General features: G+C 34.7%; 5 protein-coding genes and 1 long non-coding RNA gene across 26 annotated transcripts; 2 read left to right on the forward strand and 4 right to left on the reverse strand.

Moving 5' to 3' along the window:
- Positions 1–12,815: 12,815 nt before the first annotated feature.
- Positions 12,816–21,791, reverse strand: LOC145042421 (anamorsin homolog). Of its 18 annotated transcripts, none has more exons than XM_078990900.1 (15): positions 21,235–21,769; positions 20,949–21,127; positions 20,419–20,516; positions 20,226–20,331; positions 19,984–20,110; positions 19,866–19,909; positions 16,151–16,228; positions 15,059–15,253; positions 14,894–14,965; positions 14,746–14,797; positions 14,425–14,511; positions 14,136–14,295; positions 13,883–14,028; positions 13,327–13,464; positions 12,816–13,080 (listed from the first exon to the last, which is right to left on the reverse strand). In XM_078990900.1, the coding sequence occupies exons 11-15, from the start codon at positions 14,509–14,511 to the stop codon at positions 13,048–13,050; spliced, it is 564 nt and encodes a 187-aa protein (XP_078847026.1). In that variant the 5' UTR covers positions 14,746–14,797; positions 14,894–14,965; positions 15,059–15,253; positions 16,151–16,228; positions 19,866–19,909; positions 19,984–20,110; positions 20,226–20,331; positions 20,419–20,516; positions 20,949–21,127; positions 21,235–21,769; the 3' UTR covers positions 12,816–13,047. The 18 variants fall into 18 exon arrangements, 13 of the variants coding, with proteins under 13 accessions (XP_078847026.1, XP_078847012.1, XP_078847051.1 ...); XM_078990886.1 differs by having other exon boundaries at positions 19,790–19,909; XM_078990925.1 differs by having other exon boundaries at positions 13,883–14,019; positions 15,059–16,228; positions 19,790–19,909; positions 21,235–21,773.
- Positions 16,852–19,619, forward strand: LOC145042408 (uncharacterized). Of its 2 annotated transcripts, XR_013680652.1 has the most exons (3): positions 16,852–16,961; positions 17,117–18,840; positions 18,931–19,619. XR_013680652.1 is itself a non-coding variant. In XM_078990829.1 (2 exons), exons 1-2 carry the CDS (start codon positions 18,387–18,389, stop codon positions 19,482–19,484), a joined length of 1,008 nt encoding a protein of 335 aa, XP_078846955.1. In that variant the 3' UTR covers positions 19,485–19,619. The 2 variants fall into 2 exon arrangements, 1 of the variants encoding a protein (XP_078846955.1); XM_078990829.1 differs by lacking the exon at positions 16,852–16,961 and having other exon boundaries at positions 18,387–18,840.
- Positions 21,792–29,628: 7,837 nt separating the features above from the next.
- Positions 29,629–35,075, forward strand: LOC145042510 (putative disease resistance RPP13-like protein 1). Its single transcript, XM_078990955.1, has 2 exons — positions 29,629–33,469; positions 34,787–35,075. Exon 1 carries the CDS (start codon positions 29,733–29,735, stop codon positions 33,426–33,428), a length of 3,696 nt encoding a protein of 1,231 aa, XP_078847081.1. The 5' UTR covers positions 29,629–29,732; the 3' UTR covers positions 33,429–33,469; positions 34,787–35,075.
- Positions 35,076–35,989: 914 nt separating this feature from the next.
- LOC145042521 (uncharacterized) lies at positions 35,990–37,748 on the reverse strand. Of its 3 annotated transcripts, XR_013680683.1 has the most exons (6): positions 37,148–37,748; positions 36,753–36,919; positions 36,619–36,660; positions 36,525–36,550; positions 36,365–36,443; positions 35,990–36,218 (listed from the first exon to the last, which is right to left on the reverse strand). It is a non-coding gene; the product is annotated as an uncharacterized LOC145042521 (long non-coding RNA). The 3 variants fall into 3 exon arrangements; XR_013680681.1 differs by having other exon boundaries at positions 36,619–36,919; XR_013680682.1 differs by having other exon boundaries at positions 36,619–36,933.
- A 1,112-nt stretch (positions 37,749–38,860) lies between these two features.
- LOC145010129 (uncharacterized) lies at positions 38,861–40,427 on the reverse strand. The gene is made up of 2 exons (XM_078968713.1): positions 39,830–40,427; positions 38,861–39,669 (listed from the first exon to the last, which is right to left on the reverse strand). The coding sequence occupies exons 1-2, from the start codon at positions 40,425–40,427 to the stop codon at positions 38,861–38,863; spliced, it is 1,407 nt and encodes a 468-aa protein (XP_078824839.1).
- Positions 40,428–40,455: 28 nt separating this feature from the next.
- Positions 40,456–42,381, reverse strand: LOC145010133 (uncharacterized). The gene is made up of 3 exons (XM_078968717.1): positions 41,985–42,381; positions 40,641–41,855; positions 40,456–40,511 (listed from the first exon to the last, which is right to left on the reverse strand). The coding sequence occupies exons 1-3, from the start codon at positions 42,379–42,381 to the stop codon at positions 40,456–40,458; spliced, it is 1,668 nt and encodes a 555-aa protein (XP_078824843.1).
- Positions 42,382–72,089: the final 29,708 nt, after the last annotated feature.

Genomic DNA, 72,089 nt, shown 5'->3' on the forward strand with positions numbered 1-72,089 from the left:
ATGACTATTGCCAATGATATTACAAAGACCTCTATTGGGGATTGTTACAATACAATTCCTTAGATGTGATGTCTCTCACTCCAAGTACATTCCTTTGAACATCCTTTTGCATAAAAGTTTCTAATCTAGACATAGATTCTCAATATCTAACTCCCAATATGGAAACGTTTCCATATGACAACACATTCTTAATAGAATCTCTTCTATTCATAATAATGTCGATAATGTCCATCCAATACTTCCAATTACTCACAAGCGACCAATCCTTGGCGAATTCTGGATTGTCCTTTGATGGTTGGTTAATTATCTTAGTCAAAACCGATTCTTGTCATTTTTCCCTTTAAATGCGCTAGACATTTGGAAAAATTTTAGAATGTTCAAATATTATATCATTTGCAATCGATCCTATACCCGAAGCGTATGGGACACGATGCATAATGTCTTACATGAAGATTTAATACTTTATAAATCTTCTACCATAATATTTTATGTGCTACGTTCTTATAATTCGAATTATGAAGAGGGATGTTGTAATCATAATCAAAATTTAAGAACACACTATGTATCCTTGACTAAATTTATTAACATTCCACAACCTAAGCCTTTAGATTTGAAATGAAGCATAATATTCTCTCCCTTAATTATAGCAAAATAACTATTCAACCATTACAACTTTGCAAAGTATGACTCTTGTTTTCTATAATTAATATTTCTAACTTGCAATACTTGCCTTAATAATCATACAATCATAACATTTATGCTCCCACTATCATGATGATTATTATAAACATAACACTTATGCTCCCATGCCACTAGCTTTGACATGTATTTAGAAACCGCTTAACTTTTAGAAAAACAATACCTATTGTTTCTAATACCTAATGCTTTGATAATCCTTTATCTAAGCTCATACACCTTTCCTTTAGATAGCTCATATGTGTATCTTAAACAATTCATACATATGGGCAAATCTCACAATTCGAATCATGGAAAGGGATACCGTAACCATAATCTAATTCGAGAATCCAATTTTACAATAACTGTCTTCTTAAAATATCTATTAGTGAAAGCATTTCCTCACAGTCATTTTCATGAAAGAGGGAATCTTATGACACTTAGATTTTAATGGTGTATGTGTTCCTATCCATATAAATTTGTCAAAAACAAAGTTTACGACAAATTTAAACTCATATGCACCGAACTTTCTTAATCTTGATTTCTTGCCTCATGGTAACACGGTTGCGCACCATGTCTTCCAAGTAGTTAAGCAGCTCACCCTTTCCCATCAATGTACTTTTCATTGATTAAGGTCCTTGCCTTTTATGCATTCAAATGAGAACTCATAGAATTCATATGCATAATTAACTTGATTGGAACGACATAGAAACAAGATAATGTCAACACGATAGGTTGTAAACCTCTACTCGTGTGCTAGTGATGATCGACAAGGTTTATTCTTGATTAGTTCTTGAATCTTTTCAAGACCATTAAGACTCCCACTGACTCCTTGACATATAAGATTCTCTTGTCAATAAACATTTCTTGACAAACAAATATTGAAGAGTTAGTGTACCTTTTATCAAGACAAAACACAAAATAAAATTGGTCCTAGTTGGTCTTAGTCTTATCCAATACATCACAACTTTCCAATTTCAAATGTAAGAAAATAAGAAAATCCTTTTCCAAATTCTACACTTGATGAATGTTATAAACCTTCTTAAGACTTGTCACTCAATATTACAATCTTAACTTTAAGACTTGTATTGGAACAACGTATGATTGACTTCTTGATTTAACCATATCTTCAATTTTTTTTGATTCCTCTTCTTAGACATACAATTGTACTAAGACTTACTTAGAGGATCAATTGAGATATGGTTCCTAATTATTAAGACCTATCATAAAACATAAAAGGTACTCTCCCTTCTTGTTAGAATAGAGAAACATTTATCTTTCTGCCTACTTGATTCTTCTTATTCGTTATGCTATTGATTTAAACCTTTTCCAATCAATTCAGAATTACACTTAATCTTATAAGTATAATCATATTTATTATACCATTAGTAAATCACGACGAATATCTTTGTTACACTTGTGGTGGATTTGATCAACACACAACTTTGTGTATTCGATCTCCTAGTCCTTCACTTGACACTTTGTCAACGAATTTGTCTAATTTCCAAATATGAAATTTCTCATTCATTGTGCAAACAAGTTGCATGATTCCCAGTTTCTGTCCAATTGAAACTTGGGCGATGAGAAACTTTCCCTATTTGGTAAATTCTTGACATTTCCATAAATAAGATAATTAAGAATCACATCCATTTGTTGTAGAAATATGCAAACATCAATTTTTCATAAAGATTTCATTGCAAGTGTAACAACCCCAAATTCGAATCACTGCTTATACCCCTTTTCGCGACTCATTTCGATCATCCAATCGTCGTTTCCAATTTCGTTTCCAATTCCGACATTTAATTAAGTCATTAAAGTGTATTTTATTTTATGACTTAATGAGCGTCCTAATACCTTTAGAACTCATTCTAACTCCCACTTTTAGCGATCGGAACATTTCTAGAATCAGCCATATCGGGTTACGGCAATTTGGCCAGGTGCGACCAAAAGCCCCGTCTAACGCCGGTATCGGGTAGAATTTCACCGTGTCTCGAACTTGGACACTATTTAAAGTGAACCAAGATTTCATTTGAAGCTTTTTATTCATTTGACAGCCATCTCTCCAACCTCTCTCCTCAAACTAGATTCAAGGTCAAAAATCATCAAAATTAGGCTTCAAATCACCAAGGTACCTTCCTTAACTCATTGTGTATCATATTTGACCTTCAAATTCGAGATTAAAGCATGAATTAGGACCTTGTATATGAGTTTACGACCCTGGAAGGTGCTTAGGCCGTAAACACATATTTAGAGGGTTTTTAAGCCCTTAAACCCTTCCAAACCACAACTAGACCTTAGATATGGCTATATGACTTCATGAAATGAACTTAGAAAACTTTAGACATGGATTTTGAGGGATTTGCATGAGTTTACGGCCAAGGCATGTGCTTGGGCCATAAACCCCTCAAACATGAGAGTAAACTCATTTCCAACATGTTAGAAAGCCATATAACTTCACCAAAAGCCTTAGAATAAATCATAGAACCAACCAAAAATAGTTTGGGGACCTTAAACATAACCAAACTTTTCATTTGATATTTTACGACCATAGCATGTTTTTCATGGCCGTAAAGTCCTAATTGTGTGTCTTTTGGTGCCCCAAATTCATTTCAAGGCTTGTAAAAATTATTAGAATCACATGTGATTAATTTTGGGACATTAAATCACTCATTCAAGGGGGGTATAGGAGTTTACGGCCGTAAGCTCCATGCTAGGGCCGTAAACTCCCTTAAGTGGTATTATTTGATTCATTAAATCAATCCCAAGCCTTAGGAAAAATTGTTCCAACTCTTCCCAAGTGATATTGGCCATTTAAACTCCATAACCCTTGCCAACATGATTTCACGGTCGTGAACTCATGTGTGAGTATTGTATAAGGCCGTAAAATCATTAGGGAGTTTACTCTTGAAGAGTAAACTCAAATCCCAAGTCCACCGCATCAATACCCGTCCGTAGATGTCACCTGGGTCACTCCAAACACTCGTGTTGAGGTGTTTTCGTTCATTGGAGTGTAAATTCATATCTAATTAGAGTTCATGAATCTAATTAGGTATATTTGTATACCATTTCATATTACATAGGAACCTCGCGTGTTATCAAGCCTCGATTCGACGTTTAGCATCCGAAATCGTCATATTTCTCGTCCGGTGAGTTCATACCCCTACCCTTTTTCAATGGTTTTTCAATGTTTTCAAGGGGGGGATACAAGCAAGAGTACAAGAATATCTTGTACTTAAACTCATGATTTCAATTAAATGGTTTCATAATTGTACACTTTTAAGAATTTTAAACCTTTTAACAAACTGTTTTAACTTGCAAAATTGTTTGTTTAAAACCGATTTTTGATTCTTATTATATACTGATATGTTGTATACTTTACAATTGATTGTTCACACTTATATTGATAGAGATTGTAAAACATTAGTAAAGTCTGTAATAAATTACCCTAGGCACGAGTATAAAATTCAGACACCATTAGAACACATAAAACATCGGTATGTCCTTAATAATACACCTTGGCTCGAGTGTAAAGGTCAGTCGTCATTAGAAAACATAGAACATTTGTAATGTCCTTAATAATACACCTAGGCTCGAGTGTAAAGGACAGTCGTCATTAGTAAACATAGAAAATTTGTAATGTCATTAATAATACACCTAGGCTCGAGTGTAAAGGACAATCGTCATTAGAAAACATAGAACATTTGTAATGTCCTTAATAAAACACCTAGGCTCGAGTGTAAAGGACAGGCACATTAGAACTTAGTTAGTCATAGATACTACTTCCTTAGGCACGAGAAGTAAAGAGTAATCTTAAAGATTGGAGACACGTCCTATGTAACACTTCCTTGGCACGAAAGAGTGGAGGACTAACCCTATAACCAGAATCTCGATGAGGGAGAACGTGACTTGAGTGTATAGATCTATACGGGACTGATAATCCCGCACCTGGCTGCTAGCTACAGCCGAACCGAAAAGTTCAAGGGTGATGAAAGTCATAAAAAGGATACTGGCCCTGGCCCGAGTCATATGTAGTCTGAGTATGGTTAAGGACTCGCAATCAAGATTATTAACATTTTACACGTATTTGTTAGTTTTATGTACGTAATAAAACTAATGTACATTTAAGGATAACCGGACTTACAGTACTCACACACACACACATTCAGGAGAACATGGGGTTTTCCTGGGGACAACATTGAACATAATCGGAATCGATAGCAGTACACACACACATTCAGGAAAACATGGGGTTTTCCTGGGGACAACATTGAACATAATCAGAGTCGGTAACAGTACACACACACACATTCAGGAAAACATGGGGTTTTCCTGGGGACAACATTGAAGAAAATCGGAATCGGTAACAGTACACACACAAACACACATTCAGGAAAACATGGGGTTTTCCTGGGGACAACATTGAACATAATCGGAATCGGTAACAGTACACACACACATTCAGGAGAACATGGGGTTTTCCTGGGGACAACATTGAACATAATTGGAACCGGTAACAATTCGCACATACAGAATCAGTAACAGTTCACACACACACATGTAGGAATATATAGGACTTTCCTGAGTAACCGTAGTATGTAACCAGAAAAGTGTAACAAGTTAGATAACTAAACTTACAATTTTACAAGAACAATCATGTTTTCATCGTACATCGTTTACATTACTTTTGGATTTGGTAACCAACTTTTAACAAAATATGGGATTTTCTTGGATAACCACTTTTTCAGGAAACTAAAGGAACTCGTTCATTTTCAGAAAAAACTAACCGCTTATGAACTCACCAGCTTTATGCTGATTCTAAAACCGCTTGTATTCTCAGGTCCGCGTTAGACAGGTACTTGAAGATCCTTTCGTACGAAGATGGAGTTCTCAGAGACTCGTTTCGTGTTGTTCATATATATTATTATGTAGCACTTGTATAACTGGTTCTTTTGAAACAAATGTAAAACTTTCATATATATAATGTAATGGTTGTTCTACTTTACTTACTATGTACATTGGATTTGATACTCAACGTGAAGTCAACCCCGGAAATGTTTCCACCTTCGGTTTTCGGGGTGTGACAGATTGGTATCAGAGCCCTTGTTTATAGTGAATGAAGTATACCAAACCTTACATGGTATAAAACTATAAACATTAAGGGGCCTAAGTGCTCTGAACTAAAAGTATCCTTCAAAATATAAGTATTTTCGAAAGTATATAAGTATACCGAACCGTCGAAATCCGTAACAACAAGTAGAACAGAACATAAGTAAATGGGTGTCGTATGCTGCGATTAAACGTGGGCAGTTATGTAGTCGTGTCTAGGATCAATATAGCCTGGCCAACTATATTCATTCGAGACACGGCCAACATGTGCTTGGTAGTGATTGTGGTATGTGGCATGCCTAAAACTTACCCTGATACCACAAACATCGAGCCAGTGTCGTAACGACTCATGAAATACTATATGAGTATTACTCGAGCTAATCCTTGGTAGAAATCCTCGTTCATGCATTGTTCTTTGATCATTCCCTTAGCAATAATTTTCTTGCTTTGATAACTCTTTCCTGCTTTATCGCTTATTCAGCATATATCTGTCACATCTCTTGATCCAATTCAGAGGACTTATCATCCTCTCTTGCTTGATCTTATTAGATCAAGATGCCTCCAAGAAAGAGACCCAGCTCCCAGACCAACAACCCTCCGCCACCACCTCCTCCTCAAATTGATCCAGTAGTATTCCAGGCAGCTGTTACATCCGCGGTAGCAACTGCCATGTCTCAACGGAACTCTGACGGTTCCGGTGGTTCGGGAGGTGGTACCCAAACCCAAAACCAAGAAAGCAGTCAGGGACACTGGAAAGAGGGTTCCTATAAGGATTTCATGAACGTTAAACCCACGTCCTTTGATGGCACTGGAGGTGTCATTTCCCTCACCCGATGGTTCGAGAAGATCGAATCCATCTTTGAAATTTGTGCCTGTTCAGATTCAGACAAGGTGAAGTTTGTCGCCTGCACCTTTAACAACAAAGCCCTGACTTGGTGGAACGGCCGAGTCAAATCCATAACTTTACCTGTAGCCAACGCCATGGGTTGGGAAGCCATGAAGGAACTTCTATTGGCTTAGTACTGCCCTCGGGGCGAAATGCAAAAGTTAGAACACGAACTTTCGAACCTGAAGATGAAAGGTTCTGATATCACCGCTTACACTTCCAGGTTCGACGACTTGGCACTACTGTACCCGAGAATGGTTACCCCGGAGAGTAATAAGATAGAGAGATTCATCTGGGGGATGACCCAGCCAACAAAAGGAAACGTCATAGCTGCAAGGCCGGATACATACGACAGCGCCAAACGCTTAGCACAAATCCTAATCGATCATAGTGAAGACCTTGTGGAGGCAGCTACCACTCCTGAGCCGATAGCGAGGAGTGGTGAGAAGAGAAAAATTGGGAAGAAAGAGAAAATTCAGACATCACACGAGTCTTCGAAGAGACAGCAAACGGTGGCAGTTCACGCTGCCACTTCCCCTGCAACTGTTTCTGTTGTTGAATCCTCAATTCGAAAACCTGCCAGTAGGTATGCTGGAACCCTTCCTAGTTATGACAAGTGAAACTATCATCATCTTCCTTCTGGTCCATGTATAGAGGTATTTTGCAACAAATGTGGCATAAAGGGTCACATGGCGAAAAACTGTAAGACACCAACTCAATCAACGAGTCAAACTTCCGGAGTGGGCATTGGTCGTGCCTGCTATGGTTGTGGAGAAGTTGGACATCTCAAGCGAAACTGCCCCAAGGCTGTAACACCTGGCAACACTGGAAGAGTTCTAGCGATAATACAAGAGGAGATAGCCACCGATCCCACCGTTGCCACAGGTATATTTCCCCTCGTTAAATTTTTATGCCTGTGATTCTTTTCGATTCTAGCACCAAAAGAAATTCGCTAACCATCCATTTGAACATCTTTTAAACCCTGTCGCTCGTGAGTAATCGAAAATGTATACCGTCGAGATGGTTATCATGTGAGAACGAGAATGCTTATGTCGTATCCATAGATTGTATCCTCAATCCGAACAATTATTCTTTTCCGTTCGACCTATTGGAAAACTTTTTATGAAATGCTTTGATGTCACCTTTAGCATGTAATGACCGAGCCTCATTCATGTTGTCATTCCTGGTTTCGAGAAAGCCATTCGTTCTAACTTTCCTCCGACCTGACTCTCATGATCTTCGTGCATCAAAGCTTAAAAAGTTTTCCCATGTATTCCTCGACCGAATGATCATCGAGAAACGAGAAGTCTACAATTCTTTCCCCGATACTGTTTCCAAAGAATTCTTGAGAATTCTTTCCGAACACGTAGTCAAGTCTCGCATCGACCTAATCCCTGGAATTACCCAATAGCCCAAAAGCCTCAGTGAGCACGATGTGTCCAAGACAGCAATCAGGGCTTGATACGATCACTACGAGGTAGTAGTGGTGCCCTTCGGTCAAACCATTTTCTTGGTCATGTAGATAAGCAAAGAAATCATACTCGTTAACCTTTCCAAAAGCTAAGGAAATAAAGAATTAGTCGGCACCAGGAATACCCATGGAAACCTATCAATTCTTGGGTCCCGCCGACTATGATCGTAGATTCACGTAGAAGTTTCCTTAGAACCATCGGACCCTTAGTTACTCTGCCACATAAAGATGTACCCACTTGTTGGAGGTCTTACTCTGGAAAGACATAGTATGCCTTGAGAAGTGCGGAAAACTTAACTTGTGGAACCTTAGACCCTTCGAGATCCTCATTAGGAATCGATTCCATAGCCCTCTCCGAGCTATCTTCAGAACTCAGCAGCGAGCAATCGGTATTCCACATCATTGTTTGTAAGAAGTGCCGACCTGACGAAAACCTTAGTCACCCCTTTGATGAGATCAAAACCAACAAGGTCCGAACCTTCATGGATGAATCAATTGAGATCATGGATTGAGAGGTTACCCGTGTGTAACAAAGCCACATCCTGACAGTGAGGGTTCGATGGAATGTCAAGCGGAGACCCGATTCCACTTAGGAGCATGAAGACCCGAAGCAGTAGATTCATCCTCATATCTCTTTTCACTTCGTGATCTGCGTTCGAATGTTTGAATTTTGGGACAAAATTCCCTCTAACGGGGAGATAATGTAACAACCCGAAATTTGTATCACTGCTTATACCCATTTTCGCGACTCATTTCGATCATCCAATCGTCGTTTCCAATTTCGTTTCCAATTCAGACATTTAATTAAGTCATTAAAGTGTATTTTATTTTATGACTTAATGAGCGTCCTAATACCTTTAGAACTCATTCTAACTCCCACTTTTAGCGATTGGAACATTTCTAGAATCAGCCATATCGGGTTACGGCAATTTGGCCAGGTGCGACCAAAAGCCCCGTCTAACGCCGGTATCGGGTAGAATTTCACCATGTCTCGAACTTGGACACTATTTAAAGTGAACCAAGCTTTCATTTGAAGCTTTTTATTCATTTGACAGCCATCTCTCCAACCTCTCTCCTCAAACTAGATTCAAGGTCAAAAATCATCAAAATTAGGCATCAAATCACCAAGGTACCTTCCTTAACTCATTGTGTATCATATTTGACCTTCAAATTCGAGATTAAAGCATGAATTAGGACCTTGTATATGAGTTTACAGCCCTGGAAGGTGCTTAGGCCGTAAACACATATTTAGAAGGTTTTTAAGCCCTTAAACCCTTCCAAACCACAACTAGACCTTATTTATGGCTATATGACTTCATGAAATGGACTTAGAACACTTTAGACATGGATTTTGAGGGATTTGCATGAGTTTACGGCCAAGGCATGTGCTTGGGCGGTAAACCCCTCAAAAATGAGAGTAAAATCATTTCCAAAATGTTAGAAAGCCATATAACTTCACCAAAAGCCTTAGAATAAATCATAGAACCAACCAAAAATAGTTTGGGGACCTTAAACATAACCAAACTCTTCATTTGAGATTTTACGTCCATAGCATGTGTTTCATGTCCGTAAACTCCTAATTGTGTGTCTTTTGGTGCCCCAAATTCATTTCAAGGCTTGTAAAAATTATTGGAATCAAATGTGATTAATTTTGGGACATTAAATCACTCATTCAAGGGGGGTATAGGAGTTTACGGCCGTATGCTCCATGCTAGGGCCATAAACTCCCTTAAGTGGTGTTCTTTGATGAATTAAATCAATCCCAAGCCTTAGGAAAAATTGTTCCAACTCTTCCCAAGTGATATTGGCCATTTAAGCTCCATAACCCTTGCCAACATGAGTTCACGACTGCGAACTCATGTGTGAGTATTGTATAAGGTCATAAACTCATTAGGGAGTTTACTATTGAAGAGTAAACTCAAATCCCAAGTCCCCCGCATCAATCCCGTCCGTAGATGTCACCCGGGTCACTCCAAACACTCGTTTTGAGGTGTTTTCGTTCATTGGAGTGTAACTTCATATCTAATTAGAGTTCGTGAATCTAATTAGGTATATTTGTATACCATTTCATATTACATAGGAACCTCGCATGTTATCAAGCGTCGATTCAATGTTTAGCATCCGAAATCGTCACATTTCTCGTCCGGTGAGTTCATACCCCTACCCTTTTTCAATGGTTTTTCAATGTTTTCAAGGGGGGAATACAAGCAAGAGTACAAGAATATTTTGTACTTAAACTCATGATTTTAATTAAATGGTTTCATAATTGTACACTTTTAAGAATTCAAAACCTTTTAAGAAACTGTTTTAACTTGCAGAATTGTTTGTTTAAAACCGATTTTTGATTCTTATTATATACTGATATGTTGTATACTTTACAATTGATTGTTCACACTTATATTGATAGAGATTGTAAAACATTAGTAAAGTCTGTAATAAATTACCCTAGGCACGAGTATAAAATTCAGACACCATTAGAACACATAAAACATCGGTATGTCCTTAATAATACACCTAGGCTCGAGTGTAAAGGTCAGTCGTCATTAGAAAACATAGAACATTTGTAATGTCCTTAATAATACACCTAGGCTCGAGTGAAAAGGACAGTCGTCATTAGTAAACATAGAAAATTTGTAATGTCATTAATAATACACCTAGGCTCGAGTGTAAAGGACAATCGTCATTAGAAAACATAGAACATTTGTAATGTCCTTAATAAAACACCTAGGCTCGAGTGTAAAGGACAGGCACATTAGAACTTAGTTAGTCATAGATACTACTTCCTTAGGCACGAGAAGTAAAGAGTAATCTTAAAGATTGGAGACACGTCCTCTGTAACACTTCCTTGGCACGAAAGAGTGGAGGACTAACCCTATAACCAGAATCTCGAGGAGGGAGAACGTGACTTGAGTGTATAGATCTATACGGGACTGACAATCCCGCACCTGGCTGCTAGCTACAGCCGAACCGAAAAGTTCAAGGGTGATGAAAGTCATAAAAAGGATACTGGCCCTGGCCCGAGTCATATGTAGTCTGAGTATGGTTAAGGACTCGCAATCAAGATTATTAACATTTTACACGTATTTGTTAGTTTTATGTACGTAATAAAACTAATGTACATTTAAGGATAACCGGACTTACAATACTCACACACACACATTCAGGAGAACATGGGGTTTTCCTGGGGACAACATTGAACATAATCGGAATCGGTAGCAGTACACACACACATTCAGGAAAACATGGGGTTTTCCTGGGGACAACATTGAACATAATCGGAATCGGTAACAGTACACACACGCACACATTCAGGAAAACATGGGGTTTTCCTAGGGACAACATTGAACAAAATCAGAATTGGTAACAGTACACACACACACATTCAGGAAAACATGGGGTTTTCCTGGGGACAACATTGAACATAATCGGAATCGATAACAGTACACACATACACATTCAGGAGAACATGGGGTTTTTCTGGGGACAACATTGAACATAATCGGAACCGGTAACAATTCGCACATACAGAATCAGTAACTGTTCACACACATACATGTAGGAAAATATAGGATTTTCCTGAGTAACTGTAGTACGTAACCAGAAAAGTGTAACAAGTTAGATAACTGAACTTACAATTTTATAAGAATAATGATGTTTTCATCGTACATCATTTACATTACTTTTGGATTTGGTAACCAACTTTAACAAAATATGGGATTTTCTTGGATAACCACTTTTTCAGGAAACTAAAGGAACTCGTTCATTTTCAGAAAAACTAACCGCTTATGAACTCACCAGCGTTATGCTGATTTTCAAACCACTTGTATTCTCAGGTCCGCGTTAGACAGGTACTTGAAGATCCTTTCGTACGAAGATGGAGTTCTCAGAGACTCGTTTTGTGTTGTTCATATATATTGTTATGTAGCACTTGTATAAGTACTGATGCTTTTGAAACAAATGTAAAACTTTCATATATATATAATGTAATGGTTGTTCTACTTTACTTACTATGTACATTGGATTTGATAGTCAACGTGGAGTCAACCAAGGAAATGTTTCCGCCTTCGGTTTTCGAGGTGTGATAGCAAGGAAATAAATAAATGAGTCAAATCAAATTTTATTTTATTCATAAAGCATGGGAAAACATTTGTCCTTACAATGAAAAATCAACTGAATATTTCTAACAACTCTATCATAACTTTCTAAGCTCAAAATCCAATATTCAAGTCCATACGATCGAGATCCACTACTAGAAAATTAGCCTTTTACGACGCGCAATGCATGTCGTAAAGCGCTCAGACGGCGCGCAAATGCGTGTCAAGGAAGGCCCTGTCATAACGAGAGACGACACGCTTTTGCGCGTCGTCCATTTACGATGCGCATTTACGACGCACATTTATGACACACATTTACGACGCGCAGTTATGACACACAATGCGTATCAAGGAAGGCCCTGTCATAAAGGATGACGACACACATTTGCGTGTCGTAACCGATGCGCGTGTTTATGACACGCAATGCGTATCAAGGAAGCCCCTGTCATAAATGAAGATGACACACATTTGCGTGTCATAAACTTCAATAACCATTTATGAGATGCATTTACGACGCATCTTTTCGATACTTATTTACGCATAATACAAAAATATGAAAACAAACACATACCAAAACAATCAATTTCATCCAATAACATCATATCAAAAAATTGTAATACATTGATATTAAGGGGATCTAATTGTACATTGTTATTAAGAGGTTTTCCCTAACTATATAACCTAATACTACATTGCTATTAAGGGATACCTTCTGCAATGTAATGCTATACAAACTAAAAAGATATACACAAAGATGATAAAGATCAAATTCGAACTAAGTAGAGTTGCATCTTGCCTTTCATAATTCTTTACGACTAATGAACCCCTTCTCTGATCATTCTTGTGACCTGATCAAATAAAAGTCAAAAAATTAATATGCTAATATAATTATTAGAAGAATCAAACGTGGAATGTTCGTTGGCAGGAGATGGGTACTTTATCAGATCTTGTGTCTGCATTTGAAGCTAAGGTTTGTATATTGGCCGGATAACAGAAGATAACAAAAGATAAAGATAATGAGCAGATCTCTGGATTACCACCGGAACTACTCGAAAAAACCAAATCATATGGGTGGAAGAAGAGGCTATTTTTACCTGCTCAAGATGTTCCATTTCCTTTTTCCCCAAGTGTGTTGTCGTTTTCTCAAAGTTTTTCAAACATTTAATATTGTTGAAATTGTTGAATATTGTGAACCTTGTATTTCTGCCAATCCAAGAATCAAAATAGTTTGTCTGCATGTTTTCAACCAAATATAGGAAATTTGAGGAGTGTGTATACATGTCATTATATATATATATATATATATATATATATATATATATATATATATATATATATATATATATATACCTGGAGACGACTCTTTAAGTGGAGTGGCCTCTAACAAAATAATTTATATAACAAAATATAGAAAATAAATGTTTTACATAAGCTTCAAAATATAGAAAAAAAAGATGACTCTTTAAGTGGAGTGGTCATCTTTGCTATTGCTCCTTATGGGGACTATTACTATTAAATATTCTGAATTGAATAACAAAATATAAGCACCAGCTTCAGCTTCAGCTTCTATAAGTATAAGCATAAAAAAATATAATACATTTAAATAAGTGGTAATGCAAATATTCAATAAACAAGAGGCAGTTGACTTACACTGCCACAGAATGACTTGGGGTTCTCCAACTGGTCCATAGTCACTCCCAGCTTTTGCACTTTCTCCTCTTCTTCAGCACATCCACATGAGCAATTTTTGCATGCTTTCCTTGTGCTTCCAACTTCACAATCACCAACTGGAAAACCTAATCACAATATGCAATCAGAAACAACAAAATCTCACCTCCTCCAATTTAACATCTACACACTTATCCAAAGAACAAAAATGAAAACCCTAACTCATAACATTTACCAGGTGGGAGCTGAGGTCTCTTCAAGTCCTCTTCAGATAACAGGCTGTCCTTATCAATATGATCCATGTCATCAACAATCTGGACTTTAGGTAAGCTTTTCAATAGCTTCTTAAGAGAAAACCAAGAACCAATCTTCCAGGTAGGTTTCTTAGCCTTAATCTGTGGATAACAAGAATATTAATCAAATTTATAATTCTCACAATATTATCTGTATCCAGACGCAGATAACGGGCTTAAAACAGAACACTATGACATGGACATGATGGATACAGATTCGAATGAACTTACCCCAAAAGATTGTGCTTTTGTAATCTCAACCACCTCTATATCTGAAAACCCTACAACTAACAGTTTACGCTTAAGAGAAGATTTCATCTACAAAATCGTGAAACAAGATTATTAGTATACTCTATAATCATATAACCTAAAATACCCTTTGCATAATTTCTAATATTGTTATTTATTTTATTTTCAAGGTGCGATTTACAGGGGAGCAATCTCAGCAAACCCAATTTACTTTAAGGACTCGATAATCAAAATAGTATAACCAACAAAGTTACAACTTCAAACAGACATTTGATCAAATGGGTTGCGTGCATATGTTCTTACATGGCCCTAAGAACAACACAAAAGCCAAGCTACCTCCAGATATTAATCCAATCTAATCAAAAACCAAAAATTTGGATTATTTTATTAGCAATATAATTTTTGTAAGTTAAATTAAAAAGCAAAAAAGAATACTATATATATACTTAACCTTAAGAACTCTGTCTATTACTCTGCATGCTTCACCATAGTTCTTTTGTGAATAACTACTTGCAAGAATTGCCTAAAAAACAACATAATCAGACAACTACAGTAAGCAAAGAAAGAGCCAACCAAACTTCTAAACAAATCTGATATGCAGCCATGGGAATAAAACCTTCTCTTGCAGCTATTGATGTAGATAAAGTCAGAGTTACAAGAACAACAAAACTCCTCCACATTAAAAGCAACCTTGGTTGAAAATTGAGGTTGATGTCACTTGTACAACATCAGATTCCACCCATGTTCACATTATTAGTGAATCCAAAGTCCAAAGTCCAAATATCTCCCCTCACAGTGTTGAGAGAAAAGTCTTGAAGTGATTATGTAAATGAAAATGAAATCAACTTCAAATAGGACCCGATATACATAAGAGTAGGGTTATATATGTTGTATTCCAACACACTTTTATGCCATGTCTCACCTATTTTATTTTTATTATCATGATTTAACTATATCATGAGTTTTCAAATAAATTTGTCAAAGTCAAATATTTAATGTTGAAGTTAGGTTACATGTTTGACTCTTATACGCCCAGCCCACAATATCAATATTGTCTCCATGCAAAATGCAATGGTAGCATGATCGGGAAGTTGACTTTGTCTTCAGAAAGCCAAATGAGGCAAAAATGACGAATATTACACTCCATATATCATATGATTTAACAATACACATTCTTATAAAGAATATGTTTTGGGGACAATCCAAGTGACTGATATAGAAAAACTAAAAACCTCCTTGTGTAGAGGTAAATCATGGACATGGTCATAAGATTCACATAACTTATGTTGAAATCTCTCTATTTTGTCTGTTAATAATAAAACTCAATTTACTTTTATTCGCGTATTGAAATCTTTTAAGTGTGTGTTGATTGTTCAAAAAAAAACCTAAGAAACGACAGGTAAGCATTTTATATGGTTTATGATCAGGAATGGGATTTGAATGCAGAAGTAAGAGTGTGAATGTTTATATATTTACATAGAATTAGAGTTGAGTTGAGAAATAAAAATCAAGAAGAAAGGGATGCCAACAACCAAAGGACAGTGTGAGAAGTAATAGCAAGAAGAAACCAAGCAAGAAACGCAAAAGCAATGATTTAAAGGACTAACAGCCATTATCCATCTTAAAGAAAGCCTTAAGCTTCAACACCCTTCTCTAGTACATCATCCATCTAGCTGAACTGGTGGATAAAGGAAAAGGTAGTGTTTACCAGGTGTGCCTATCAGATCCCACCACAACAGCTCCACCGAGTTAATAGTCCACCCCGACTACCACCTCTTGGATAAAACTGAAATAACACAACAAAAGCTCCATAACACAAAAGCCAAAAGGAAGCTCCACATTTAAGTGGTACAGACACCAACATCTAAATCCATAAGAACCAACACCTTTGAAATAAATTTAAAAAAAAAAAAAAAAAGGCGACACAACGTTTAATAAAAAAAGAAAAGAAAAACTTGCGAACACGCAAGCAAAAACCGAATAAGCATGACTATGTTAAATCATTAATGAACAAGAAAAAAGACACGAGGTTACAAGTTGAGTGTAAATTTACGAATTTACCCCTATTGTGATAACAAAACTTCAAAATAAAAAGTTCATTGATAATGCCCCATAGATATGACATAATTCAGTGTATTCATCGTTTAAAAAAACGTGAGAAACGCACGCTCTGAGGCGCGCCTTGAGGCGAATCGCAGGTTGATCGATCTAGAGGCGCCGCCTCAGTGGTAAGATTTGGTACGCACGCCTCATACCAGTGAAGCGCATACGATTCGATTGAGGCGGAACGCTTTCCAGATGCGTACGCCTTCAATTTTTGTTTGACTATTTTGACTTTTTTACGTCGACTTTGTTTATACCTTTGTTTTATTGACCGGTTTTTTAATAAAACTGAAAACCCGTTTCATATATTGACCTAATCACCTCATTCGCTCAATATAAATCGCCGCTCATCTCTTCATCTCAAAATCGCATCTCACCTGCACTTCTTCTGATCGAAGGTCTGCTAATATTCAAAGGTTAATTTTCTTAATCTTCTATCAAAAGCACTTTGTAATTATTATTATTATTATTATTATTATTTTGTTCAGCAAATGATTTCTTTGGGACTATCAATTGTGTAACTTAGGTTCTGCACTTCTTCTGATCTGATTTTGCTGCATTCTATTTACAGTGAGGATGTCCAGTAAAGGTGGAAGGTCGGACCCTGCTTGGGGTCACAGTGAGGAAGTAATGGTAGAGGCAGAGGGTCAAAAAAAGGCATACAAATATCTAAAATGTAAGTATTGTAGCAAAATCATTAAGGGAGGGGTTCAGAGAGTGAAACAGCATCTTGCTTGTACACACCAAGATGTAGAGCCTTGTCCTAATGTTCCAGAAATAGTGAAAGAGGAAATGCTTCAGTTTTTGAAAGCATTTCAGGCTACTAAATTAGCTTCTCGAACAGCCTTCGAAGAAAACGTAGCAAGTGGGGCATACTACAACAGAGGTGGAAGTGTTGATCCATCATTTACAACTGGTAGCTCTAAGGGTGTTAGAGGACCAATAGATAGATGGATGGTGGGTGGACAGGAGGATGAAATAGATGGTCCAGGACCTATAAAAATTACCCCATCCAATACTAAAGAGCATCGAAACCAAGTTTGTTTGGATATTGGGAGGTTCTTTTATGAGAATGGAATCCCGTTCAATGTATCCAATAGTCCATCATTTACTAATATGGTACATTCTATTGGAAACTATGGACGCGGATTGAAACCCCCTTCAATGCATGAATTAAGAACTTGGACCCTTCAAGAAGAAGTTAAAACAACAACAACAATGGTAGATGACATTAAAGCAACTTGGAAGACAACCGGGGTGTCATTGTTATCAGATGGTTGGTCCGACATGAGAAACCGAAGTTTGATCAACTTTTTGGTCAACAATCAATATGGAACTGTATTTTTGAGGACTATTGATGCATCAGATTGCATAAAAAATGCTCAAAAAATATTTGAGTTGCTTGATGAAGTTGTTGAAGAGATCGGGGAAGATATTGTTGTTCAAGTGGTGACCGACAATGCTAGTGCATACAAAGCTGTTGGAGCATTGTTAATGGAGAAGAGAAAAAACTTGTATTGGACCCCGTGTGCAGCTCACTGCATTGATTTGATGCTTGAAAAAATCGGTGATTTGACTCAACATAAAAATGCTTTGCTTAAAGCAAGAAAGATTAGCAATTTCATCTACAACCATCAGTGAGTGTTAAGTTTATCCCGGAAGATTCTAAAGAAAGATCTACTTCGACCGGCCGCCACGAGATTCGCCACGGCTTTTCTGACTATACAAAGCATTTATGAATCGAAACAAAACTTACAACAAATGTTTGTTTCAAACGAATGGGGGGCATCTTCTTGGGCTAAGAAACCCGATGGTAGAGAGATAAAAAAAAAAAAAAAATTATGGATGAAAGAAATTTTTGGCCTAGTGTGGTTTATTCCATGAAAACCACAATGCCACTTGTTCAAGTTTTAAGGCTCGTTGATGGGGAGCAAACACCAGCAATGGGATTTATTTACGGGGCGATGGACGAATGCAAAGAAAAAATAGCAAAGAACTTGGATAACAACCTCGCTTCTTATAAAGAAATTTGGGACATTATCGATAAGAAATGGGAGTTGCAAATGCATCGTGATTTGCACGCTGATGCCTGCTACTTAAATCCACAATATCGTTGGAGTCCCAATGTTTCCGAGCATCCGGAGATTAAGCGAGGATTGTATGATGTCATGGAAAGGCTCGTGAAGGATACGGCAGTTTATATGAAGATTGAAGATCAACTCGTTGCTTACAAAGAAAAAAGAGGATTATTTGGATATAGAGGTTCTTTATCGACATATCTGACACGTCCACCGGGTATATTATTAAGTAGTTTTGTTATTATAGTTATAGTTTTTATTTTATATAAATTACATTACTTATTAAGTTATTTATAAACATATATAGTTACATGGTGGGGTGAATATGGAGACGATGCTCCAGAGCTCAAGTCCTTTGCAATAAAGGTTTTGGGTCTTACATGTTCCGCTTCGGCTTGTGAACGTAATTGGAGTACGTTCAATCAAGTCCATACCAAGAGACGCAACCGGTTAAACACCGAAAGAATGAACAACTTGGTTTACATCATGTACAATAAAAAGTTGAAGCAAAAGTTCATTAAGAGGACTAAATTAAAAGAAGATGACCCCTTAGTTGTTGATCATGTATTGTCGGATGATGAGTGGATAGCCGCCCCAAGTGATGGTGAGGAAGATGACATTGGAGGTGGCGGGATATTAGGGGAGGAAGATGGTGGGGTAATTGGAAGTGCTAGAGCTGGCAGGGCTATTGGAAGACCTAGAGGTGGCGGGACAATTGGGGAAGGGAGTGGAACTAGGAAAAGGAAAAATGTTCAAGTGAATTTGATTGACGAGGATGACGGGGATGAAGTGAATTTGATTGACGATGACGAGGGTGACCGGTTTGAAAATGATGCGAATGATGCTGATTATTTTATTTGAACTTTTCACTAACTTGTGCTTTTTTGTGTGTGTTTCTTAAGTGGCTGTTGTTTTGGAGTTTTAGACTTTGATGTTCTAGACTTATTTTATGTTTTTGAATGTGTTTTTTTATAACTAATGGATTTGATGGTGAAATTAGCTTAAAAGGACATGTTTAGTATATATATATATATATATATATATATATATATATATATATATATATATTGTATTCCGCCTCGGGGTTACGCCTCACTCCGCCTCGAGGCTTACGCCTCATGAGGCGGAGGGAAAACGCCTCAAGGCGCGATTCCGTACTTTTAAACCTTGAGTGTATTCATAGAAAGTTTGTCTGTTTGGCCTTAAAGGGAGCTTGTAATTCACAAGAATGAAGAAGGATACCCATCCATGAAATTGAAAGTAGAAAGTGCCACATACATAGGTTCCTGAAATCAAGATTCAAGAATCAAGAATGAATAATTATCAAAGAGTTAACGTAAAGTAGAAGAATTTGAGGCACCTCATTCCTAAAGGAACATCTGAGTGGCCATTTTCCATGATATTTGAAAGTTCTATTGCCAGTTATCTCTCTTTCTTTCACGATTAACTTAATCAAAGGTAAGGTATGAGCATAGTTCCACCACCATCTATAAATTAAGAAAATAAATATGTATAAATCTTTCTAACCTTCAGTTAAGCTGTTCACCCATAAAAAAGTTTTTATAGTATTTTGCAACCAAACCTTAGTTGAATTGTACTTACATGGTACTGGTTAAGAAGATGGATCGGCTTTTTGACCACAAAAATGCATGGGATGTAGCTGAGAAGGTAAGCCTGAGTAGCAGTTCAAATACCACAAGCAAGACTGCTACAAAAACTAACATAGATATGTAACAATTGAACATCTGAAACGTTTTATCCTGCAAAGTCTAACATAGATAGGTCAAAATCTTACCTACATCAACTTTAAGGTTGCCTTGTTAGAGAGAACGACTAGAATAGATTTCCTTTTTTGACCATAAAACGTTTTATCCGCGTTGTCAATGATCACATCTGAACAAGTGATTCTTCAGAGGTTAATTCATGTCTCACAATAACACATAAAAGAACAATACATGAAATTGACCTCAATGATATCGCTATTGTACATTACACTTCAGATTTACTAAAAACATGTGTAGTTCATTGCTCAAAATATATAATATAGCATTAAAACACAAGAGTCACTAATTGGGGCATTTTATCAAACAGTTGGTGTTCACCACAAAGTATCCCTAAATAGGAGGTGATTCTTCAAAGATTACCAGGTTGTTGTCTTATATAGTAACAAAGCAATCAAAAATAACAATCAGTAGCCCGAGTTATAGGAGCGTAGAGAAATAAAACACCAATTGTGTTTAGAAGACTCAAAAGATTTACAAATAGCGTAATTTAGAAAAAATAAAAAGTATTTACTGATGACTATACTAAGATTTGATTACTCACCTGTATATATAAATGTCTGATGGTTCCATCATTAGCAGTGGGTAACAAGTTCACGACATCAACCACTCTGTAGTCATGAAACCTTGTGGTGAGATTCTTGAGGGTTTCAACGACCCTTGTAGGCTCGAGAGTAACCAAGTCGCAGGGTTGTGTTGCCATACCAGGAATCAATAGCCAAGCTGGGTGAAGGAGTAAGACGATTTAATAAGATAACTCTAAAATATAAGATAGAAACCTAAATTGCCTTTTAGGTTTTGAAAACGTGAATTCAAGGAGAGGAGGAAACCTTGTTGGGCTTAGAATCCCTAGTTCTTCGTCATAGAGCCCTCAATCGTAATGATTTTGTAAGGTCTATTTTTGGGAGCAAAAAACCCTCAATCTCAACAGTCTTGTTCCACCTTAAGATTTGACGACGGTGAAAGCTAAACTCCATCATCTCCATTCCATACGATTTCAACCCTTTGTAATAGCCTCTTCAGTTGTTCTATTATGTCTCGTACCCATCGATCACCACTAAAAACCCTAACATGTACTAAGTCGATAGAAAAATGAGAGAATCAGAATTTTAAAAGAAAATAAAAGACCTCCCGCTACCTACTAAGAAGGAAGATGCACGTTAGGGTTCTTCGTTGTGTGTTGTTTTGATTTATCTATGGGAAATCAGAAACAAACGAGAATCAAGCTTTGCATTCCACACTTCATAGCAATAACTCATGGAATTCACAGAGCTTCGTTAAGCCAAACCATGGAAAAGAGAAAAGTAGAAATGAAGGAAGATGAGAACAAAGCGGGGTTTTCTAATTTTTGTGGACTTCGTTCCCGCTTAACTATTAAAGGTCGGAAAACGCTCGTTCCATTAAAATTTATAAAGCCACATCCTTAGACATCTTATTACAGGTGCACTCCGTGTTTTTTTCTTTTTTTTATTTAGACACTAATTTAAGGCCACGCAATAATGGGTGATACAAATCCTTAAATTTTTTGAATAGATGACACTTTTTTAATGTCACACGCTTTTACGTAACATAAATCAAGGAGTGTCGAGTTTTGCGTGTTGTAAAAGGATCTTTTTCTTGTAGTGATCCATTTCTCTATGATTAGACTCATATTGCTTTTCCATCAAGCTTCATTTCTTTTCACTGATCCTGCAAAAACATTCAAATGCAATCTTATCACATCATGTATTAAGAACCAACGAATAGGAACATAATGGAGTTAGATAGTGGATTTTACTTGAAGCATAGCCATTCTCTTTGACTATCCCATCTGCTGGACTCTTTAGACTCTTAGGGCAGACTTGTATCCAACGCCCTTTTCTTGGTAGCAAACGCAGGTCGGTTCTCCTAGAACATCCTCGGAAGCATGGTTGGTTGACTTTCCCAACAAATATGCTCCATTGCTTTGCCAAATTATTTCTGATTCAGCAACAATGAGCATGTAAGTTAGGTCAATGAAGTTTTCGTCATGATCCATCATATAATACTTTCTTTTGAACTCATTATATGATTCAGGAGGTGACTGCAGAACCTAGTTCACAGCCAACTTATCCGGGAATGACGCACCCAACATTATCAACCTATCGATGTGTGATTTCATTCCCAAAACGTGGGCACACACGGGTTTACCATCTTCATGTTTCATTTCCAATAGGGCTTTAGTGACATTGAACATTTCAATTCTTCGATCTTCTGGGTTAGGGAGAACAACGGGAGGAGGAGGAGGAAGTGAAGCATGATTTCTTGTTCCTTGATCGAATCGTGGAATATCATCTTCATGTGGAATGCTTGTTCCACGGGATTTGGGAAGACCATAGTTGTCAAACTTTGACATCTACAAAACGGGAGAAAACAAATTCAAGTTAGTTAATCGATTGAGTCCTTAGTAAATCACCCAAATGAGATACTAAGGCTAGAACCCAACACAATACGCTACAACCTAGAAAAGGGATGCCGTAATCTAGTTGCAGAATATTTGAAGGTAAGTGAATGACGATTCACTAATTTCCACCATGAAAAACGAAAAATAAATTTAAGTTTTAAATCTATGAAAACTCCTAGATCCTTTGAGATTCATTGAACTTTCAATGGCATGTTTAAATCTCGATATGCCCCTCTTGTTTGTGACTGGGATGCCGAGGATCACAAAGCGGGTGTGAATAACCATGCAAACTTACATGGTGCCCTCACATGTTACAATCACCCATTCGATGTGCCGGTAAACCACACACGCTCCACCGAACTATGACAAACATTGAGTCACCCTTTGCAACCTTTGCTTAGAACCATTTAGTGTGCCGGTAAACCACACACGCTCCACTAACGTTTTCGCAAGGGCACAAAGTGTAATTTCATGGAATTGCATCAATTCACTTTTGCCTAAGTAACTAAGATTGGGAATTAGAAAAACATTTAGTTACTTTGTATTTCATTATACTTATAATGGAAGGTTTCGTCCTATCCTACCCGTTCAGCTAACGACCCTCCACTAGTCAAGAGTGCGGTGGGTAAGAGTGGATACCCATTCAATCGCCATTTTATAGGCAATTTCCTTAAACACCCCTTATAGATCAGCTTCGTGAATGAGGCCTACTAACGGTAAGACGGACTTTTAGTCATACATATATATAATGTTAGACTTTTAATGTTATATATATAGTATAGGGTGCATTTCATACTTTTAAAATACTATGTGGTTAACTTTAACAATTACACTTTTAATTCAATTAAATGGTTAACCTAAACTTTTATGGATTTATTAAATCTCTTTTAATTATACTCCTTAATTAATTAATAAAACCATAAGGGTGTATTTGAATATTTCAAAACTAGGGTTTTAGAATTTAACATTCCTAATCAACTTTTAAATTCCAAAACTTGAGGGCAAGTTTTGAAACATTTCAAAACAATTTAGTTTTAATCTATCTTAAAATTTCGAATTTATGACATTTAAATTTAAAATTTTAAATATTAAAACTTTTGATTTAATAATTATCTAGAATTAGACTATTAATTTAATTATTAAATCATAAGGGATTATCTAAATAATGAGGATAATTACCATTTATACATTTAAGTTATCCTAATCCCTTAAATATCTATATAGATTTTGAAAATATGGATGGATAATGCAAGATCTTGAATTACCATATGTAACAATTAGAGGATAATTACAAGATATGGGATAATCCAAATCCCTAAAAATTAGGATTTTATCTTGGGGAGGAGGCAACTTTCGAAAAACAAGGGATTATAACAAACCCTAGATTTCGAAATCTAAGTGTTTAAGGAAAGGATTTGAAGATCTTATTCAAACTCTTGCAAATTAGGGTTTGCAAACCCTAATCTCAAAAAAACTAGCCTCCTAGGGTTTATTGGCAATAAACCCTAATATATCAAGTTCATACAATTGAAACCAAACCAATGGCTCTGATACCACTGATGGGTTTTGGTCATAAGACATCCTATGTGCTTATACAAACCCTAATGCTTGGATCTAGGTTTCTCTATTGTACATGCTTTGAATCCAAGACTATAAACCCTAATTCTAGCATGAAAGTAATCATATTAACATAAGAATGAGTTTATAATGTTACCTTGATTGTTATGTAGCAATAACAATCCCAAATCTCCTTGATTTGACTTTGGAATGCTTAGAGTCACAAGTGTCACTCCTCTAATGGCTTACAAACACCAAGAGCAAATGGAGAAGGTATAAAAAGAGAGGAGAGAGGTTAGAATTCGTCCTTATGACTTCTTGGGAAGGGATACACGAATTCATGAGCCTTAGGGTCTTTATATATGTGTAGAGATAGGGTTTCAGTCATTATCCTTATCTAGTTGCTTATCCACAAAGCAACCCATAAGATAATCCTTGAATCCTTATCATAGTCGAATTCTAAGGCCTTATCACCTCAAATTCGTTCACCCTATATTTAAGATAATCCTTACCTTATTTTGTAACTATCACATAATTATAAATCAGCCCCTCTAGTTTAATTAATTACACTTGATCACAAAATTAATTCCTAATTAATTATTGACCAATATTAATTAAACAAATATGATTTCTCCTTTAATATATTATTCTTATAACATATTAATAAATCATATTATCCTCTCTCTCTATATATTTCTCCAATCAAGTTGCTTTGGTGAAGGCAACCCAAAAGGACCATGCACCATCGGGTCAAGTATATACCAAAATAGTTATGGACTTAGACACTAATCCAACAGTTAGCTCCCTATGTGAGTCGCTATAACCATATTATGACTAGAGGTAACCTACACAACGTCTTTTAGACGACCTGATCCTATGACTCTTGTCACCCGCAGACCTGCCGGTCCAGCTGTAGCTAGTAGCGAGGTGTGGGATGTCAACCCCAATATAGATCTATACACAATTATCACGCTCTCCCTACAAGAGAGTTTGGTTATAACTTACAGGAATTGGGATCCCGTACTCGGATGTACGAGGAGAGATAGTCTCACATTATGAGTTAACGAGTTTACGTGTAGTGTGCGTGAGTGTAGAACCTTTTTGTATGAATGTACCCTTTTTGTACGAGTGTGTTATGTGATGAATCATAAACTATACCTATTATAGTTTATCCAAAACGTTTGTAGTGTATAAGAACTCATTTATGAAACTGCAATCGTGTTATGAATCCATAAACTATGCTTATTATAGCTTAATATACGTGATCTAAATGAATGAATAATCTTATAATGAGTGACTAAGTTCAGTTTATGATGATAAACTAACAAGGAAACACATTCAATATTTAGAACTTATTGTTATACACTTTGCTCAACATAATACAAAGTGTTATGAAATTTATATGTTGTTAACTAACTTTAACCCTTCTGCGCTGTTTTAGAAAAGTCATAGAAAAATCATACGAAGTCAAAAACTAGATCCGTAAATTCAGAGAGTTCCCAAAATGTGTCTAGTTTAATCATAATTTTTATCATAATTTCTAATGACCTCCAACTTGGGTGAAAAAGTCCATAATCACAGGCTGGTCCGGTTTGGTGTTTGAAATGATAGGCAGTTTTGTAAAAATCACCATAAATTGTAGAAAAAATCGTATGGAGATGTGCAAGTGGTCATTTTAAATCTAAGAACTTGAACTACTTGCACCTTGTACAGTTTTGAAAACAAAAATGTTTAAGTTTCCCAAAACAGTTCGTGAACGGAGTTGAACTTTTCTGATGAAGGCTGTTAGAAAAGTTAAGTTATGTTCTTGGTGTTTTAACTTGTACTCCCCCCTGAAAACTTGAGAAAACATGAAAATGTAGGGGTATGAACTCACCTTGAGTGATTTTAGTGGATGAATGTTGGATTAGGGAAGTGTTCAACTCAAGAACACTTGAAGATGCCTTGAAGATTTTCGAGAATCTAGCACCAAAATGATGTAATTTGTGTAAGCAATCTATGATTGGAGTATAAGGAGGTGAAATAATCATAGAGAGGATGAATTATACTTACCAAGAGTGTGAGAAAGCTTGATAATCAGCCTTGAATCTCAAATTTGATAGAGAAAGTTTGAGAGAAAAGTGGAGTTGGATACTTGGTGAAATGAGAGCAAATGAGAGAAGTGAGGAGAGAGGATGGATATTCCATCTCTTAGAACGTGGGAAATGGCTGGAAATAATGAGAAATGACTTATGAAGTGACTAGGGATGGGATGATGGTGAATAGTGACATGGAGTGGGTATGGGAGTGGTTGCTTGTGTCATAAGGTAAAACAAAGTCAACACTCCACCTCAATTATTCACCCACTAGATTTTATTATTTAAATAAGGATTTCCATGAAAATATGTTTAAATTATGAATATTTAGTGTCTTTTATATAAAAATATAATTTCTGGAGAAAATCTTGCGTTAAAATCACGAAAAACGGGCTCAAAATGCTAAAAATATAAAAATTTGGTGAAAAGTGTTGCATTTTCGAAGTCTGGCCGAGGTTCGGTCCTCTGGTGCAAAGAACCGAGAGGGGAGAAAGAAGGACCGAGAGAGGGAAGGGAAGGACCGAGAGGCGAGAGGAGAGACCGAGAGTGCGAAGAAGAGGGAACCGAGAGGAGAGACTCGGTCTTCGCGAGTTTCGGCCCGAGAGGCTTCTCTTCTCAGTTTCGGGCCGAGAGGCTTCTCTTCTCAGATTCGGCTGCTGAGTGCTTCGGTTCCTTGAGAGGGGTTTCGGCTCCTTAAGTCCATTTTTCTCGTTTTTACCCCGTTTCAAGCCGTTTTTGACCCGGTTAAGGGTCAGGATGGCCCGAAAGACTATAAAAAGTTTAAGGAACTTTTGAGAGAGATTTGGGAGAGATTTCACATTCTTGGAGAGATTTCTCATACAAAGAGAGATTTGGGAGAGATTTCACATTCTTGGAGAGATTTCTCATACAAAGAGAGATTTGGGAGAGATTTCACATTCTTGGAGAGATTTCTCATACAAAGAGAGGTTTGGGAGAGATTTCACATTCTTGGAGAGATTTCTCATACAAAGAGAGTTTTGGGAGAGATTTCACATACTTAGAGAGATTTGGGAGAGATTTCACATTATTAAAGAGATTTATCATATAAAGAGAGATTTGGGAGAGATTTCACATTCTTGGAGAGATTTCTCATACAAAGAGAGTTTTGGGAGAGATTTCACATACTTAGAGATATTTGGGAGGGATTCTAAATAGAGAGAGATAGAGTGAAAACGATTGAGAGAGGTTTCGTGTGTGGCATTTGTGAGTGTCCGGCTTCGCCACGCAAGGTCCGTAACCCTGTTAAGCCTTGTTTAAGGATCTTACACACTCCCGATGAGTATGCAACATTGTTTTATCGGTTTGGCTTACCACGTACCACAGCTTTAGGTTAAGGAGATCTAGATGTTCGCACTTTTTGATTTATGATCTCTCATTAGAATAGCGAGTTGTTTAGTATTTACCTAACATAAACTCTAGTACCCACGTGCAAAATGAGTCGAAAGGTTTGACTTGTTGACTTCGGTTGACTTCGACTTGACCGAAACTTGACGGTTGTCACACAACAAATAAATCAAGATGGATCATCATGTACAAAGAGGGTCGATGATGACGCAACATCTCCTCCGTGGCATAACTTCCCTTCATGATGGAGCAAGATCATCTTCATAGCTCAACATCTCCTTGGCTCAACTTCACATTGGTACAACTTCAAGCATGATGGCGCAACATCCCTAAGGATGGCACAACTTCCTTCTACATGGTACAACATGATGCTCCATGTTGCTCCAAGTGCTCCATGTTGCTCTAAGTGCTCCAAGTGCTCCATGTTGATCCAAGTGCTCCAAGTTGCTCCAAGCCACTCCAAGTTGCTCCAAACCTCGTTTTGGAAGATCCATTCCTTCGTTACTTGATCCGTTTCTTTGTCAGATGATCCAAAGCAATCTTAGATGATCTCGTTCCTTTGTTACATGCTCTATAAACATCAAGTACTCCAGTAAGTTCTAAGTGCTCCAAATGAACTCAAAATGCTTCATCCAAGTGCTCCACTTGATTCTAAGTGCTCCATGTTTGACAAGACTTTATACCTCAACATTACATTTACCTAGGATTAAACATTTGTGGCAAGAAAAACCCTTTAAACATTAATTGAAATATTTTCATTATTTGGGTGATGGGTGATATTTACAGGGTCCAAGTTGAGTCAATCTGGTTAAGCTTGGTCGTGTGTGAAAACAATACAATAACTAAATCCATAGACATCATTTCTTATAAATGGACCAACATTTGGGGCTTAGATAGGAGCTTTTTTTTTGGATTCAATATTGCTAATGCATATCATCAACCTTATTAGCAAACTACCCAACTATATATCGTCGTCTTACATAATTCATAATGACATTAGATAGCACGACTATATGATTTGCCTAGTAGTCTATAGTTTAAAGATTTATAAATAAGCCTCTTATAATTATAGAATTGTTTAAAGATATAAGTTCGTATCAAATTATAATATAAAAATAAATATTTTTTTATTTTTTATATGTTTCGACACTATGTATTCAATGTTTTTTTATAATATTAAAAATGATATTTTTCCAAATATATTGAACATTGGTCTATATTTACTGTATGAAGCGGCTCTTTCTAGTAGTATAATTTATTAAAAATATTCAACTTTTATTATGTACTTATAACAAATTACAAAAAAATGTATAAAGTGTTAGTTTTATATAATCAAAAGGACTAATATGAATATATATATATATATATATATATATATATATATATATATATATATATATATATATATATATATATATATATAATTGGTGCATTTGTTTGCAATGATTTTTTGGTTTATGATTTTTTCAAAAACTAAAAAAATTCAAAAAAAATGTTTGGCAAGTAGAAAAGTTCGTTTTAAAAATAATTTTTGTCAAAAAAAAAATTATGTTATTTTTTAAAAATCAAGAAATTTTATGTTTTTGTAACTTTTATCCATTTAAAAGATAAATTACATTAAAAAAGTAAAAAAAAAAAAAAAACAATTTTAAAAACAACTTTTATTTTTTCTCTTTGAAAAACTAAAGTTAAAAGGAACTTTTACAAAATAATAATTATAAAAAAAAAACGAGGATTAAAAATAATCTCCCATGGTCTATATCCATGGACCTACTGTAGTGGATGCTTAAGTGAGTTCCAGCACTAACACAATTCTCAGTCTACGTACCTTTTTCTTCTTATCTGCAAATTCTCATCTCTTCAAACCAAAGCCCTCAATCAAACGAATCTTTCGTTCCTCCAAATTCCAATGGCTGAAATAGTTGTTAGCGCTGTCATCACCGTGCTGTGTGAGAAGCTGATCTCTGGTGACTTGATGAAGCTCGCTCGTTCAGAAGGGATAGATTCTCAGCTGAACAAATGGAAGAAAAACTTGCCCATGATCCAAGCCGTGCTTGCTGATGCAACCCAGAAGCAGATTAAAGAGAGAGCTGTTCAACTGTGGGTGAACGATCTCCAGCATTTGGCTTACGACATTGACGATGTACTCGACGATTTGGCCACCGAAGCTCTGCGACGCAAGTTGAATCAAGAAGCTCAAGCCAGCTCCAGTAGTAGTAAGGTATTGAAGCTCGTCGCAAATTGTTGTACAAATTTCAATCCTCGCAACTTCATGTATGGTCGGAAGATGAGTTCTAAGCTAGATGAGATCACTGCCAAATTGCGTGATCTTGTTGACCAGAAAAATGATTTGGGTTTGAATGTGAATGTTGAATGGTCAAATATAAGAGAGAGGCAGTTGGAGCAAACTTCACTGGTTGATGAGTCCAAAATCATGGGTCGGGAAGGGGATAAAGAGGCCTTGATGGGGAAATTGTTGGGAAATGAAGGATGTAACCAGAATGTGAGCATAGTGTCGATAGTTGGAATGGGTGGGATAGGCAAAACCACTCTTGCCAAACTCTTATACAACCAGGAGAAAGTGAAAGATCACTTTAAAGTCAGGGCATGGGTTTGTGTTTCTGAAGAGTGCGATGTGTTTAACATTAGCAAGGCTATCTTCCAAGCAGTAACAGGTCAAAACAAAGATTTTGCTAATCTAGATCTGCTTCATGTGGCCCTCAAAGAAGAACTTTCAAAGAAGAGGTTCCTACTCGTTCTAGATGATGTCTGGAATGAAGATGACAGTAAGTGGGAACTCATACAAAGCCCTCTTCTTGTAGGGGCACCTGGAAGCAGAATTATTGTCACAACCCGGAGTACCAGAGTTGCATCAGTGATGGACTCGCAACAAACTTACCCTCTAGGCGTTTTGTCAAATGAAGATGCACTGTCATTATTTGCTCAACAAGCATTAGGAGAAAAAAACTTTGACAAGCATCCAACACTTAAGTTGCTTGGTGAAGGTATGGTTCACAAATGTGGAAGACTGCCTTTGGCTTTGAAAACGCTTGGTAGGGTCTTGAAGGAAAATCGAAATGGCAATAAATGGGAAGAGTTGTTGAAGAGTGAGATATGGGATATAGATGATGGAAATAAGATTCTTCCGGCTCTAAAACTAAGCTACTATCATCTCCCTCCACATTTGAAGCAGTTGTTCGCATATTGCTCCTTAATTCCCAAGGACTATGTGTTTGACAAGAATAAATTAATCCTATTGTGGGTGGCAGAAGGATTTTTGTCCCAATCAAAAGGAAACAAGTCAATGGAGTGTTTAGGTCATGAGTATTTTGAAGAGCTAGAGTCAAGGTCCTTTTTTCAACATTCAACGGATGGCAAGTTAGGATATACAATGCATGACCTGATAAATGACTTGGCCACAAGTGTTGCAGGAGAGTTTTCCTTTAGATTGGATGGTCAGGTGGATGTATCTGATATGGATGAAGCTTTTGATAAGTTTCGTCACTTTTCACTTGTAGGTCGAAGATCTGGATCATACAGAAAGCTTAATGAATTACTAAGAGCTAAACACTTGCGAACTTTCTTAGTCATGTCAGATGGTTTGGAGAACGACAGCTTTTTGGACAAGGTTCTTCTTGAACTACAATTCCTGAGGGTGCTAAGTGTCATGGGCTTGAATCACATGTACCCAAGTAATCACATAATCACAAAGGTACCAGAATCCATTGGTAGTCTCAAACATCTACGGTACCTTAATTTTTCTTGTACTAAAATCACATGTTTGCCGGAACAAGTGAGTGAGCTTTATAATCTACAGACCTTGTTGCTTCATAACTGTTATCAGCTATCTAGCTTGCCAGAAAGTTTTGCAAAGTTAATAAACCTACGACATCTTGGCGTACGTAATACTCCGAAATTGAACAAGATGCCCTCAGGGATCAGTCGGTTGACAAGTCTACAGACTCTAACCAAAGTCATTATTGACGAAGATAACAGGTTCAAAATATCTGACCTTAAGGGCCTTACTGATCTTCAGGGCCAACTTTCCATTATGGGTCTAGACAAAGTGATAAATCCAATACAAGCAAAGGATGCCAACTTACATCAAAAGCAGGGTCTTGAATCTCTCGAGTTGAAATGGCGTAAAGTCTTTGATGATTCGCGGGATGAGATGATCGAATATGAAGTACTTAAAGAACTAAGGCCTCATCCTAAGTTAAAATTCCTCAAGATTTTCAATAACAACGGAATGCGATTTCCCAGTTGGGTCGGGGATCCCTCGTTTGATCAGTTAACAGAGCTTACATTACATGGTTGTAGAAGTACACATCTACCAACACTTGGATGTCTAGGGTCTCTTAAAAAATTGATTGTTGAAAGGATGAGTGACGTGAAGACCGTGGGTTTTGAGTTACTTGCATCCACTGCTTCTTTCCATGGCATTGCATTTCCATCCCTTGAAGTTCTGAAATTTGAATATATGCTAAGTTGGCAGAGATGGTTGATTGATAGTGGTGACGGATATGAAACTCCTACATCATTTCCTCATCTTCATGAGATCTCTTTAAGATGTTGCCCAAAACTAGGTGAAGTGTCAATTGGATTGATACCTTCACTTCGGGTTTTATATATACAAGATTGCTCAAAAGCAGTGTTAAGAAGCATGGTTAGTTTGTCCTCGTCACTAGTTGAATTGAAAATGGGGGATGTTAAAGGACTTACTCAACTACATGGAGAATATTTAATGCATCTTGGGGCACTTGAAGATCTGGAAATTAAAAAATGTGATGAACTGAGATACTTGTGGGAACAAGAATCAGAGGCATGCAAGTGTCTTGTGAGTTTACAGAAGTTGGAAGTATGGGATTGTAAAAACTTGGTTTTATCAGCTGAGAAAGAGGATAATTTTGGGATCAGCATGGAATCACTTAAATCCGTGAAATTTTATAACTGTGAGACACTGGAGAGTTACAATTGTCCAAAAAGTGTTAAGAATTTAGTGATCAGGGATTGTGATTCACTAACATCTTTGACCTTCTCAGCAGTGCAGGAGCACCCATCCCCTATTACCGAATCAATAGTTAGTGATTGTGATAACATCTCTCCAGAGAAAGACTTCGGTTTTCTCCCCAGGTCACACCTAACATCTCTTGAGATCAGTGGTTGCAAGAATCTAAAGTCATTTCCTCATGAGCATTTTCAAAATCTCACATCTTTGGTAGAGCTGATAATACATGATTGTCCAAGTATGGATGACTCCTTCCCCTGTGGGGTGTGGCCTCCTAATTTGACCGTACTAATGATAGGATGCTTAAATAAGCCCATGTCAGAGTGGGGCCACCAGAATTTTCCAACCTCACTAGTCCAACTAGGGTTATATGGCAAAGACTCGGGAGTGGTTTCATTTGCAGTGGTAGATGATGTGGGGAATACTACTACTCCTTCATCCTCATCATCTTTTCTTCTTCCACCATCTCTTGTTTCTCTAAGGCTTGTTGGTTTTAAGGATGTGGAATCATTTTCAGATGTCTTACCACACCTCCCCTGCCTTAAAAGACTTGATATTTTCAATTGCCAGAAGATTACAGATCTTAAGACCATTTAAGACCCATCAAATGTGACAATTTTGGTGATGTAGTAGAAAAGGTTCGGCATCTCCTTTCCAATCATCTGTGTCTTTACATAAGATTATTCATTTCAATGATGTTATTATAATCATTGTTTCTTAACAAACATGAAAGAGGGTTCTACAGCTTGTATCCCAAAGTATTACGTCCCATCTCTTACGATAAACATCACAGCTTTTTTTTTTTTTTTTTGATAAATGTGATCTTCCTTATAAAGTAAGATTTCAATTTCTGTGTATTTTTTTTTCAATAACTATCCCAAAGTATTAGGAACATTAATTTTGTGACTTGTTTGTTTTGGTTTGTTGATAATATTATTTTTATACTGAACTAACAATCAAAACTAGTACAAAAATAAGAGAACTATAACTGCAGTAGCTGAATAGGTTTTTGGTTTTTGTAGAACCTTTACCATTAACTTGCTATGTATATTTGTTGCAACTGTATATTTTTATCTTCATTGCACCACTTCTTTGTGTATTGTATTCCTTTTCGTTGTCATGTTGTACTTTTCGTTAATCTTGGCTTCGAGTGACCTTGTGCATTGTTGAAAGAATTACTAGAAATCATAACAAAATTGTTTAGAGTTTGGACTTTTTCCAGAAACTTTGACATTTTATTTGTGTATTCTAATATACTCTATATATACATTATAAAATAGAAAACAAAAGGTAAACAGGTAAATAAATCAAATTGATGAAAAATAAAGTTAAAAAATGAAAATAAATAAAGTATATACAAAAAAGAAAATAAAAAATGTATATATATTTATAAAAAACCCGAAAATAGATAAAGTATACAAAAACGAAAAATAAAGTTAAAAAATAATGTGGTGTAATTTTTTCCAAACCTCAGGGACCAATATGAACATTTTATAACTGATTTTGCAAAAAATTTAACCAAGTTAACCATAAAACTCGTTAAGTGGGCTAGAGTAATAATTCTATGAAAAAGTTGTGGCCATAGCAATAATAAAAAAAATATTAGGGTTTTTTCCAATTACGGGTTAAAAATTTAGGACTTTTATAATATTAACCCTTTATATAACTTCAGATTTCTTTAAAATTTGTATCAGTTTTTAGGTTAGAAATAAATCCATTTGACATTAATACTTTTTCTGTTTTGGTAAAAAAATATGGTCAAACTGTGTATAGCATGACTAATTGTCTTTTTGTGTGTCTATTCCCAGTATAATTATTGATCAGTATGTTAAGGACAATGTAAACATCATGACAACTTATTCGTTGTCATTAGTGATTAATTATAGAGATTGTTTATAAAATCATATTTCTATAAATTATGAGTTTATTCTTAGGAAGTTGCTCAATTTCTACAGGTGCACGTTCGATCAAGGCTGTCTACATGACGTCAGCGAAGGCAAATAAAGAATCAATGAGTTTCAAAAAAGGCATTATTTAAAAGGGAAAAAAGATATTGACGGAACTGCCCCTGCACTGTTGACAGGAACCATTTCTGTTATCTTATTATACAGACAGGTTGAAATAGACACATGCATTTGAATGAGCATATTGACTATTTCGAAAAGCATTACCTGATATTACTAAGATTTGATTTGAAAGTTTGTAATAAATCTTGTTTTAAATAGAATGCCATTTCAAGTACAATTCCCATATACATAATGGACAATTATGCCCCTAGCCATAAACAGATGCAGTTCCTATTTTGATTTCAAGTACATCTACCTCCACCCCCATTTGGTTAAATACAAGAGAAAGCAATATACTTTATAGACTATAAAATGTTTACAACGAAATAGATTGGTTCATCCTTCCAAGAAACGATGATGATACATGAAGATGAGAAACACAAACATAAAAAGATATTAGTTTGATCTAATTCATTAAGCAATGGAGATAAACCCAATTCATAAATAAAGAAAAAGAAATTTAAGATAAAAGGGCGAAAATGCCCTTTACCCAGATTTTCCATATTGTACAATTCTTATGGTTGTAATACACAAATTATAAAAGTAAAATAAAAATATGATGCTCTATGACCACAACGACTTTTTTGACCATAATAACTTTTTGAATTAACTTGCATCGCATATGATATTATTAAGATTAGATATGAAAGTTTGTAAAAAATATTTTTTTAATTACAATGCCATTTCAGGTACAATGCCCCTAATTCACTACAAAAAATATGTCATTTAGTGGCACATAAAAAGTGTCACTAAAACCCCAAAAAATGCCACTAAAGGTCACTTGGAGAATCCGCAACACAAATAAGAAGTGCTGCTAGAAACGCTCCTACTAAAACCCTTTAGTGGCACTTTTCGGTTTTGATGCTGCAACATTTTGGAACTTTAGTGACACTTTGTTGTTTGTCACTATAGAAAATAAGTTTTTTGTGGCATATATTATGTGCCGGTAAATACTAACTCACTTCTAAAATTTATGTTCTTTTAGTGGCATTTTTTTAGCCGCCACAGTATAATAAAAAAAAATTATTACACATATTTCATGTCCTTAATTATAATGTGATTTTAGAATTATACTATTAATATCAACAAATCTTTTGGTGATAATATAAGAAAATAGCTAATTAAATTATAATTCATGAAAAATAATAAAAAATTCATTGTTATACATCAATGCCAAATTAATTTAAATATAGAACTACATAGACACTAAATATAAAAATAAAATAAACAAACAACTTTTTTAACTTCATTGCAGTTGAATTTATTCCCAAACTTCATGCTATCTTCAATAACCTCATATAGAACCAACGCTAGCAATTCTCTGTCAAATTCAAAAATAAAAATGTCCAAAGTTTTTTTATAATTTCACTAGCATATTATTTAGCTCTTTAAAAACAAAAATGAGATATTACAGTAATTTTGATAATATCCAGGCTGCAAGATATGTATGGATATTTTAGTACATACCTGACATATAGTTGTTTTACAATTTAATCAATAGTGTGAAAAGAGCCAGGTTCAAAAACTTCTCCATGCTTAGCAATATCTATATGGATTTATAAAGTTAAACATTTGACTCTTAAATATCAAATACAGACTTTTTTAGGACAAAAAGTGATAATATTACCTTTCAAACATCCACCCTAAGTAAACCTAAATCATAAAATTTATTAAAATTTTAGTATCTTTAATGAAAAATATATATTTATAAAAAAACTTACATCATGATAATATCCAGGCTGCAGATAATATGCAACTGTTGCCTGAATGATACAAATAGTTTTCAGTTATGAAAACAACCAAAGATATAAAAGCACTTTATACAAAATATAACAAGGAAAATAAAAACAGATACATCATCTTGTATTCTGGTTTGAACCACCCTATGCAGATCTGCCTGAACCATCCTGACCTCCGCCAATCATCAGTAGACCCATTACCTTGTGTATTGTAGTTATCGTCATCATATCATCATGTAATTGGTCAAATTGTGAATCATAAGCCCCTCGATTCCTACCTCTCCTGCATAAATCATGCTTTGAAGCAATGTCGTTATTCAATGACTCAAATAACTAACCAGAAACAATGATTTCACATAATATAGATTAGGAGCTAGTTTATGTTCGCACATGTCGACTAAAATTTCCTAGTAAATGTCAATTTCCAATACATATATCAACTATTTAAGATAATAAATCCACATCAAGTTGAAAAAAAGAATGAAATTAACAAGGAGGTTGAAGGGCTTACCAGTTTCAACAGTTAAAGAGGAGAAATATCCATCTGGAGTGCTATTCTGCCTGATGAGATTTGAATTAATTGAATCTAAAGCTCTGAAAGACGATGCACAAAAAAATTACCGTTGATTTGGATAATCATAACTATCGAAGTTCGACAGTCTCTGTGAATTGCAACTGTGCATCACAGTCATTGATGGATGTGAAAGATCCTGGTTATAAATCAGTGTTTCTCTCCCTTCTTGCTTTACAGGCATTAACGATGGCAACGTATAGTCTAGAAAGTCAAGGAACTCATGTTAATAATATTCATATTTCTTTTGTTGCTTGAAGAGCCTTTACTTCGGCTCCTGATTCGAGGCGACAATCACATGATCCATAAAATCTTCATCTTCGTTCTCGTTGAGAAGATTCGAACAAAAGAAGCTCAGAGAAGAGAGATAACACAATAAGGAGCTCTAATTCTCATCCTGTTGATTTTGATTTCGAGTTTGCTCATCATAATTCGGATAAGGATCCAATGAAAAAATTGTCTGATCTTGGCAAACTCGCTGTCGGCCTGGATGTATGAGATGTGCTTTTAAATGCGAGCAATTAGGGTCTAAGAATTGGGGAAACATCATATTTTATATATCAACTACTAGGTTTAAACCCGTGGAAATCCACGGATGATAAATTGAAATATAATTATAGTTTTTAATTTGTAACAAAAAAAAGATATGAAAGTTTAGAAAAAATGAAGAATAGTGATATTAGACAATTATAATATGCGTTTTTCCAGGTGAGTATTCATATAAAATATTTATTTCCTTAATTAAAACAACAAAAGATATATTTTTATTTATTTTTCCAATTTGCATAACTTTTTTTATTGATTTAATAAAGTTGCATACCAAATTGTTAGGCTGTTACGATTTCACCACCTAAAATATGTATATTTGTATTATAATATATTATCTTGTTAGTATTTCATGAATGCAATCAATAACACTGCTTTGAATGCGAAGTTGGATTTAGCTTTGCTATAAGTTTCAATCGATTTTGAAATTGAGTATTGTTCGCATTTGTATGAGTGTAGTCGATGAATCGATAAAGCAAGAATATATGAGTTTTGATTCGCAATTGGATTGATGATTGAGGGATGATTCGTGAAGAAAAACGCAAAGTCAAGGACTGTGAAATTGTTGTTTGCAAGAATTTAAAAACTCGATTGTGGAGTTGTTGATGCTCATTTTGCGAAAGTAAAACAATCGAGTGTTTGCATCTGTGAATCAATTTGAAGTCAATTGGGTTAATATTCGCATATGGGTTCAACATATGAATTTTTTATTTCGCAAGTTTAGAGTTCAAGAACTAAACTGTGTTCGCATCTGGAATGAAAATTTTGTGGTTCACATTTGATTAATTAGGTTAAAATGCCAAGGTGATTAATGCGAAGGGATGCGAAGGGTGTAAGAATGAAGATGCGAAGTATTTCACAGTAAATATGTAAAATTGGGGAAGAAAACAGAAATTTTCAAATATTGTCCCTGGAGTTTCGCATTTTTGGAAATAAATACTCAACTTCGCAAATGGGGGTCATAAAATGATGAAATTGCAGAATTTTTAAACAGATACACACACATAGACAACCATACATATATTTAGAATAAATTATTTAAAAAAAATGTTACAAAAAAACAGAAAAAAAAAACATAATTGTTAGAATTTAATGGGTAAGAAGCAGTTATAAATTCCTAAAAACTTCCTTATACACAACATTTGAAGTTTTGTTTGTAAGTCTACCATCCTTATCTAAAATTAACAATTTCAGTCCTTCTCTACTTTGAACTCTAGATAAGGCAACATACAGTTGTCCATGTGAAAAAACAGGATCCTTGAGATACAGACCAACCTTTGATAACGACTGCCCCTGACTTTTATTAATTGTCATTGCAAAACATACAGCCAATGGAAATTGTCTTCTTTGAAATTTGAAAGGAATTTTTTTTTCAGATGGACTTAAAGACATTCTTGGAATAAATGTTTGCTTTCCGATATTAGTTCCAGATATTATAATTGCCTCAATAACACGTTTGCCAAGAGATTTCACTTGTAGTCTAGTGCCGTTACATAATCCATTTTTTTGATCAATGTTTCTTAGTAACATAACTGGAACACCGACTTTTAGAATTAACTTGTGATTTGGCAAACCTGATACCTTAAGACCATTTAAAATATCAGGGGAGTATAAATTGGGATCAAACTGATCATGAAAAAACTCGGATTGGCAAAGAGTATCTGAACTTAAATATTCTACTTCTTCTCCGGGAAACAATGCTAACAAACGATCATTGATTTGTTGGACAACTTCATTTTTTGGAGCTAGTATAGCTCTTTCTTGAAAATAACTCGTACCGTTGAAGTTTTCCAAGATTGAAGGATATACAAACTCAATTAATGAACCTATAGGATCATGTGGATCACTAATGAGAATATCATCCGGAACATCAATAATCGTTTCACCATCGTTCAAACCATCAACTTTTCCTTCTCCTATGTCCAAAAGCCAGTTTGCAAAATTTTGTATTTTTCGAATATCAGATGGATCCTTTCCAACGGTTAGTCTCATGTTTTTTTGTTAATCTATGGACTTTGCATTGTTGCCATATATATGAAGAGCTTAAAGAAGCATTAACGATATTTTGTCTGCTACCTCCTTGAACAACAGGTAGAATTTGCCTGAAGTCTCCTCCAAAAACAATCGCTTTCCCTCCAAATGGAATATCTGAGTTGGTAGACTTATCAAACTTACATACATCTCTCAAAGCTCGATCTAAAGCTTCAAATGCATGTTTGTGGACCATAGGTGCTTCATCCCAAATAATCAATGAGCTTTTTCTTACTAATCTGCCGAGTTCACTATCAGGCGGTATCTTACAAACAGAATACTCGGTAAGATTCAACGGAATTATAAACCGAGAGTGTGCTGTCCTACCTCCAGACAATAATAAAGATGCAATACCACTTGAAGCAACATTTAAAACTATATCACCATTACATCTAATTGCTGCAGATAACGTCTTCCAAAGAAAGGTTTTGCCTGTTCCACCATATCCATAAACAAAAAACACACCTCCTTTATTATCATTGACTGTAGTCATGATATCAAGAAAAATATTGCGTTGCTCGTTTGTTAATGCATGAAACATACTATCAAACTCTTTCTTTAAAAGCGTTATGTCATACTCCAGCTCCTCCATGATAAGTCGATTTGTTGAAGAAGAAACTGTGTCGGAATCAGGGTAAGGCATTTGTTTATAATGTTTAAGACTCGTGTTGTTACGAAGTCTCGAACAAAGTCAGGTTTTTGATTTGATCCTCATTGAGTGATAAACCTGTAAAAAATGAACAATATGTCAAAAAAAATATAATATTAACCAATGTAATGGTAAAAAAAATTATACCGTGCATATTTAAAATATATATAATCCGTTTTTACATATAATGATACGAAATTATAATACCTGGAGACTTTAATCTACGCTGTTGGTTGTAAAGAATACCATCTGACAAATGTTTCCATGTATTTTCCCAAACAAACTCTGGTCTACCCAAACTGTTAGACATTAACATCGTAGCAAATAAGAAACGAAGATAAAAACCAGTTCCTGAATGACTTGCTTCCTTAATTGCATCAACGTATTCTTTGTCATCATCTAAGAGGCCCAAAGCATAGCATGCATCTCGAAAAGTAGGAAATTCTTCACCGTTTACCGTGCGAATTTCTTCAAATGATTTTGGACCTTTCACTTTATTTAAAAGAATCCGTAAGAAGTAGACTTCGCCAAGTTTAGGTGAAACAGAGTGAATCCTTCCTATTGAACGTCCAATTTTCCTTGGCTTCCACAATTTATCATCAGGTTTCCAAACAAACTTTGTAGGAAATTCAACATATGTAAGTTTTCGTGCATCTTTATTAATTTTATTACATTCCATCCAAGATGTGAACATAGAAGCAGCAACTGAAGGTTGTTCAAGAACATCATCAATATCATCGTCTGCGGCATATATGACTTGTTGTTGATCAGGAAGATGAAAAGGTAGTCGCATCACAGAAGGATATCGGTAATGAACATCGTATTTAAATATTCGCCATGATGCTTCACATGCAGATATATATCTACAATCATAATAATCTTTTATTTCATCGACAACCTTTTCGTGATTAGAATCAACATTGATGTCAACAGCAATTGTAGCTCTATCTGGACCTTTGTTTATATATTTAAACAGATACTTTATGGAAGATCCCTGATTGCACCATTCAACATTAATGTGTGCCTGATATCTTTTCAACAGATATTTGTTATATGGAACGACATTTCTATTGTCTAACTTGACACCTGATTTTTCGACAAAATATCCATTGTTTCTTCTCATATATAAGGGATAACCGTTGACATCAACCGAAGAATGATCACAGAATTGCTTTGGAAATTTTTTCGAACATTGCTTGTCAACCATGCATGGACAATTCATATTTTCAGCTCCACAAGGACCATGTATCATGAATTCACTTACAAGTGAATACAATTCTGGATCTTCATTGATATTTGGAATCTCAGCAGAAATAATCGGATCAATATATTCAACAGTAGGCCGCTTGGAGTTAGCATGCATAAACAGACAAATATGACAATGTGGCAAACCTCTTTTTTGAAATTCAATTGTATAGACCACTGCAAATTAATTTTATAAATAAGATAATCTTTGTACTGGATGAAATATATTTGCAAATAACCAAAAATATTAACAAACTAAATAATCATTATAACAAAACGATTAGAAATAAATACAAGTTTTATTACCTCCTTGAACAATGCCGAAAATTTTATTTTCCCGTATGTCTTTAATCAAAGCATCGAGCTTTATTTTGAATAGCCTACATAAGATATCAGGTCTATCTTCTGGATTTAGTGAAGTGTTATGAAGAAACCTTTTAACTTCAGGCCATTTTGGATTACATGTAAAGGTTATGAAGAAATCAGGATATCCAAACCATTTACATAAGGACATGGCATCAAGGTAGTTTTGCATCATATAACGTGCACCACCAGTGAATGAAGAAGGTAAGATTACACGTTGTCCAATATTGGATATATCTTTATTCCCTAGGTTCTGTTGAGTACGTAACTTTTCATAAGACTCACATCTAAGAACTTGTTGTTTGCTCCTTATGAAATGTAATCTTTCACTTTCAATCATAGTATAAGCATCAACCAAAAACTGTTGGAACAACCTTTTTGAATTAAGAATTAGTGAAAAATATTGATCCCTGTCTTGTATTCTATAAGAAAAAAACTCTCTCATTGTACAGTTGGGCCTCTTGCTGTTGCTTGTTGGTGTAATACCCCGATGTGGTATGTCAACCATGTAACCATCATCACCATATGGAAACAATAGTGGATACTGAAGAGGAAGGTATGATGGATGTAATTCACTAATACGCCGTAGAGAACCTGATGACGTTTGAACAACAATATCTCTATTATCAATTGAATCACCAATATCTCCAACAATTAAAGCGGCAACCTCAGAAGCAGATGGTAGGTTGTATATCCTTCCATCTTGGTCCCTTCTTCCAATAAGTCTCAACTTGATATCAACATGAGGGTTTTGATGAAAACAATCCCTAACCATTCTATAAGACTGAACCAAAACATTATTTGAATCCAACATCAACTTCAAATCTTGTATAATATCATTATCAAGGACAGAAGAATTTGACGTAGATCGTTGATTATCTCCACTGCAAGTAACATGAACATATAAACATAAGATAAATAAATAATATAATGTTGATGAATAAGATATCTATTAATGTGATAATTGTGAAAAGTGTACCCAAAACATGTCCGTCTATTCGCGATCTCATTATCAGTATCGTATATGTACAACTGAGAGAATTTTGGTTTTAACCCATGTTCCGGTAAAAGGCTTCCGATACTATGATAATTTTGACCGCTAAGTCTAAAAATGTATGGAGCATTTCCTCTATTGATTGAGGAATCAATCTTTCCACCCATTGACGTAAAAGAAAACATAGAATTGTAAGAACGAATGTTCTTCATGAAGTGTTTGCTTTTAGAATCTCCCGATGTAAAAAGATGGGCATAACTTGAAGGTGCATTCTTTAAAGTTGGTAGTTCAACTTTGCCATAAGCACAACATAAAGAATAATTTTGATTCTCATTTTTTTTTTACATTTGATAGATTCATCTTTCCATAATTTTGCAAAACATGTTTGGCATACAACAATCTGATCACCATGATCCAAATAATCTGTCAATTAAGGTTGACATAAAGATGTTAAATTTTGTAAGTTTATATAAGTGAAAAATATTGAATGAACAAATATAAATATTATATTTGTATCAAAATTACCTTTTGATATACCGTTGTATATGTTTTGCTCATTTTGACCATCGATTTTGTCTTGATCGGATCTCAAACCAAATATTGGAATAGGAGTTAAATTTGTCCTTTTTTTCTTTGCTTTATTATTTGGATTAGATAACAGGACTGAAGACGATTTTGATGTTATTGTAGATGATTTGTTGGATGTGTCGCCATTTGAAAATACAGAGAATTGTCTAATATTTGTTAACGGCGATTGACAACTATTATTGGAAATATCCATGGCTGCGGAAAAAATTGAAAGTATACATTGTTAAATATGATACAATAATAATATATGTTACAAATTAAAATGGTAAAATAAATGAGTTACCGTTGGAAATGTTAGATAACGGAGTTCTAACATTTAAATGTGATGGAGGAGGTTGTAACATTGCTTGTTTTGATGTACTTGAACTTGTTTTTGATCGGTATGTGTTTTTATTTCGATGTACAACTCCTTTGGATTCATATAAAAAAAATGGTTATCAGAAATGTAAAATTGTTTAATAATTATTTTAATATTATATGAATATGAATATTGATAAAGAGATGATATAAAAAGACGATGATGTAATAAATTTTATTACATATATTTAAAAAAACTTAAAAAGTTTAAAAGCAATCAAGTACGTTACCGTTTGAATCCAATTTCATGTTTGGTAATGGTGTCTGAAAACTGTTATTGGGAATATCGATGACTGAGAAAAGAAGATTGAAATGTAGATTATCAAATATGATACAATAAGAACATATATTATAAAAAAAATATGGAAAAATAAATGAGTTACCGTTGGAAATGTTAGATAACGGACTGCTAACATTTAAATGTGAAGGAGGAGTACGTAACATTGTTTGTTTTGACCTATTTGCGGTTGATGTAGATGTGGATACACTTTTATTTCGATCGACAACTCCTTTTAATTTGATTGGAAATAATATCTTATTAGAAATGGTTAAATATTAAATAATGTTGTAAGTTTTTAAATAGTATATGAATACTAATAATGATAAATAGATAATATAAAAAACTATGGATGACAGAATTTTTATTTTACAGATTTAAAAGAGAGAAAAAAAAGTGTATAAGCAATCAAGTATGTTACCGTTTGAATTCAATCTGATGTTTGGTAACCGTGATTGAAAACTGTTATCGGAAATATCCATGACTGGTAAAAGAAGATTGAAGGTATACATTATTAAATGTGATACAATAAAAATATATATTATAAAATAAAATGGTAGTATCAATGAGTTACCATTTGAAATGTTAGATAACGGATATCTAACATTTAGACTTGAAGGAGAAGTTTGGAAATATGATTTTTTTGAAACATTGACACTTGATGTAGATGCGGATAGGTTTTTATTTGGATGCACAAATCCTTTGAATTTGGCTGCAAAAAAAAAAAAATTGTGATAACAAATGGATAGATTTGAAATAATAATGTAACTCCCGAAAATATTCTATGAATATTAATATACAAAAAGACATAATACAAAAAATGAGCATGTGAGAAAATTGAATTTAGATATTTAAATTTAAATTTAAATACAGAATAAAGAAGAAAAGTGTATAACGAATTAAGTAAATTATCATTTTCATTTATTTTAAAAAGATGTGATGTTGATGTAGTTGTATGGATTCATTCGGTAAAACCTTTTTTTTTATTGTCCAAGTATAATTTTCTTATTCTTCTTTTCTCTGTAGCCTGAACATGATAGATATTCCTATTTGAAGCTGCATAATCAAATATACACACATGAAATAGTTATAATTCAGATTAAAAACATTGATAAAGAAAGTTGTAAAATATATAATGAACGTACCGTTATCACCAGGGTTAGTAACATTTGTAGAAGTTGGAATTTGACTGACTGATGTAGTGTACGAATGCAATTGTTTTGTATTATCCAGATAGAAATTATTTAATTTTATCTTCTTATTAGTCTTGAAGGAGTCCATGTTAGTAGTTGCTATCTGAAATGGAAGAAAATATGAATTTGATTTTTTTTGGTTTGTGGTTATGCAATTATTTTTTTAGTAATTATTCACATCATTAATTTATTTAAACATATTTTATTATAACTTTTTGTTTTTGTATAAATAAAACTTATATATTATTAGTTTAATAATTTTTTTATAAATCTTTTACCCGTGGTTTCCACGGGTTGTAACCTAGTTAAAAAAAAAATGTTGTCGATTGAACTTACGTATGACATGAAATACTAAAGTACAATGGCTTTATATGTAATGTTTCCGAATTTTGTTGCAGATACCATAATAGTTGATTTTTAAATTGGTGCTAGTGTTTCATTGTTCTTCATAATAGTTGGTTGCTAGAAGAGTTCATAATAACATTGGTTTTGAACATAAAATTATGATTGTTTTAATCCTTTCCAACATCAGAATTCACATAATAGATGTTTTTGAATTGTTTGATTGGTTATAATTATAAAAATCTCCTTAGATGTCAAAACTTATTACTGTATATATTTGTTTGGGTTTAATTTTTTTCTTGTCAGATCACTTTGTTTTAAAAATTCAAAACTTATCTGCTCTCATAATTTGCAACCTGAATTGAGAACTTATATCAGGTTGTATCTTTCTTAGCTCGAGTATTATTTTATTCAATATATTTTCTAAAATTATAGTATGCGTTTGACACACAGTATCATATATGGGCATTGTTATTCCTTTCGCTTATGGGCATAACAATTAAAAAAATTGCAGGCCGTGGTAGGGGTATATTAGTCCAATTTGCTCTTCTTCATAGTTAAAGAATACAGAAAATCGAAATTGGAAGTACAAAGATAATAGCAATCCATTCAAACAGTACATGTGATCAATGTCTGTGATGATTAACACAGACATACGTAAGACAAGGTTATTTTTACACATACACATACACATTGATGATCAATTTAGTGGATCGAATAAAGAATTTAAGATAGAAAATAATTAATAAACAACTTCTGAATCAAAGATAAATAGAAACTTTGAGTAACAAATTCAATGAGAAGCAAAATTGAAGTCGCAGAAGAAGAAAAGAATTTTCAATTATACGATTAACACAAACATTGAGAAGCAATGATACTTAATCATGAGAAACTCACCGAAGGATTGAAGTTGCTGATTGAAGATTCGAAATTAAGAAGCAGAATTGAGATGCAGAGACGGTTGTAGGGATTGAATTATGTAATTGAAGCGGAATATGATTGATATAGTATGTTATGCGCATAATAATTGATTGATATGCATACCATTTTTAGATGCTCTTAATCGGGCATGTGACAGAATTTATTTAATGTATACAGCAGTTATTCCATATTCAAATTTCAAATTACAAAATATGGATATTTCGATTATTAATCAAATCAAATCAAAGATTGTAATAGTACGTGAAACCAATCAGGGGTAAAAATGAGATTTAACATTGATAGGAACGTGAATTTTTGGTAGGACAGTAGTCAAAAATTCAAACAATCGTTTTATTTATTAATTTATATTTATATTTATATTTATATTTATATTTATTTATGCTTCCAAAGGACAACGTTAAGGCATAGGAAAATTTTTATAAAATTTGATATGTATATGATTCCTTTGTTTGAAAGAAAAGTTCAATTTAGTAATATACCAAATGTATCCTTATTAGAAAGAGGCCGTTAAGTTGGATTTGTAAAATTTAGTAAAAATAGGTAAAAATGTTAGGAAAATAAGTCAAAATTCTGAAATTGTTAATTGTATATTAAAAAAATATGGATGTAAAATTTTGCAATAGTAATGGATTTAAAGAATGATAAAACATAACCTAAACAGGAAAATCAGAAAAATAGGAACCAAGTAAGATGCTAAATTTGAGAGAAAACAAAAGTTAAATGCTATAAACAGCCATAAAACAGAAAGTGCAAAGTGTGATTCAAAATTTATATAGCTATTTTATAGAAATTTGACAGAAAATGAAATGCTAACTGTTTTGTTATAATTACTTGTTTGAAAGAAGCATGTTATAACAGGTAAATAACTGAAAACTAAAATTCTATATTACGGTAGACAAAGGGTATTAATGGAATTGTAAGTAAAGTTTACTGTCGTTAATGCTTGCTGCCATAACTACTTGTTTGAAAGAAGCATGTTATAACAGGTAAATAAGTGAAAACTAAAATAACGAAAATTGATCTTGATCTTGATACCAAGGGTAAATACGGAATTTTACAAATGTATAACAACAAATTGAGTATATAAACATAGCCAAAAAATGCATAAAATCGAAATTGAATATAGAACAACAAAGATAAATTTGGCCTTTACGATTAAAAAGCCGTATAATATGATCAAATATAAAAATAAAGTATTTGCCAGTTATAATAACATACCAAATACCAAAAGAGCAACATACGAATTCAATTCATATTACAAGCCAATTGCAATTTTAGAGCTCATCAAAAGAATTGACAAAGGGCAAAATTGACATCTGATGCATTGTTTATTCTGTTGCGTGTTCAATATTATGAGAAATCTCATTTGACAGCTTGATTAGAATCTTTTTTAATAGAATACCTCAAATAATATCAAAGCACATTCCCAAGAATGCATGCACCAATATACCATTTTATTGTTTAAAAAATGATCATTATTTTGAACAGGAATTTATTGAATGTATTCAAATTTGAGACATCTTTTTTATAAAGCAAATATACTGATATCTTATAACACGAAATTGAAAAGTAGAATGTTATTCAATGTAATTTGTTTTATTTTTATTGCAAATATATTGGTAAAAAAATCTGAATGTGATAGATGAACCTAGAAACAACACATGTTTTAGAGTTATGTTGGTTGTTACTGGTGGGCATTTAGTTGGTTGTGTATTTGATGGAAACCCCAAATGTTGCCCATAAATTATTCCAGAGGTATGTAATTTATTTATGTTATCACTTTAATTTCATCAGAAAAATTATTTATGAGGTTAAAATGAATACATCCTTGCCCAGAACCAAAAAATATGCCTTATTAGTATATATGATTGTAAATACATGTAATGTAATTTAGTTGTATGTAATATACTTATTTGTATATGCTTGAAACGAACTAATACTTATCAAGACCACCATCGTTAAATATTTAGTATATTTCTGATAAGACTCTTTAGAAACATATTTATTTGCTTATTTTACACATAAATTCACAAACATATATGCCACACATTTATTAAAAGAAGATTAGTCTAATTACAATGATAACCATAAAATGATAATCGTATTAAAATATAGAATACCAGCGAAAATAAAGCAAGAAGTATCAATGTTTGAACAGTAGACACCACAAAGAGCAATACTGTGAAAGAGAATCCAAAAAAAAATCCAAATTCAAGAACATTGTTGATTAAAAAAGGACAATCTCAAATTACTTTTCAAGCTTTGGTATTAATAGACCTGTGTTGCCATCAACTTTAGAATTCAATCGAGGGACCTTGGTGGATGAAGTCACATTATCATAATCATCAACATCAATGGTATCTCCAACATTTCGTTTTTTTACTGTTGTTGGGGAATTATACTTGAACGGACTTGTAGCTTCAAATTTATCGGGCAATGTTGGGGTCAAATTATCACCTGTTTGCGATATCGCATCCTTAAAACAAAATGTTGTAAATAGGTTTAGTAATAAAATATTAAGAAAAAGTAATCTTTTTAATAGATTATATAAAATTAAATAATGATAATTTATAATATAACCTTTAAGGACTTTGTTTCTTGAGATACTTCATGAGATGCGATTTCTGTATCATCAGCATTTGCAGGACTACCTGCCTGAATCAGAAATTTAAATATTTATATAATTTGTGGGACATAGGTGTAAATCAATATAGATTTACAATTTATTAGTGAAGATCATTAAAAAAATATGCATCATAAAAAGTAATTTTAAAAAAACAAATAAAAATAATATATAAATACCTCGACTGCTAACTTTTTTTCCAAAGCATCGATAACGTTACTATCAACCGTATAGCCAAGTATCCCAAACCGATTGTAGTTATTGGATACATTAAAACTGTTAACATCTATCTTAAAAGCCATCTTTTTATGCTCCAAACATTTGAGGTCGTAAGGATATAATCTTGGATTATCCCCAGCCTGGAATAAATGTGTTATATAATATATTTATGTTTAAAAGCACATTAAACTAAAGAAAATACAACAAATAACAACAATTAAGAAAACAAAAATTAAAATTACGTTATACCTGTTTGATTTTATCTATAAGATCACGTGCGCGTTTTTTGACGATTCTATAAGCATCTCTATCGAAGAGAGTTAGAGTGATTGTTCCAGAATCATCTTGCACACGAATAGGTATTTTATACCTATAAAAAATTCCCAGATAAATAAACATTAAATATGTTTAATGGTTAATAATGTAGTTAAGTTGTTCTGTTGATATTTTCTTAAATGTAAAAAAAACCTTGGAACAGAAGAGATCGTCTTATTTTTACAATTATCACCATTGCATTTTAAAACGACACTTGCATCACCACTATCTGCACCACTGAACAAATCTTCTGTTTGAACTTTCTTTCCACAGTTTGTACACGCATCATAATACCAATCAATATCTTGGCGAATACCAAAAATGGTCCCGACAATGATATATTGGCCAACCTAAAATAAAATCAAAACGATCATAAAAAACATTATAATTTTATTATCTGTTAAATAGAGAACAATATGACATCAATACAGATAAAATATTCACATACCTCTTGTGGTTCTATCAAATCGACAACATTTTTAACTTTGTAGTTATTCAAAAAGTCATCAAATTCCGAATATGATTTAGAGCTTTCAACAGTCAAAGAAGCAGAAGGGTTTTGAAGTCCTCTTAATCCAACCAAGCTGTTTTTAATTTAGGAGTTTGAAAATAAAATTATAAAATTATTGAACAGAAACAACAAAACGATGAATTATTAAAAGGTACAGTTACCTATCTGTGAATGTAACAATTTCGGGAAGATTAGCATTTATGAACATCCGTGTGTGTTCAAAATAACTGTTCACAGAAGGTGTTGCTGATGAAACAAAATAAAATAGTAAATAGAATGAGTAATATAAAAGACTAAAATAAGTTTGATTGGTATAAAAAATTTACCGTTATAGACATTAATTCTTGCAAATTGCAAAAGGACAATCACACGACCAACTTCTTTATGAGCTTCAAGATAAGAAATTAACTGGTATGCAATATCTCCAAACAACGTAACATTAACCTGCAAACCTTTGCAAAAATAATAATGGTTAAATGAATATATAATACTAAAATTCTACATGCAAGTTGTAAAGTAATGAATATAAGATATAAAATATAAGATATAATATAAAAAAAGTTTTGGTTACTCTAAGTTTCTTATTTGTAAAGGCAGCCTATGTAGACATTTGCTGACATCACGGGAATCAAGCTTTCCTAATGAAACAACTTCACCAATAATATCTACAAAATGATAATACAGAATGTCAAAATGATGTGAATTTAAAGAATTAAATATAATATACAATCAATAAGGAGGGAAATTACCAATTGATTCATTAGATGTAGCTGTTGCAGAGATAATTGTTTCAAAAGAAACAAAAGAAAATCCATATTTTGTTTTGGATTGAAAGTGTAGACACTCGTTAACAGTTGTTCTTCTATGGAAATTTAACTTGGAGGTTACATCACTTATTTTAAAAGTGTATTTGTTAGGAGCGATAGTGGGGGACCGGATGTAAACAGCTTGATCTTCTTTCAATTTGGACTCAAACCTTTGAAAATCTCTTGGATACACACTTGCTCGGATTTTTGTAGACTATTCACATACGGTAAGAATATTATATAATGTTAAAAACGGAATTTTTAATAAATATAAATTGGTCAACATTGAAGATAACATCTTCAATGATTGAGTTTGAATAATATTATTGGAATGATCAAATAAAAAAATGGTTTTCAATAATGCTATGAAAATAGTAGATTTTACCATTTCATCCATGAGTATCATCTCAATTGATCTGACAATAGTGGGGTTGCCATCTGAAAGCGATTTCCACAGCCGGATAATAGACACTTTTACTGTGTAATCATCATTCATATTGTCCAAGTCTCTAATGAAAGTGATCTTTGTTTCTGCCATTGTCACTATAACAGAAAAGTACACAAGTAAGATGCTAAATTTGATAGAAAATAAAAGTTAAATGCTATAAACAGCCATAAAACAGAAAGTTTTGATTTCGCAAGTTTAGAGTTCAAGAAGTAAACTGTGTTCGCATCTGGAATGAAAATTTTGTGGTTCGCATTTGATTAATTAGGTTAAAATGCGAAGGTGATTAATGCGAAGGGATGCGAAGGGTGTAAGAATGAAGATGCGAAGTATTTCACAGTAGAATGCGAATTGGGGAAGAAAACAGAAATTTTCAAATATTATCCCTGGAGTTTCGCATTTTCGGAAATAAATACTCAACTTCGCAAATGGGGGTCATAAAATGATGAAATTGCAGAATTTGTAAAGAGATACAAAAGAATTGACAGTAGAATGCGAAGGTGATTAATGCGAAGGGATGCGAAGGGTGTAAGAATGAAGATGCGAAGTATTTCACAGTAGAATGCGAATTGGGGAAGAAAACAGAAATTTTCAAATATTGTCCCTGGAGTTTCGCATTTTTTGAAATAAATACTCAACTTCGCAAATGGGGGTCATAAAATGATGAAATTGTAGTCTTAATTTATGGAATTTAAATGATTGAAATTTTAGAGCTCATCAAAAGAATTGACAAAGGGCAAAATTGACATCTGATGCATTGTTTATTCTGTTGCGTGTTCAACATTATGAGAAATCTCATTTGACAGCTTGATTAGAATCTTTTTTAATAGAATACCTCAAATAATATCAAAGCACATTCCCAAGAATGCATGCACCAATTTACCATTTTAAAATGAATACATCCTTGCCCAGAAAATTAAACTAAAAGATGATAAATTACAGATTATAGCATTGTTCTTTGAGAATAAATTACTAAAAATGGGATATAGTGTAACAGGAACTTCAAAAAGAAATTGATACTTTTTTGTTTATTATATAAACGGTTTGATAAATCAGACGAAAATAATTAATAAACAACTTCTGAATCAAAGATAAATACAAACCTTGATTAACAAATTCAATGAGAAGCAAAATTGAAGTCGCAGAAGAAGAAAAAAAATTTCAATTATACGATTAACACAAACATTGAGAAGCAATGATACTTAATCATGAGAAACTCACCGAAGGATTGAAGTTGCTGATTGAAGATTCGAAATTAAGAAGCAGAATTGAGATGCAGAGACGGTCGTAGGGATTGAATTATGTAATTGAAGCGGAATATGATTGATATAGTATGTTATGCGCATAATAATTGATTGATATGCATACCATTTTTAGATGCTCTTAATCGGGCATGCAACGGAATTGATTTAATGTATACAGCAGATTCAATATTCCAAAGATTTCTATACAATATCATTATTTCCATCCATATTCAATTTGTAATGCTACGTGAAATTCCATATTCCATATATTCCATATATATATTCCATATATAATATAATCTAATCTAATTCAATTCCATACCTAATTACCTATTTTATCTATTACCTAATGATGATGATGATATGTGAAAGGATGCTGAAGGGGTAATAGAGTAATTTAACATAGGGCGAAAAATGGATGATTGTAATGACACGTGTCCAGTTGGTTTTGTTTATTAGATAGGGAGATATGCAATAAACATTGATTCCTTTCATAGAGGGCAATAAGGGGGGATTCAACTTTTTAGTGGCACAAAACCAAATTGGTAAAACACATAATAGAACTTTAGTGGAAATAAAAAAATATGTCGTAAAATATAGAGTTTTTAGTGGCATTTTAATATATTTATGCCACTAATGAATACTAATATTAGTGACATATATTATTAAATATCATTAAATCTATTAATTTTACAGTGGCATATAAAGTATGCCATTAAAAACATGTTATAGTGGCATAAAAAAGATTTGTCATTAAAAGTGTATGCCACTAAATGTCATTTTATTTGTAGTGATTATGCCCTCATGCACTTAAAATAGATGCAGTTTATAGTTTGATCTCAAGTTATTTTGCCCCTGTCATTATTTTGTTAAATGAAAGAGAAAGCAATACACTTTCTAGAATATAAAATGTTTACAACCAAATCGATTTGATTCTACACAGTATCTAGAAAACACAGATTTTAGAGAAAACAACATATTTCCAGGTATAAATTTTGCATTGTATAATGCATTGGTGACACAGACTTCAGAGAAAACAAATACATTTCCAAGTTTATATTTCGTAACAATAGGAGGAGAGTATTACATGATTATGCAATAGACACAAATTAATCGATGAATTGAAGTTGGAGAAAGAACAAACAATTAACAAAACATTGGATCATATGTTATGAGGAACGATTTCATTCCAAAACAAATACACTAGGATGTCCAATGATGATTGGAATAATTATTGCTTAGGAAATTATTCATCTAATACTACATTGATTTTAACAAATCATATCAATCATTTTAATTATACAGTGTACATCCTGTAAATAGCGCCCGACATTAAGTGATATAGAGAAGGAATGAACGGATTTTGAGTTGTCATTATCATTAGAATTAATTATTATAATGATGTGGCTTAATTAATATAATGATGTGGCAATTTAATGAAAAAGGAAAAAAAAAAATAAGAAATTGACAAGTGGAAAAAAAATAAGTCTAAAATGCCTAGAGATTAACATGCGGCATAGTTAATTACAAGTTGCCATTTGGCAAAAATAATTTTGTTTAATTAGGGTAGAAGATTTTTACTTGTTAGTGTTTTATTAGTGTTGTATATGAGTATTTACTTGTTAGTGTTTTATTAGTATCACATTTCAAATGATAATTTACATCTCTTTCCCCTGAACTTTCTAGGTTGTTTTATATTTTACCATGGTTTCCTTTATATATTATATAAGATATTTCAAATGATAATTTACATCTTTTCCCCCTGCATTTTACAGGTTTTTTCTTATTTTGCCATGGTTTCCATTATGTTTTATATAAGAAATTTATTGAAATAAATGCATTACACAACATATATTAAACTTTTCAAGATTATCATTGACATTTGTTTTTTAAAATTTTATTTAAACTTTTCGGAATTAGCTTATATACAAATTTTTTCATATAATCATAATAAATTTGTAGTATGGTCTGAAAAATAACTTAAGTATGTGGTTCAAATCTTAATAATAAATTATTTATTAAATTTAAATTAAATTTAGTGGTCATACACATTTCTTGTAAACGAAGGGCCTCTATTTTAGTTTTACATGGAGACCAAAATATGTTTGGGAAGGCCTTGTCAATTAATTGTATGATGCAAAAACATATTAAGTTAAATCATAGAGAACTTAAATATCCACCTCCTTTTTGTTACTACCCATCTTTATTATATATATGTGTGTGTGTGTGTGTGAAAGACATTAATTATCTCTTAGTCTATTGTTTTGATTTTTCTTTATTTTATATATAATAATGACATGTGAAATGCATTATTTATCTCTTAGTCTATTCTTTAGATATTTACATTTGTCTAGATCAAGACAAAAGATAAGAGCATATTTGGTTCCTCTAGATCATATTATCACTTTAAAAAAAATTAATGAACTAATTTATCAATATTTCAGTGAAATGTATGATAAAGTTCTTCATTTAATTTGTTATTTTTAGTATTTTTTTTAAGTATTTAACAATAACATTAAATAAAATCAATGTATTACAATACATGAAATTAATACTGGGGATTAAAATTAAACAAATTAATTAGTAAAAAATAAAATAAAGCTTTGAAGGATTTTTTTTTTGAATGATAAATCTAATCTACTCATGATAGAGAAATATTGAACAAAATAAGTTCATGTACAACATACAAATCTAATAAAAAAGTCAATATAATAAAAGTGGTTGCTACAAAACTGTAAAATTTGTGAGGTTTATTCTTAACATAATCTCTCAAAAAGCTTTCATGTAACATCCGGTTTTGAGGTACGTTTTATTTAATTTAAGATTTGAAGTTTGGTGAGTCGCCACGACATGGGAAGGATGACCATGACGTGGCGATGCATTTTCCAGTCGCAGGCCTTTTTGACTCGCCACGACGTGGCTGCCGCTGATGCCTTAAACCCTAATTTTTTGGGTTTTACACCTATTTAAAGGAATGAAGAGGTTAGGGTATGCTCACCTTGAGCCTCCACCACTCTCTTTTATCCAATAGAAAAACCTAACTCTTTTCCTCCATTATTGAAGCTTGCTTGGGTGTTTGAGAGGTCTTGAAGGAAGAAGCAAGAAGAAGTAAGCCAAGGATCAGCAAGGGAGCCCCTATCTCCCTACCTAGCTCAGATTTGGACCCTTCTAAGTGTTTAAGGTTTCACCTTTTTGATTATAGAGTGCTAGATCTTGCATTTTGTCCCACTTTCTTGTTGATCTTAATGAATAAGACGGTGAGACTTCATAAAGGTTGCAACTTTATGATTCTCTGGATCATTTGAAGTAGTTTATGGTTTGGATCAGAAGTTTGGTGGTTTGTATGAGCCATGCATGAGATCTTGGTTATAAAATCCCATTTTTTTTACCTAAGTTGAGTCCAAGACTTGCATTGGACATGCAAGTCTAAAAAGCATCAAACTTTAGGATTGTTTTAGTGTTATAAGTTCTTCTGGAGCAGATAGGCTTGAGACTTAAGGGATTAGGTGTTTCTTGATTAAGTTATTGCTATTTTTAGCCTTCTTGGATCTAAGACTTGAGATCTAGACCTCTTGGTGGGTCTCAAAGGTATAAAGATGTAAACTTTATCCACTTAGGTATTAGAAATGATCAATTTTGAATTTTGAACCTCTGGTATTAGAGGATTCGATTTAACTCGTTAAGACGTTTTGGATCCAGTTCCCACTGTGTGGCGTAGGTTGCCATGACATGGTGACTGGGGAAAACGCGACTGTCTTGTCAATTGAAGGCCAGGACGTTGCCAAGGATAGCCACGACGTGGAGGTTCAACTTTGATTTTTGACTTGCATTGACTTTTGGCCAAACCCCTAGTCTTAGAAGAGAAGCTAATGGTGTATTTTATATAGCTATATAGGTGGTTGTTAGCATCTGTGTTCGCAGAAGTAGTAGCAGTTGTAAACCTCATCGAGTAACCCTAATTGACAATTCTTGGCGATTCTAATGTGAGTTTCAGAGGGTTTCAAGTGAAGAATGCAGATCTAAAGGAGAGCAATCAATTTCTTTACATAATTTAGTAAGATTTATCATTTAGACTCTATTTTCTACTGTTTGTAATCCGTTTTTAGCCATGTTAGGCTAAAAACTTAGATTTCAGTTTCGCTGGACATAACCTTTTCATATGATTAATCATTAGGCACTATGTTTGACTGTGATTACTATTTATTTTGATCAATTATGTGTTTGATTTTGATTTCAATTTCTGTTGGCCACTTAAATTGTTTGTGAATCATTCTAGTCATCTAATTGTTTAGATCCGTAATTGTCTAGATTAATTGGTAAAAAGTGGCATATATTAGATTAATTTTATTTTGCGTTTAGGGTTAACTCTAATATGGATTGATCAAACAAGTTTTTACGCCTCCGAGCTTATGAGAGGTATTGAACTTTATTGGGAAATTACACTATGTTTAATGCAACTTTTTTTTTTGTTAATCAAGAGCTTGTTTGGTTAATTTGGTAAAAGTTAGGTTTAATTCAAAGAACTTATTTTGATTAAATAATTTTTGTAATAGAGGTCATTAGAGTTTGTTAATGAACTTTAGTACTAGTTTGAACAAGTGCACAATTAAATTTTGTGTTGAAGGTTATTATATGATTAAGGGAGTCATCACGAAACTGTAATTGTTTTCTCTTAATTGAATTTTCATCACTTTAAATTTAGTTATTCTTTTGACATTTTCAATTTTTATTAGTTAGTTTTCAGAAATAAACCCCCCTTTTATGTTTATTGCACTCATCAAGAGTTAGTTCACGCATTACGCAAAGATGTGTAAACTTTAGGAGGTGTCCCCGAGGATTCGAACCTGCTTACTTGTACTACCTGTTAGTGCAATAGAGCAGTTTAATTTATATTTTTATTTGTTTAAGTTGTGCACAAAAACAGTTTTTAACAAAGGTCTTGTTCCTGTTTAACTAGTTCAATCCCAACAAAATAGGATAGAGGACCCATATCTTGAAGTGCAAAGGTTTGGCTAAGAGTATGAACAACACTCTCGATAGCACTGGAGTTGTTTCCAGTTAGAATAATATCATCTATGTATATTAACATGTATAGAAGAACACCCTTTGAAGAGTAAATGAATAATGATGGATCGGTCTTGGATGCATGAAAACCAAGGGTTTGCAAGGCAGTAGAGAGTTGATGAAACCATGCGTATGGTGCTTGCTTTAATTCGTATAAGGATTTATGAAAGAGGCACACATGATTCGGTTTAGTAGGATCTAGAAAACCCTACGGTTGACATAGATAAACCGTTTCATGAAGATCATCATACATAAAAGTATTTTGTATAACAAGCTGATGTAGTGGCCACTTTTGTGTGATAGCAAGAGACAAGATAACATGAATGGTAGTTGATTTTACCACCGGACTAAAGGTTTCTTAATAATCGATCATGTGTTGTTATCGAAACCCCTTTGCAACCAGACGTGCTTTATACCTTATGACCTTCCCCGTTTGATCTCTTATGAATTTGTAAACCCATTTACAGTCAATGATATTTAACTTGGGTGGACGTGGGACCAGTGTCCATGTGCTATTACGAACAAGAGTTGAGTACTTGTGACAACCCGAAATTTTTATTCGTACAAACTCTAAAGTCAATCACTTCGATTAAAAGTCAATTACATTTCTACTAATTTTTAGCCGATTTAAAGTCTGTTTGAGTAGTTTCATTAATTATTCATGAATCGAACAGATAAAAGGAAGTGATTTCAGGAATATCGGGATAGCAATGGAACAAACAACACCTTAGCTAGGTGTTCACGGCCAAACAAAGGGAGTTTGGGCCGTGACTCTATCTTGGCAATGAACTCATGTCTTAGACATGCTTTTACTCCATAATTGGTTCATTTCCCACTTCCACCCTCTAGTTTACTCCCTATTCTCTCTCAACTAGCATACCGTTCTTCACCTGATCTTCCAAAAAATTAAGTGTTTCTCGACTTGATTTGTTGTTATAACCTAACATCTAGCTGTTATACATCATTTCATCCATTCATTATTGCTTTTAACTAGATCTTCAAGTGTTCTTCAAAACACCAAGAACACCAAAAACACACACTAGTGTTCTTGGACCTTAAACACCCAAACAAGCTTCTATCTTGTAAGTACACTTACCTTAGCTTCTTGTGTGCTTAATATGAACTTGATAACACTTGAAAATCCTCAAGAATCATAAGAACAAGGGAGTTTACGGCCAAGGATGTTCTTGGGCCGTAAACCCCTCTTAAGGTGGTTAAATGGACCTTAAACCCTTCCTAAGTATTGGATGCCAACCTTGATCCTGTTGGAATAGTGTCTAAGGCTGAAACTATATTAGACAAGTATTTGACCCGGTTGTGCATGGTCCTTTTGGGTTGCCTTCACCATTGCAACTTGACAGGATGATTTATTATGAGAGAATAAATATTATTAATATATTATGAGAATAATATAAGGAATAATAATATTGTTATTTGATTAATATAAGTCATAAATTAATTAGTATTAATTTGGTGACTTAAAGAGATTAATTAAATAAGAGGGTATAAACTGTCAATTGTTTGATAGTTACACTTTAGACTGTAAATCCTTATTGGATAGAGGATGGACGAATTCTAGAAGCTAGGGATAGCTTAAAATCGTCCAAGGTTATCTAAGGAATGGATTTGGATTGTTTTAAGGAAAGATTATCCAACTAGGGTTTAAGCTGAAACCCTTAAGGAGTCTACAAGTATAAATAGACCCTCTGGCCAAGGGAATTCAGAATCTCATAAAAAGTAGAGAACCCCTGGCCGAATTTCCTCCCCTCTCCTCTCTCTCAAATCATCCTCCTTGCTAGTTGGTGTTTGTAAGCCATTAGAGGAGTGACAATTGTGAATCTAGAGCTCCAAGACAACAAGATCAAACAAGAGATTGAAAGGTAAACTTCTAGATCTGATTTTGTATTGTTCTTATACCTAATTAGTCATTAGAAGTCTTGGATTCAAAGAATGTTTAATTAGAAAGCCTAGATCCAAGCATTAGGGTTTTGCATGCGCACATAGGAAAGTTCTTATGGCTAAAACCCATCAGTGGTATCAGAGTCTAGCTTGGTTTCTATTAAATTGTTGCTTGTTTGTATGATTCTTAACTGCAAAATTCATTTTTTATGTTTCTGAGTCATGGACTCGGCGAGTCCCATAGTGGACTCGGCGAGTTGACTTGACTCGGCGAGTCCCTTGGTGCACTCGGCGAGTCCAAGCGTTAGGAATGGCCAGATTCGGGATTTCTTGATGATTATCTTAAGGAAACTTACCTTAATCATATTAGATCAACCCTAATCCGATTTTTTGATATATATGACTATAATCTTGATCTAATTAAAGATATTTATCAACTAATAAAATATTTAATTTCCTTATATGATAATTAATTAATTATTTTGATTAAATTGGTAATTATCTTATAAGAAATCTTGAATAAATCAAATATAGATAATTATGGAATTAGTTGTTGATTAATATTATTTGTTATTTGATCCTCCATGTTTTAAATGTTTTAAAACTTGTCCTCAAGTTTTGAAATTTATGTTTTGTGATTAAAAGTTTTAAGTTAGACAATTTAAATTTCAAACCCTAGATTTTAAAAGTTTAAAATACAACCCTATACTAGTATAATATTACAAGATTAATATATATATATATATATATATATATATATATATGTATGTATATATATATGTATAAATAAAATGCTAGTCTTACCGTTAGTAGGCCTCATTCACGAAACCGATCTATAAGGTGGGTATAAGGTTGCGGCCTATAAAATGGTGCTTAATGGGTGTACACTCTCACCCACCGCTTGCTTGATCGGTGGAGGGTCGTTAGCCGAACGGGTAGGATAGGGCAAACTTATCCACTCATTAAAAGTATAATAAGAAATATAAAGTAACTACATATTTTTTAAAATTTCCAAATCTTAGTTACTTTAGGAAAAGTGAATTGATGCAATCCCATGAAATTACACTTTGCACCCTTGCTAAGAAGTTAGTGGAGCGTGTGTGGTTTACCGGCACACTAATTGGTTCTAAGCAAAGGTGGCAAAGGGTGATTCATTTTTTATCATAGTTAGATGGAGCGTGTGTGGTTTACCGCACATCGAATAGGTGATCATTACAATGAAGGCACCATGTGAATTTGCATGGTAATTCACACCCGCTTTGTGATCCTCAGTATCCTATTCACAAACAAGAGGGGCATATCGAGATTTAAACATGCCATTGAATAGTTTCAATGAATCTCATCCGAACCTAGGAATTCTCAATACATTTAGGACTTAAAGTTATGTTTTTGTGGTGGAGAATTAGTGAATTGTCATTCACTTACCTTCATATTATTTGCATGTTGGATTACGGCATCCCTTTTCTAATATGTAAATATTGTTGTTGGATCCTAGCCCTAATTTTTCTTATTGGATGATAATTAGGGATTCATATTCTAATCTATCTTTGTCCTTTCTATTTGTAGATGTCGAACGCAAACATCGCTGCTGCTAGTTCTTTCACATTGATGAGCCTTTGTCAAAAGGTCACTTTCAGTGGGTCGAACTTTAGCGAATGGATAAGATACATTCTCACCATTGCTCGCTATGAGGATAAGGAGTATGTCCTCGATGAGAAGCTCGAGAAGATTAATCCTGAAATCGCTACTCCGGCTGAAATGACCGCTTTTGAAACTCATGAGCGTGATGTAACGAAGGTACATTGCATCATGAAGTCCTATGAGGACATGTACCCGTACGAGATGCATCAAGACTTATTGGAGAGATACCACCAAAACGCAAGACAAAAGCGTTATGAGATTTTCACTAGCATGATTTCCGCTAATATGGGTCATGAAGAGTCTCTTACCGTGCACTTGCAAAAGATGCAAAGGTATGTCGACCGCCTTCGCAAGTTGAATGTTGACTTTGGGGAAGACTTGGCGATCGACATGGTGCTTCACTCTTTGCCTCCGAGATACAATCAATTTAGGATGACCTACTACATGAACGAAGAGGAGGTCACCCTAAGCAAACTCCAAGGTCTCTTGAGGGTCACTGAAAGCAACTTCAAGGACAAGTCTGCTGCACCAACTCCCAATCCACCCGCTGCTCCTGTCTTGGCTATTGGACAAGGAAAGGGAAAGAAGAGGAAGGCTTCGTCTCAGAAGTATCGCAAGGTTAAAGCCCGAGATGGTGCCTCTTCTAGTGGGACCAAAGTTGATCCTGCTAAGCCCTGACCTAACCCAAAGGAGGCAGAGTGCCACCACTACCACAAGATAGGACATTGGAAGAGAAGCTGCCCAGAGTATCTGCAAGCCATCAAGGAAGGAAAGATCAAGCCGTGTTTCACAGGTATATATACAATTAAATCTAATGAATCATCTCACACTATTTCTTGGGTTCTTGATACCGGTTGTGGTTACCACATTTGTTCTAATGTGCAGGGACTAAGAAGAAATAGGGATGTGGAGGCTGGAAGAATAAATCTAATCACGGGGAACAGAAGATCGTCGCCTGTGACCAATATTGGAGTGTATTCTTTAGTGCTTAGGAATGGTTTAAGTTTAGATTTGAACAATTGTTGCTAGTTGCCAGAAATGGCTAGAAACATCATTTCATTTCATGGTTTGTTTAGACAAGGTTTTAGATTTTCTTTTAATAATGAGAATGGTTCTATTTTAGCTTATCTAAATGGTTTCTTTTATTTTGAAGCTATACAATGCAATGGAATTTATGAAACTGTTATGATTGTTGATAACTTAGGAAATGATGTTTTGAATATAGATTCTTCCAACAGTATGGATAAGGCATCCTTGTGGCATTGTCGCCTTGGACATGTCAACAAGAAACGCATAGCCCAACTCCAAAAGGATGGAGTGTTGGAGTCATTCGACCTTAGGGAAGATGACACATGCGAGTCTTGTTTACTTGGAAAGATGACTAAGTCACCCTTCGCGGGTTCTTGCGAAAGGGGTGAGGGTCTGTTGGACCTAATACATACCGATGTATGTGGACCATTTAGATCAACCACGAAGGATGGGAACTGCTTCTATGTGACTTTCACCGATGACTATAGTAGATATGGGTATATCTAATCAATCAAGCAAAAGTCAGAAACTTGTGAAAAGTTCAAAGAGTTCAAGAATGAAGTGGAGAATCAATTGGGCAGGAAAATCAAGATGCTTCGATCCGATCGAGGGGGAGAGTACCTAAGTCTTGAATTCCACGATTATCTCAAGGAGTGTGGAATAGTTTCACAATTGACGCCACCTAGGACACCACAGTTAAATGGTATGGAAAAAAGGCGTAATCGAACCTTATTGGATATGGTTCGCTCTATGATGAGTCGTGCTTCACTACCTATCTCTTTTTGGGGGTATGCCTTAGAGATTGCCGCCCATATTCTTAACCGAGTCCCTACTAAGAAGGTTGCCAAAACACCTCACGAGATGTGGACAGGGAAGGCTCCCTCGTTGGCACATATCAAGGTTTGGGGTTGCGAGGCTCTCGTAAGATGAGATACTCACGACAAGCTCGAACCTCGAAGTGAGCGATGTATTTTCATCGGCTACCCGCAAAAATCCTTTGGATATCTCTTCTATAGACCGAAGGACAATGTCGTCTTCGTTGCGAGGAGAGGAGTTTTCTGAGAGCGAGAACTCATAAGCCAAGGAGATAGTGGGAGGCAAATCGAGCTTGAAGAGATTCAAGAGTCGATAGATGAAGGAACCTCTACCACTGGCACTCAACCCGAGGAGGAAACTTCGGTTGAACCAATTGACGAATCATTACCTCTTAGATGTTCCGATAGAGTTAGAGTTCAACCCCAGTTTTATGGTTTTCATATTACTACCGAGGGGGACACGTATATTAGTGATGGTACACTAATAAATCTTGATGAACCTAATAGCTATAAGGAAGCCATGGCAGGCCCGGAGTCTGCAAAGTGGAAAGAGGCAATGGATAGCGAGATCCAATCCATGTACGATAACCAAGTTTGGAATTTGGTTGATAATGTGCCCGGACGTAAGACCGTTGGGTGCAAATGGATCTTCAAGAAGAAGACCGACATGGATGGAAAAATACACACATATAAAAGCGCGATTGGTCACGAAGTGCTTTACTCAAACTCCCGGAGTTGACTATGATGAGACCTTCTCACCAGTTGCGAAGATAAAATCTATTAGAGTGATGCTAGCGATTGCCGCATTTCATGATTATGAGATTTGGCAAATGGATGTCAAGACCGCTTTCCTTAATGGGAAGTTGGCTGAGGATGTTTACATGGCTCAGCCAGAGGGGTTTGTGGATCCGAAGCATCCGAATAGAGTGTGTAAGCTTGAGAAGTCCATTTATGGACTTACGCAAGCGTCTCGCAGATGGAATCTTTGCTTCGATGAGAAAGTCAAAGAGTTTGGATTTGTACGAAGCGAAGATGAATCGTGTGTATATGTCAAAACCAGTGGGAGTATAGTAAGCTTTCTCGTTCTAAATGTCGATGACATATTACTCATAGGAAACGACATCCCGACTCTGCAGGAGGTTAAGTCCTGGCTCGGGAAGTGCTTCGCTATGAAGGACCTCGGAGAGGCTTCCCATATTTTGGGAATAAGGATAGTGAGAGAAAGAAGTAAGAGACTAATAGGACTTAGTCAGAACACTTACTTAGAGAAGGTACTAAAACGTTTTGGTATGGAAAACTCGAAGAAGGGAGAATTACCAATACAAAGTAATGCCAAGTTGAGTAAGACTCAAAGTCCGAGTACCGAAGCTGAAATAGCAGAAATGAGCCGAGTACCATACGCTTCCGCATTTGGCTCTATCATGTACGATATGACTTGTACTCGCCCTGATGTAGCCTTTGCTTTGAGCATGGTTAGTAGATATCAAGGGAATCCTGGCAGAGCCCATTGGATTGCGGTGAAGAATATCCTTAAGTACCTTCGGAGAACGAAGGAATGGTTCTTAGTCCTTGGAGGGAGTGATGACTTGAAGGTGCGAGGGTACAGTGACGCCAGCTTTCAGACCGACAGGGACAACTACCGTTCGCAGTCGGGCTGGGTCTTTACCCTGAATGGAGGAGCAGTGACTTGGAAAAGTTCCAAGCAGGAAACCATGGCTGATTCAACGTGTGAATCAGAGTACATTGCAGCGAGCGAAGCATCGAAGGAGGCAATATGGCTGAAGAACATCATTAGTGACCTTGGAGTTGTACCTGCCATAAAGGAGCCCCTGGAGATTTTCTGTGATAATGAAGGAGCGGTTGCCTTGACCAAGGAACCGAGGGATCATGGTAGATCACGACATATCGATAGAAAATATCATTTTATTAGACATCGTGTAGAAGAAGGACAACTCGTAGTGAAGAGGATATCATCAGAAGATAACCCAGTAGATCCGCTTACGAAGGGACTGAGTAGGGTTAAGCACTTGCAGCATGCTAGGAGTATTGGGCTGAAGGATGATATTAGCATAGATTGGATAGTATTAGAAACGTGTAATAGATAAATGTAATTAACATTTGATGATTAAATAAAGGAGTTTTATTTATGAGTAATGTTACTATCTTATGTTAATTGTTTAACTATTTTTTCACTTTGCATGTTTTGACTTCCAGAATAATTGAATTATTAAGAATAATCGAATTATTCAAATTATCCACAATCGTTCATATGTTGGAAGTAGATATGAATGAAGATTGTTGTGAATTGGTGTGTAGATTGTCTAAATGGTATTAGACATAGCAAAGGGTTGCAACAACATTCATGAGTGCTTATGAACTGGTTTTGAGCATTGGAACAAACCCGTGCTTGCTGGAATCACCTTATGGAATATGATACAAAAGGTGATCGCAAGACGGTAATATCATATAGTCTTAAAACCTAGATATATGGTTTGTTAATTGTTAATTAGTTATACATTGATGATGCAAAAATGCATCAGTAACTCGGTGTTATAAAACGCATTGTTGTGTATAGTTGGTTAATGAAGAAGTAAATGCATATAAGTCGAAGTTTATCTGTAACTTTTATCCCAAGAAGGTAAAAGCGATATCTCAGCTGCTCGATGATTTGATTTGACTTATGTGCCGGGCCCAGTCAGAACTGAATTGATGTGTTCGATTAAGTTCTATGTCGAATAAATCGGAGATCGAGAAACTTAAATGATTGACTAATCATTCCATAGAATTGTCAGCATGATATATAACAGAGGACTGTACGATCCCTTATCTAAAGGACAAGATTGATTAGATCAGAGTTTGACAGCGTCTTTGAGAGCTACGATTGCAAATCGGATTGTACTTGTGCATATAGTTACTAGACTTATCCAAGTGGGAGACTGTTGGAATAGTGTCTAAGGCTGAAACTATATTAGGCAAGTATTTGACCCGGTTGTGCATGGTCCTTTTGGGTTGCCTTCACCATAGCAACTTGACAGGATGATTTATTATGAGAGAATAAATATTATTAATATATTATGAGAATAATATAAGGAATAATAATATTTTTATTTGATTAACATAAGTCATAAATTAATTAGTATTAATTTGGTGACTTAAAGAGATTAATTAAATAAGAGAGTATAACTGTCAATTGTTTGATAGTTACACTTTAGACTGTAAATCCTTATTGGATAGAGGATGGACGAATTCCAGAAGCTAGGGATAGCTTAAAATCGTCCAAGGTTATCTAAGGAATGGATTTGGATTTTTTTAAGGAAAGATTATCCAACTAGGGTTTAAACTGAAACCCTTAAGGAGTCTACATGTATAAATAGACCCTCTGGCTAAGGGAATTCGGAATCTCATAAAAAGTAGAGAACCCCTGGCCGAATTTCCTCCCCTCTCCTCTCTCTCAAATCATCCTCCTTGCTAGTTGGTGTTTGTAAGTCATTAGAGGAGTAACAATTGTGACTCTAGAGCTCCAAGACAACAAGATCAAATAAGAGATTGAAAGGTAAACTTCTAGATCTGATTTTGTATTGTTTTTATACCTAATTAGTCATTAGAAGTCTTGGATTCAAAGCATGTTTAATTAGAAAGCCTAGATCCAAGCATTAGGGTTTTGCATGCGCACATAGGAAAGTTCTTATGGCTAAAACCCACCAGATCCTTCCTAGAAGTGTTTAAGACCTCAAACAACAATCAAAAATAGTCCCCATGAGAGTTTACGGCCGTGAAAACATAAGGATATGGTCCATTTGCCGTAAACTCCACAAGATGGTCTAAATGTGCCCCTAATGCTTCCTTAAGGCTTGGACTTGATCATTTGGTGTGCAATCATGACTTATAAGACCTCAAAACACAATATGGAACTTAGTACCATGAGTTTACGACCATAAACTCATGGGGAAATGGTCATGGGCCGTAAACTCCGTAAGGAGTGATCCTTGGGCCATAAACTCCAATGTCATGCCATACAACGCTTTAGATGCAACCCGTTGGTACTTATAACACTTGAATCAAAGTGTTTCCATGTCCTAGGGTGTCTTTGTTGGATAAGGTGTCTAAATCCTTAACTATTTCTGGTAAGTACTTGACCCGACCCAACATGGTCCATTTGGGTTGCATCGCACCATGCATTTGGATAGACTAAATGAGAGAAATAACACTTGTGATTATTAATATATTATAAGTTCTAATTTATTAATAATATTATTTAATTAGTTTGATCATGAATTAATTTAGAATTAATTAAGTGATCAAAAGATAACTAATAAAACATATGGGTTGATTATGTAAATCATCCATATCTTGTATAGTGGGCTAAGAGGCTCCATGGATAATCAAGTTGGGTTAAACCCATTGGATGCTCCATGGAGACTCCATGGGAGTTACAAACCCATGGGTCATGGAAATGAAGAGTCATGACACATTAGAGTTTACATGGTATAACCCTAGATGTGTCAACACTATATAAAGTTCATGTTTCCCCCAAAATCGGCTATGCATGCATACTTGAGGGCTAGAGCCGATTTTTAGAGTGTTATACTTTCTCTCCAAGTTTAATCCATAGCATTTGGTGTTTTGTGAAGCATTTGAGGCATCACACTTGGGGTGCTAGGCTCACAAGGTTTCAAGGATCAAAATCAACAACAAGGTATGTAGTTCTATCTTTTATTCAAGTTAAAATTGTTCCCCATGTATGCTAGATAGGATCATAACCTTGGAAATCAACTTTGCATGATAATTAGACAAACATAGATCCAAGGTTATTAGGGTTGCATGCACACTTAGGAAGTGTTAGAATGCTCAAAACCCATTAGTGGTATCAAAGCCTAAGCTTGTTTGTTGATTATTTGTGCAAACTGTTGAAAAAATCATTTTTTCTTTTTTCTGCTCGTATGAACTCGCCGAGTCCATGGGGGGACTCGACGAGTCCATGACCGATGCAAGCTACTCTTTGAGTTTGTTCTTGCAGTCGACGAGTAGAAGCTGCAGTTTTCAGAATTTCGATTTTAGTTGCTTGAAATGGACTAGAAACATTACCCTAAATTGTTTTGGTTTTTGTAAACATGTTTTAGTTGGTGTAATGTTTATGCTAATCCATTTACAATGATAATTATCAAAATTACAAGTTTTTTAAGTGTAATTTTTTATTCGTGAAAGTGTTCATGTTCATGTTCTTGTATGTTCTTATGATGTTTAGATGATCATAGGAATTGTTTGTAACCTATGTGGTAGATTAATTCATGATCATTATGTGTTTTAATGGAGTCCATAACTTGTCCTCAAGTTATGGAAATCCAAAAGTCACTTTGCTAAAAACCATTAAAATAACACATGAGTTATAAAAATGAAGAGTCTTCATTTTAATACTCTATTAACTCATAAGTTACAAGAAATAAAAAGTTTTGAAAGTTTACAAAACATGCCCTCAAGTTTTGGAACAAGTAAAGTCTTGATTAAAACTTTAGTTCCAACCCTTAGAATTTTAAAAGTTAAAATTCAACCCTTCTACTTATAATATTATAAGTTAATAATATATATATATATATATATATATATATATATATATATATGTATGTATGTATGTATATATATATATATATATATATGTATGTATAAGATCAAAGTCGTGTTACCGCTAGTACGCCTCATTCATGAAGCCAGTCTATAAGGTGGGTATAAGGTTGTTGCCTATAAAATGGAAACTTAATGGGTGTCCACTCTCACCCACCGCTTGCTTGACTGGTGGAGGGTCGTTAGCCGAACAGGTAGGACAATGACTTAAAAAAAATTCTCATTAAAAGTATAATGATTATTATAAAGTAACTAAATGTTTTATAAATTCCCAATCTTAGTTACTTTAGGAAAAATGTGAATAAGGAGCTAATCCATGAAATTACACTTTGCACCTTGTTTAAGTTATTGGTAGAGCGTGTGTGGTTTACCGACACACTAACTTGGACTTTACAAGGAAGGCAAAGGGTGAATTAAGGTTTTTCATGAGGTCGGAAGGAGCGCATGTGGTTTACCGGCACTACGATTAAGTGAAAAAACATTAAGGGTACCAAGTAATTTGCATGGTTACTTCACACCTTGTTTTGTGATCCTCGGCATCCCAGTTACAAAACATGAAGGGCACACTCGAGATTGAAACATGCCATTGAAAAGTTCAATGAATCTCAAAGAATATAGGAATTTCTAAAAGCCAAATAAAACTTAATAATTGATATTTCGTTTTCATGGTGGAAATTGGTGAATCGTCATTCACCTACCTTTCAAATATGTTATAACTTGGATTACGGCATCCCTCTTCTAGGTTATAATATATTGTGATTGGATCCTAGCCTTAATATTACATTTGGGTGTTTTATTAAGGACTATCCCTATATCTAAACTAAACTTACTTTCTTCTTTTCAGATGTCTTCCAACAATGTTACTCCTGGCTCAAACCCTACTGGCTCCTTCTCTCTCATGAAACATTGTGGGAGAGTCATCTTTGATGGATCCAACTTTACTGACTGGATTAGAAACATCAGGATGGTCACTCGTTATGAGAACAAGGAATATGTTCTCGACAAGGAGCTCAAGGTACCCAAGCCAAATGCTACTCCTGAGGATTTTGCTGAATATGAGGCACATGAAAGAGATGCAACCAAAGTGGCATTCATCATGATGGCCACCATGGCAGCCAAGCTCCAAAAGTCCTATGAGGACTACTATCCTTTTGAGATGCACCAGGATTTGATGGACCGCTACCATCAGAGTGCTTGTCAAGAGCGATATGAAATCATCTCCTCTATGATCACAACCCGAATGAAAGATGGTGAACCCATCATTAGCCACATGCAGAAAATGCAAAGGTATGTGGATCGATTGATGAAGTTGAATGTGAACTTCCCTGAGGAGTTAGCAATAGATATTATTTTGCACTCCTTACCTTCGTGTTATGATCAATTCCGCATGACGTACCACATGAATAAGGAGGAAGTTACACTTAGCAAACTTCAGGGACTCCTAAAGACCACAAAATCAGGTCTTAAAGGTAAGTCGGTTGTGACCACTCCTACTTCTACTCCAAACTCAACACCTGTCCTGGTAATCGGGAAAGGTAAAGGGAAGAAGAGAAAGAACCCTTCGAAGGGTACCAAGGGTAAGACCCTTGATGGATCCTCTTCTAGCAGAACCAAGAAAGGTTCTGTTACACCTTCTTCTGATCCCAAAGAGGCTGAATGCTTCTATTGCCACGAAAAGGCGCACTGGAAGCGTAACTGTCCAAAGTACCAACAAGATTTGAAGGATGGGAAAGTTAAACCCAACCATGCAGGTATTTACACTATCTCATCTAATAATTCACTTTATTCTAACTCTTGGGTCCTTGATACTGGTTGCGGTATTCATATCTCTTCTGAATTGCAGGGACTAAGAAGAAGTCAAAATGTGGAGCATGGAAAGATAAACTTGATCATGGGGAATAGGAAAGTTTCACCTATCACCAAGATTGGAGTTTATACTTTGTTGCTTAGTAGTGGATTTACTTTAGATTTGAATAAATGTTGTTATTCGCCAGAAATGGCAAGAAATGTTATTTCCTTTCATGCTTTGTATAAACAAGGTTTTACCTTTTCCTTTGATAATGAAATTGGTGGAATAAATGCTTTCTTTAATAATGTGTTTTATTTTAAAGAATTACCTTGTGATGGTGTGTATGAAGTTGTGTCTGTTGTAGATCATTTAGGAAATAATGTGTTGTGTATTGATTCTACTAATGATAATAACTTGAATAAATCATCATTATGGCATTGTCGTCCTGGGCATATAAGCAAGAAACGCATAGGCCAACTCCAAAAGGATGGAGTCTTGGAGTCATTTGACCTAAAGTCAGATGCTAGCTGTGAATCATGCTTACTTGGAAAAATGACAAAGTCGCCCTTCACAGGTTCTTGTGAGAGGGGTGAAGGTTTGTTGGATCTTGTACACACGGATGTCTGTGGACCATTCAAACATGCCACAAGGGATGCTAATCGTTATTATGTGACTTTTACTGATGATTACAGTAGATATGGATATGTCTACTTAGTCAAGCATAAGTCAGAGACTTTCGAGAGGTTTAAGGAATTTAAACACGAAGTCGAGAATCAATTGGGAAGGAACATTAAGATGCTTCGATCCGATTGTGGTGGTGAGTATCTTAGTACTGAGTTCCTCGACTATCTAAGGGAATGTGGAATTGTCTCACAATTGACACCTCCCACAACACTACAATTGAATGGTGTGGATGAGAGGCATAATCGAACCTTGTTAGACATGGTTCGTTCCATGATGAGTCGAGGTACGCTACCAATCTCATTTTGGGGGTATGCCTTAGAGACTGCCACCCATATCCTTAACCTGGTCCCTACAAAGAAGGTTGCCAAAACACCTCACGAGATATGGACTGGAAAAGTTCCTAGTCTAGCCCACATCAAGGTTTGGGATTGTGAGGCTTTCGTGAGACGCGAGACTCATGAAAAGATCGAACCTCGAAGTGAGAGGTGTATTTTCATTGGCTACCCACAAAAAAACTTTGGTTACCTCTTCTACAGACCTAGTGAGAATGTGGTCTTTGTAGCAAGGAGGGTTGTCTTTCGAGAGAGAGAGAGAGAGAGAGAGAGTTCATAAGCCAAGGAGACAGTGGGAGGCTAATTGACCTTGAAGAACT

Source organism: Lactuca saligna, chromosome 1 (genome assembly GCF_052625555.1).
Source record: "Lactuca saligna cultivar CGN05327 chromosome 1, ASM5262555v1, whole genome shotgun sequence".
NCBI lineage: Eukaryota > Viridiplantae > Streptophyta > Magnoliopsida > Asterales > Asteraceae > Lactuca > Lactuca saligna.

Coding starts and splice junctions, on each gene's coding strand:
- LOC145010129 (XM_078968713.1), bottom strand. CDS start 40,427: ATGCCTTACCCTGATTCCGACACAGTTTCTTCTTCAACAAATCGACTT. Junction 39,670..39,829: donor TCTACCTGTTGTTCAAGGAG/GTAGCAGACAAA, acceptor TTTTGGACATAG/GAGAAGGAAAAGTTGATGGT.
- LOC145042408 (XM_078990829.1), top strand. CDS start 18,387: ATGGATGAAAGAAATTTTTGGCCTAGTGTGGTTTATTCCATGAAAACC. Junction 18,841..18,930: donor ATATCTGACACGTCCACCGG/GTATATTATTAA, acceptor AAACATATATAG/TTACATGGTGGGGTGAATAT.
- LOC145042421 (XM_078990877.1), bottom strand. CDS start 14,511: ATGAAATCTTCTCTTAAGCGTAAACTGTTAGTTGTAGGGTTTTCAGAT. Junction 14,029..14,135: donor GAGACCTCAGCTCCCACCTG/GTAAATGTTATG, acceptor TATTGTGATTAG/GTTTTCCAGTTGGTGATTGT. Junction 13,081..13,326: donor AAATGGAACATCTTGAGCAG/GTAAAAATAGCC, acceptor TTATTTGATCAG/GTCACAAGAATGATCAGAGA.
- LOC145010133 (XM_078968717.1), bottom strand. CDS start 42,381: ATGATTGAAAGTGAAAGATTACATTTCATAAGGAGCAAACAACAAGTT. Junction 41,856..41,984: donor TTTCGGCATTGTTCAAGGAG/GTAATAAAACTT, acceptor ATTAATTTGCAG/TGGTCTATACAATTGAATTT. Junction 40,512..40,640: donor GCGTAGATTAAAGTCTCCAG/GTATTATAATTT, acceptor CATTTTTTACAG/GTTTATCACTCAATGAGGAT.
- LOC145042510 (XM_078990955.1), top strand. CDS start 29,733: ATGGCTGAAATAGTTGTTAGCGCTGTCATCACCGTGCTGTGTGAGAAG.